Here is a 72089-nt window from a genome sequence, read left to right on the forward strand (position 1 = left end):
TGAAAAGGGAAATAGTTGGGTTCTGTTTCTTTTAACCCTCAAACATTTCGGCCTTGTCAACAGTCTTTGTTGGGCACATTTTGTCGCCTCCATTAGTGCGGACCACCCACACTGGCTTCTTTTATTTCAAAAGTTCTTAATTCAACATGATGGTTGGGAACGAAGACACCCCTCGGAGTTTGACATGCACAGCAATACACCGTTGCTAGGGGGTGCTATAGGCACGTCACATATTTGTCCAGTCCCCTTAAGCAATTTATTTAATGAAGTTGAAAAATATTACAAAGTTCACAAGAAGCATTCTGTTCCAATGCAGTGCCTGTTCCTATATTTGTGCTGCTACGGTGGCCCTGAAGTGCAAAATTGCAAAGTGCAAAAAAAAAGCAATGAACACTACAACAAATCAAAAACACCAAATTTAAAAACAAAACAAAATCAAATTTAAAAAACACGAAAATCAACAACTAAACAAAACAGTAAACACAAAAACAAAAAAAAACAAAAAAAAAGTTTTCCCCCAAATATCTCCTCGTCCATCGTTGTTAGCTGACTCCAGCCGCCGCTAGCTGCACTGCTAACACAATCACAGGTGGTCTTCTAGTTTCATTGTACAGAAAAACATGACGTCACTTAATGTACAAAAATTGACATTATTATAATCCAAAATATTGCAATTTTTGTTCTAGAATATACAAAAACATGCGCACATAAATTTTGTTGACAATTGGTCATGGTTTTTGTACATTAAGTGACGTAATGTAAACCTTACGACATGAATAGAATAAAAAAAAAAAAAGGCATTTTGTTCTAATATTTTCAGAATATGATCAGAATATGCAAATACGTGCACATACATTTTGGTGACAATCGGTCACGGTTTTGGTACATTATGCAACGGTAACGGAAGGGTTGCATGCACCCTTTACTCGCGGCATGCGGCTGGCTGCATTTGCCAGCTCCAACGCTGCTGCTAATAGCATGAAGAAAAATGCATTTTCAGTGGTGCTTTAACTAATTTCTTGAATTTTCTTCCAATTCAGTTTAAACTACTTTTATAAAAAAATATATTATTTTGCTGTGTATTGTACTTTTTTTTGAAAAAAACCAGGAGAACCTGTCAAGTGAAGTCATGAAGAAAAAAAAAATCCCCTCACCCCCCACGTGATGGTCAGGGAGGGGGTGGGGGGTGGGGGGGGGGTCCTGGCACCGTGCCTGGAGTTGGAGCATATATAGAATCATACTGTAACATACTGTGGATGTTATTTAACAAAAGAGACACATGATATTTGTGTTCTATGATCCCTTGTAAATAAAAGACTGTACTTCTATATGATAGAATTACTTATTAATCCCCAACAGAAACTTTTCAAAAGTGATTTTATGAGCGCGTTCATAGGAAAGACCCGAAGCGATGTCACTTGACGTTTCCGTTCATTTGAAGGCCCGCAGAGTGTTTGTTTAATCTGTACAGCAAGTTCAGATGTCGCGCAACCAAAACAAGAGGGCAGTGAGGCCATTTCCATTTGTGTATTGTTGTGCAAGTTTGGCTTTGTCTGTCCGCAAGATGAGAGAAATACTTGACTTTGGTTTATTCGGACCACGCCCTTTCCCAACTTCTTATTTACTGCACATTCTAAGAATTTGTCGTGTACGCAGGACAATGGCGTCATGACGTCTTTATAGCGAGATGCCGTGTCAATATGGACCAACGTGACGGGAAAGAAAATCTTTCACTCTGTTGATAGCTCAGCTGGACCTTATTTCTTCCAAGGAAAATCTGTGATAGAGAAAAAAACCATCAGGGATGACGTTATCAGAAATCAATTGTCCAAGCCTCACTTCAGCCTGGAGTCCATATAAAAAAACCATATATATATGTATATGTATATATATATATATATATATATATATATATATATATATATATATATATATATATATGTATATGTATATGTATATATATATATATATATATATATATATATATATATATATATATATATATATATGCAAGGTAAACATTTCAAGAACGGTTCAATTTGAAAGTGGAACGATTCAATTCAGTTTGACTCAGTGGGATTACAATTTGTTTCATTATGGTACAGCTCAGTTTGGCTTTTTTGTTTTCAGTTGCAATTGAATTAAGTGTCAGCACTGTAAAAGAGCCATGGATCTCTATGTTAAAAGATGATTCCTTTTTTATTTTTATTTATTATTTTATTTTTTTTGTTTATTTTTTTTTTTTAATTATTATTTTTTTTTTTTTTTATTTATTTTTTTTTTTTCTATAAAGAGCTCAGTATTGTTCATTCGGAAATGTCATCATCATTGCTCTTTATTTTATTTTTTATTTTTTTATTTATTTATTTTTATTTTTATTTTTTTATTTTTATTTTTTTATTTTTTTTGTGTGTGTGTGGGTGAGTATGTATATGTGCGTGCGTGTGTGCGTGTATTTGTTAGCTCACCAATTCACCATTCCATCTGTATTGCAATATATTTCAAAGATTCGGTTCAGTTCAGTCCCATCTTTAAAAAATCAATCAATCAATCAATACCTAACAATTGGGTGGCATTAGCGTTACTGTATGTGCAGGTATGAAAATGTGAATGCATCCTTGTATATATATTGCCATTTTGAAAAGTATTCATGGTACTGTGGTTGTTTAGTGGTACTGGATTCGAGGTCCAGCCAGTACCCAAAGACGCCACCGACCACCGGAGCGCCTCGATATAAATGGAAGCGTTGCGACAGGAAGGACAAACAAAGAGCCCGAAAGTCAATGTTGGCACTTTTGCATTTGCATCAGGTTGAAACGAGTTGATTGTTCTGTTGCTGCTAAAAAAAAAGAAAAACTAATTTTCTCCAGACTGTAAAGCATTATTTGTGTCGCAAATATCATACAAATCTTCCAAACATACAAATCACATTTTTCCTTTGTGTTTCCGTCAATGCAGAAAGGTTCATCATTGTGCAGGTTCTCTTCTGTTCAACTCGCGGCCATAAATCAAACATCGGAAGAGTTCCGACTTCACAGCAAACGTATTTGGACAAAAACAAAAAATGCACAAGTCAAACTGGCTATTTTGTGAAAAGCAAAAAAAAAAAATTCTAGACATCTGTTAAGTCCTGGATGGTCTCAGGGCTTAAGGCCGATTATCACGTTTGGCTTTTCATTACAGCGACTATAAAAAGTTGTGCCAGATTTCAAAGTATAGTTATTACGTCGATGTACAGAATGACACACCCAGCAATGAGCCAACGCTTGACATTGATTTAAAAAAAAAAGGCAAACCTGCGCCGGGAATAAATAGCCTGCGTCTTACCCTGGAGGAAATGTCAAAAGCGTCACGCATGGCTGCCTGATGAATGCTACGGACACAAAAGAAGAAGCAAAGCACAAAAACATTTCTCTTCTCACATATGTCGCCGCAGCTCGGGAGGGGGGGGGGGGGGGGGGGGGGGAATAACACACACAAGTTATCTATTGTGTTGCTTCTAAAAAGCCTCCATTCGCAATCTGTCTGATGCCACCTCTCGTCATTTGACTCAGTTGGCCAAAACAAGGGACGCCGTTGATTTACACGTCGGGAATGTAAACAAATCATTTCACGCCGACGCTATACGTTGAGCGCCAACAATGTGGGTGGTACGGCATTCATGTGCAAATGAAGCGGCGTTGTGTCGGAGGTCAAGTTGGCGTCTTGTCATCTTGTACGTTGCGCCGTACGTACGTGATCGTCCCCACAGCACGGAAGCGACGCTCCACAAATGGGAACGGCAGATGCCCCGGATCAGCGCTTCTTCCTCAGCCAGAACATCGGGGTCAACCATTTGCAATAAATAATGTACATGAAGTGCATACATACAGTGGACCCCCGGGGGGCCGGCCGTTCCCGGCCTGCGGAGATCCGCAATTAATTGAAGTACATTCGGGATCACAATCACTTTTAGAAACAAAAAGTTCAAATGCAAGTTAACACGCAGTAAAAGGCAATCGGCGCTTACAAACATAAAACCTTTCACAACATGACGAAATGAAGGTACGAGCAAGGTTATTTTAGGTCATTAAAATCCGCAAAACGATTTCGTCCACGAAATAAAATAAAAACGAAAAATGCTTTTGAAAACGAACTGAAACTTCATTTTATGTCTACAAAACTAAAACTATCTTTAATTATAATGAAAACATCCTTCGTTTTCGTCTTTGGGAATTCATTTAATACATGAGCCTTTTATGAGCCAATATGATCAGCTGGCAGTGAATTAACATAATTACATACATTTTTTTATCTTTTATCAACGATTTGTCACAGTGTTTTCAAATGATCATTTCTCCAACTGTCCCAGGAAATCACAATGTCCCACCGCGAGTAAGCTATTTTTAGAACAGGCCTGCAGGCTACTCATGTGGTCCTTGGGAAGCAAAACAAACTCTGCAAATTGTTTTGTGTTTTTTTTTTACAGTGAACATGATGGCAAGATGCAGAACCGACAAACTTACAAGTGACATTTTCGAAAATGAACTTGAACAGCGTAGATGACTATAACATATTTTACGGAAGCTACGGAACAGCAAATGTGGAGTAAACACTTGACCGGCAAAATCACGCGTTTGCAATTATGCTCAAACCTACTTGTCGGCCAAATGCCAAAAGCGTCATCGTGGCTTTCTCGGAGCTCCAAAGTCTGGAGCGCGTCTACGTGTTCCACGTTGCCAGTTTGACGCACAGAAGCGGCATCAGGAGCGTGACGATAACAACCGGCGCGGCGACCATGACGACGGCGCCGAGCGGCGGGTCCCGGAGCCGCCCGCAGTGAGCGAAGTACTTCTGATGGACGTCCCTGAAGAGGTCGTCCACCAGAGAGCCTCGGCTCTGGCACGACGACTCGCTGGCCCAGCGATCGGCGCACTTCTTCAGATCGTAGTAGACGCTAACAGAAGAAGAGGAAACGATTTCACGGCTCAGATTCACGCAAAAGCCGAAGCTCTGAGAAGTGCATTTTTGTTCAAAGCAGAGCGAACGCAACAAACATCTTGGAAAGTCACAATGACGTTCTCTCGAGTGCATTTGCAAACAAACAAACACGGACTGCAGATATATTCTTGTTCTTTTTAATATGACAGAAGCTTGCGGTGCTGGATTTCACCTTCCTTGGTTTTCTTTGGTCCTTCCTCGGGTCTCCTGGTGTTCGGTTTAGGTGAACGGTATGAGATTTTTTTTCTAATAGGTTTTCTGGTGAGCTAACAAATACACACACGCACGCACGCACGCACATACACATACTCACCCACACACACACAAAAAAAAAAATATATATATATATATATATATATATATATAAAAAAAAATAAAAAAAAAAAAGAGCAATGATGATGACATTTCCGAATGAACAATACTGAGCTCTTTAAGAAAAAAAAAAAAAGAAAAAAAAAATATATATATATATGACAGAAGCTTGAGCGCCAAAGCGTCCGAGCGACCTCGCGGTGGAGGCTTTTTTCAAGCCAACGGTTTTGATTTGTGAAATCCTCCGGGCGGAGACGCGTGCGTAAGCCGACTTCAACGCGGTCAATCTCACGAGAGGTTGTGCCGCCGCATGATATTTAGTGAGGTCAACATCCACAAGAGGAAACTCGGCCTCAGTGCTGGAAGTCTGATCAACAAGATGGCTTCCCTTTTGATGACCTAACGCGGCCATTTCTGCCTTAGCCCCAAAATGACGACATCTGCAAAATATAGATCGTTACATAAGGATCTTAAATCAAAAATGTTTTAAAAGACAGAAAGAAAAAAAGAGGTAGGAATATGATGGCCTTCATGGTGAATACTTTAAGTATCCAGTTTTTTTCCATTTATTTTACTCTTCATACCTGAAGTCATTTCCCGCATCCAAAATGTGCGCAGCATTGCAAAATCAGTGCTCAACTGCATGATGTCAAACTTGCACTTTTACTGATATTTTCTCCAAACATCTCAAACTTATCCAGATATCTAAATCAGGGATGTGCAACTTAAATGATGGGAAGGACTACCCAGTTTTCATTCGTGCTACTGGGGCGGCAGGGGGACACGTGGAACCACCCACTTCCTAACCAGGTGCATGTAAAAAAAAAAATCCATTTTAAATTTGGACAAAATTGCGTGCCTGCCTGTTACGAACTGTTAGTAATAAAGATTGAGAAGATTGGATTCGTTGTACTTTTTAAAAAAATTTTTTTTTTAGTGGAAGCCTTTTGAAGTGATTCTCATTGTTGGCAACAACTTGACTTCATGATTCCTTCCTTCCTTTTCTCGGTCTCTCCTTTGGTCTCTTGAGGCCTCCCTGATTTTATGTTTTTTGGATTTGTCGGGGTCTGGATGTTTCTTGGGCTGGGGAGGAGTTCTGGTGGGGGGTGTCAGGTCGGTGCTGGATTTCACCTTCCTTGGTTTTCTTTGGTCCTTCCTCGGGTCTCCTGACGGCGGTGTTCGGTTTAGGTGAACGGTTTGGGATTTTTTCTAATAGGTTTTTTGGTGAGCTAACAAATACACGCACGCACGCACGCACGCACACACGCACGCACGCACATACACATTCTCACCCACACACAAAAAAAATAATAATTTATATATATATATATATATATATATATATATATATTAAAAAAAAAAATTATATATATATATATATATATATATATATATATATATAAAAAAAAAATATATATATATATATATATATATATATATTAAAAAAAAATATATATATATATATATATATATATATATATAAATAAAATTTATATATATATATAAAAAAAAAATAAAGAGCAATGATGATGACATTTCCGAATGAACAATACTGAGCTCTTTATAAAAAAAAAAGAAAAAAAGAAGAAAAAAAAACAAAAAAAACTTGACTTCATGATAACATTGAGCTAAGCTGCACTCTTACAGACGTTTCATGCCAGAGACGAGCAGCCTAACCCGAACCCAATTCTTGCCGTCTTTTCCTACGTTGCAAAGCAAGCGCCCTTTCGCATGCGTGTCTTGTTTCGCTGGATCCGACTGCAGCATTTATTGATATTTACAATATTACAGAATATCCACTTTACCGCTTCACGGCCGGCCATGCGCATCCTTGACGGTAGCCGCTCGTCTCCATGCTGTTGTTGAAAGCCGACCGGCAGACGCGGACGTTGCTCTCAAACATGTGCTTGTTGCATGGATGGATGATTGTCTGCGATAGCCCTGAAGAATGCAGACGCACGCGCGCAAGCCACACACACGCGCGTTTGAGGCTCGCACAAAAAAATTTGGAAAAGTTTCCAAGTAACAGAAAATGTGACGTCATTCGATGTCTGATATGTGTTCTCGTAGTTTACGTTGTCTTACCTGTCCAGAAGAAGACAAACGCCAGCATGCAAGAAGTCAACGTCCTCTGGTAAGAGAATCAAACATTGTCTTAATTATTTTGTGGTTTGCCCCGTGGTGATGTTTCAATGTTTAAAATTAATATTATGCACAAGTGCACACTGCATTCCATGACGATTTGCGTTTTGTTTATTTTTATTATAGATCACGTATAATCCGTTTCAATATTATTCTAGATTTTATTGAATAAATGAAGTTCCAAATGCATTTATTTTTTGTATTTTAAGTCTTACTGTTAGTTTCATATGACGATGACAGAAACTTTTCTTAACTCATTGGCAATAAATCATCACAGCCATTTTCAGTAAAGCAACCCCTGTTTTACTGGATTTTGACTGTTTTTACAAGGCCCACAGAAAATTCTGTTCTTTGCTGTAAAAACATGGAACCGACAAGAAAGATTAGAGTTTCTTCTTTCATCAGGAGAAAAAAAAAGTATATTTGTATATGTTAGTATTAGAATATAGCTCAATTTAATCATTATAGGAAAATAGCATTTTTGCAACATGGCCCTGGTTGATCTCTTATACTCTGCTGCCACCGACTGGCCGTTTTTTGTAATAATTACTATTGCTTTAAGCGACCTCTTCAGGTCAGAGGCTGCATCAAAGCCTTTCTGTGTGCTCTAGCATGAAAAAAAAAAAAAAACGTATAAATATGTTTTTGGGACCATGGCAATATTAAAACGAGAACATTTGTATACGTTCTTGGGAGCCGATGAGTTCATATGCCTTTATGTGGACGAAACGGTTTGATATCTGATTTCCTCACTTCGTTCTTGAACAGTTAGATTTTCTTGCCATTCCTTTTGCAAGACATTGGACTCTTCTGCGCTTGTCATCAGCATAAAGATCCGTCTTTCCCCTCACTAAACATAAAAACTGTGACTTGCTTAATCGTGCGGAACAGGCTTCTTAAGTAATATTCCTTCGCCAAGGCTGGGAAGCTGCTTTTTAAACATGTCTTATCATCTATACGAGGGGTGATCGAGTTCAGTCCTGGAGAGCCCCTCTGCAGCCTGTTTTCCATTTTTTCTCTCCACTAACACACCTGATTTATGATCAGGATCGTTATCAGGCTTCTGCAAAGCTTGCTCGTGAGCTGATCATTCGATTCAGAAACATGGAAAACAGGCTGGGGCTCGCGAGGACCGAACTTCAGCACCCCTGATCTAAACACACATACGCAATCATTTGTCAACTGTATATGAAACGTGGGGGGGGGGGGGGGGGGGGGACACTGAAATGTCGACCACCTGCTTCCTGAAGGATGAATGAATATATCTTCTGGGAAGCAGACAGTGAAACCATATGTTCATGGAGAAAAGATAAAAAAGAAATAAATACAAATAAAAAAGTCTGCATATGTTGTTTAAATTGTGAGTAGATGCACCTTGGATGTAGGTCAGGGGTCACCAACTCCAGTCCTCGAGGAGCGCAGTCCTGTATGGTTTGGATGTGTCCCCTCCTCCAACACACCTGATTCAAACAATCAGGATCATGATCAGGTTTCTGCAAGGCTTGCTGATGAGCTGATCATTTGAATCAGGTGTGTTGGAGAAGGTAAACATCTACAACATACAGGATAGGGACCCGGAGTTGGTGAGCCCTGATGTCGATGATGTCGATGATGTCGTGGATGCGAGTCGAAGCAGAGTCAAACGCAGGAAACATGTTTGGGGATAATTACTGAAAATGTGCAAAGATCATTAAATCAACTTTTGATCATCGATTAACGGCTTAACTCATTCACTGAAATAAATTAATTTGAACTATTTCCATTAGTTTAACGTTTTTTTTTCTACTTTTGTTAACAAGATTACGAAAACCTAGATTTTTTTTATTGTACATTTAAAACAGATATAAGATTAATCGTGAGTTAACTCGTGAAGTCATGTGATTATTTACAATTCAAAATTTTAATCACCTGACACTCTCACACTAATTTGTAATAATCTTTTATTCTTTGAAAAAAAGATTCAATGAAAAAAAAAAAAGGTGATTAAAAATTGGTGGCGTAATTAATCGTATGACTTCACATAGGATCAAAAAATCAAAATCTATTTATGGGAGGAAAAGTCAGTCATTCTAAAAATGTAAATAATAAAATGAAATAATAAAAGTTGGTTTGTTTTTGCATGAAGTATAAATAATCTGTAACTTGACATGTGACCCTCAGAAGTGGATGTCAAACTCGTAGCCGTCCTTCGCATGTATCGGTTGCCAACAAGTCGCTCTCGCTTTCAATGTCACTCGTTCTATGTGGAAAATTGCTTCATTGTTGTTGAATTGGTTTTTGTTTCATCATTAAACAATGCCAAATACACAAAACAATAATCAGTTAATAAACAATAACCAGAGGGGGCGAAGAAGATTTTGCAATCATGTAAAATATTTTCATTTATTTCGCAATCAATTTTTTATGCAAAATATTTTCATTTTCCGATTACTCAATGGCACAATGGCTTGCAAAAAAATATTCATGTGTTACCAAAGCTTTGCTAATATTGCGAGCTGACTAACAAATAATGCAAATCGGGCCACATTTGGCTTCTTCGAATCGGTTGCGTCATCTTTGTTAATACTGCAACCGCCAACACCTCAAACCAGTCAAAATGTCAAACGAAGCGAGATTAACTTCTTGCTCTCATCATTTATGTCCGGAACCAATTTAGCATATTATGGATGTAGAAAGTACATATATCTGGGAGTAGAAGTTCAACGTCTTTGGAAAAATACTCAGGTGGGCTAAAGCTGAAGGGAAAACAAAGAATAAAAGTACATACCATTTCTGTTGCCGTTTTCCTTTTCGCTGGCGAATCCAGCTGGCCGCCGACTGGTCGCAGCCTCTGAGGTCTTCTGCTCTTATCTCTGTAACTCCGAGCTAATTGAATTGCGCAACGGCAATGAACAGCTCGCTTCCTTTCCCACACCAGGCTGGAGTGTTCCCATGCTACCCAAACCAAAGTCATGTTCCATATGCAGCCCCCCCCCCCCGCGTGACCTCCCACCCCAGAGACACGACAGCCAGGAGGCCTCCGTGTCAACAAACCCAAACGGTCCCATCTCGCCAATGGAATTATTTTGAGGTTTTCAAGCTCATTGGGAGTTTCTTTCCCATTGGATGCAAATTTAGCCCAGAGATTAGCACAGTTCGGAGGTTCCCGGTTCAAATGTTGCTATCGCGACTCTTCTCCGGGTAATTCCAACTTCCAAAATGAAATCTTGCTTTTACTGCTCACGCCGTGGAAAACGGGACCACTTTTTTGAGCCGCATTTTATTTGCCTCGACTTTTAACGGCTCAGGTTGTTCTTTTTGGAGGTCGGATGAAACATCTCACTCATCGCGCCGTCGCAGCGTGAACACATTTCCAACCTTGTTTGGCGATTGGCCGTTCTCTCGGGGGTCGCCCCGGCAACGCGCGGCCACAATATCATCATAACGCATTTACGAGTGGAGAAATTTTTGCAGAGTGGTCATAAGAAAACATTTCCATGGACCTCAAATTAAAGGCTAAGTTGAGGCAACCGTGCAAATAGAAAAGTGTTAAGTGACGTCTCTTCATGGTCATGGAAAACAGTTCCGCAGGTTGGGAACGAGGCAATGCTGCGTAAGATTTTTAAGGGTTGCGGGTTCAAATCCAAAGCCTCGTTTGTTCATTGACGCCGTCAACGTTTATCGACCGGGTGTTTGTGTTTTTCGTGACACGTCCAAAATTAAAATGATGCCGGCTGAGGATGGATGGATTTGTAAGACACGACTTCATTCACACTGACTGGAGGTTGCACTTGCACGGCTGGAAAGTCAAGAACAAGTGTCTGAGTAGTGAATTTTAGGTATGCGTGTATATATATATATATATATATGGGGTCTAACAAAAAAAAAACGGTTTGAACCAGGGGGGAAAAAACAGAATCGTTCCACTTTGAAATATATTAAGATACGTATTGAACCGTCTTTTATTTGAAAGATTTAGGCCATTTTCATAATTCCAGTTTAGCTCTTTTTTTTTTCTTTTTCTTTTTTCTTTAAGAGCTCAGTATTGTTCATTCGGAAATGTCATCATCATTGCTCTTTTTTATTTATTTTTTTTTATTTATTTTTTTTGTGTGTGTGTGTGTGTGGGTGCGTGCGTGTATTTGTTAGCTCACCAGAAAACCTATTAGAAAAAAATCTCATACCGTTCACCTAAACCGAACACCAGGAGACCCGAGGGGACCAAAGAACCAGTTTAGCTATTTTTCTTCTGCTTTTGAATTTGTAAAAGTCCCATTTTCAAGAAGTTATTGAGTATATACGATTTTCGGAATTGGTGGTAAAGGCAATTCATATAAAGCGGTGGTGGCTGCAATACACTTCTTGCATGTCACACATCTTGTCTCTTACCTTATGTGTTCTGTGCGGGAATATAATAATCGGGCCATCAGATGACATCATTCCTCCTGCATTTGGTTCTCATCATTGTCACGGCTGAAAAATGGTGGCAAGCTTTTGCAGGCCACATGAAATGCAGCGGAATCTTACAAGACACACGATATTCTGGCGTTTGACGTCCTTTGGCGGAAAGAGTCCAAATCTTTTGGAGACCCGGTATCAGTTCTCCAAAAGCTTCACATACCTGCTGGTGTATTTTAGGGGATTTTTAATCTTACGTGACACGTTTGCCTGACAACCTTTTCCAACTCCTCGCCTCTGCTAGAGGCTGTGAAAACTGCACGCCAAAATAACCAGACGCTTCTTTCACCTTGCCAGGAACATCATAAACAGTCGACTTGTCAGCTCGTTGTCAAACGGGCTTTTTTTTTTTTTTTTTTGCACTTGTGTGTTGTGTGTTGTGATGAATGCATTCATCCCCGGAGCATTGACACGTTGCCATCATTTTCCATTTCTCTATTGTGCCAACAATTGAGACTGATTGCAAGTCAAGAAGAAGAAACAGACACTCCAAGAAAAAAAAGCCTTATGTCAGAACTTTTGTATTACTATCGGGAAGTCAGGAAGTCAACACTTTCTTGTCCCAGCCCAAAGAAAAAACCACAGCGTAATCACTTTGTTTTTCCACGCACTTCTGGTGCGAGCAAAAAGAGTAAAGTAATACATCACTTTCAGTGAAAACAATATTTACTGTTCTGGTGCGACAATAGCACAAAACATAGTTGGAGCTGCTGTTGTTGAGAAACCCAAAGAGGACGGCGGTTTTCTGCGCTGTAATTTGATGACGAAACGCTGAGTCGGCTTGAGTTAACGATTACATTTTCTGTTCTTAAATATCACCGACAATCGCAAGGCCCATTTACGACACGAGCAGAGCAAAACCATTTCGACAGCTCGACGGAGGCAAAGCAAGGCCGAAGAGTGCAAAGGTCAGTCGTGTTTGTGAAGCTTGGCAATGCGACAGCTGAGAGTCGCAGCTGTCGGAATGTTTACCTACAAGCACGAGTTCAAATCGTTCTCAGTCGCCGCTCTCGAACGCTACTACGTTGATTAAAAAAAATGCTCGCCCGCATGGCCTACTGCTCGCTGTTGGCATTTCTGTCCTTTGCCGGAATCTCACTCGGGCATTTGATGTTCCGATGTCCAAGTTGCACGGCCGAGCTTTTGGACGCGTGTCCCGAGATGACCTCCTTGTGCGCAGAATTAGTGCGCGAGCCGGGCTGCGGCTGCTGCCCGGTGTGCGCCCGCCTGGAAGGGGAGCTGTGTGGGGTCTACACGCCAAGGTGCACCACTGGCCTCGGGTGCTACCCGAGCGCCGACGCCGACGCGCCGTTGCAGCAGCTGCTTCAAGGTTTGGGACAATGTGGACAACAGACCGAGACGGACGTTCCAGAAAATCAGGACCTCCGAGATACAAATGGTAAATACTTACAAGGAACAGACAAAGCAAAATGGTTAACACAAGTGGGATTTCCATCCAATTGTTTAGAATTTTTTTTAGCGAATTGACTGAAAATGCGCAAAAACGGACATGCGACTTCTGCCCGTTTCCATCTGTTCTTCTTTATGCGAATATTGAGAGGGGACTCCGACGCTGTAGGTGGCGCTATACACCGTAGAGATGTGATCCACCAGTCATTTAAATAAGACCAGGAAGCAACTGCGTCGTGCGATGACGTCGCATGAGTTTGCTTTTGTCATTCTTGATAAACCGTCACGTTTCTTTGCTGTTTTCCATTGAAAATTGCATTAATATTCGCTTCTTTAATTCATTCCAAAAAGATTTCTGTTTCGTCGTCCCCCCAAACGTACTTTACTTTATCGTCCGACATTGCTTTGGGACTACAAACGTACGTGTGACGTCATATCCGGTCAAAACGTGTATCCGGCTTTGTCAGCGTCTATTCGCAAAACCTGTTTCCATAACCAAAATTTGCATTTTCCTTTTTTCAAAACGCTTAAAAATCCACACCCTCCAAGTGTAAAAATGTTTTTATTTTATTTATTTATTATTATTATTTTTTTATTATTATTTATTTTATTTTTTTGTAAAAATGTTTTTGAGATTTTTTTTGCCCTATTTCGAGTTTCTACTGTTACAATTTGAATAACAATGGGTGGATGGAAACCCCACAAGAGATGGCAAATTCAGAAAGTCAAAACTATGCCCTCATTTGACTTTTTTTAACGGGTAGTTCCACTCAATCGACAGGTACGACCCTCCCTATCATGAGACCCTGATCTGAACCAAAATTTTGATTGCAGTCTTTATAACCCGCATCGGAAGAAAAGACGTTTAGAAGACGTAAGCTTTATATTTACCCGCAAGGCCGTCGTGGCACACACAGGTAACATCTACTCACCTGTCTTAATTTATATGCGTGTTGATTTTCCTTTTTTTAATCATTCAATTGCATTGCATGAGTGTGCATCCCCGGTTGGAATGTTTGTACTTGAGGGGGCCCCAGCATGACCCGCTAAAACTGCTGCAGTGGGAATTGGGTGGCTACGGTCTACCATAACAGGAGCCTGGTGGACCCATGCGCGAAATAGAACAGGAAGATGGCCATTTTGTTTTGAAGCTGCCATTTTGGGCAAATTCAAAAGAATTTCCTTGACAAACGGCTTTCATCCAAACGAACACCAATCGGAAGCAATTACTCGGCGACCGCATCATTCTTGGCCTTTTTTCTTGAAGGAATATTTTCTATACATTTTCAAATAAACAGTGTGGAATGAAGTCTGACATTTCATCATCCCATGTGCTGAATTGGAAGTGTCGAGCCTGATCTCCACCTACTATAAAGTTGATATCCAGTTGGGCCAGGCATCTGGGTCGCATAGAACCTGGGCCAAATCTTGATGACCGTACATTCATTGGCTTGTGAGAGAATGAGAGCTTTGCGTCCTTAAAAGCTCTTAATATTACACGTCGTCGAGCCCAGCTGTGGCAAGTTACAATTTAGGGAATACATGAGAACATGCGTGTGGTGAAAGATACGTGTTGGCACGGGTCACAGGGTTTGATCGATATGCTATCATTTTATGTTGTTGTTATGTTTTATTATCGGGTTTCAAAAGCAGCCAAGAAACGGGTTTTAACGATCCACATTTTGTACTTGATGACTAACAGACCTTGTACAAATTGTCCTATAGCGTATTCTTAGACGGATGTCTTATTAATGCGGACCCGAATGTTGTACAGTCACAATCAAAAGGAACTGATGCGCGGCTTTTGGTTTGGATTAGCGTAACCCTAAACCTAACCTTAACCCTTTGTCAAAATGGGCCATTCACTTGTTTTTTAATCTTGATGACAACATGATGTACAAAGTTGGGTTAGGTTGAGCAGTAAAGTACACAATGGTGAAATGTTTGATTGATTGTATTCTTAAGAACTTAAAAAAAACACACACACACACAAGGAAAGCAGCAACATGGATGAACGTAAACACGTAAAAATTAAGGCGAGTGATGTATCAGACTCAGAAGCAAAATATTTCCCCTCCATGGCTTGATTTAAGAGAACAGTTTGGTGTTGTCGGGTCCAGCTATGATTTGCGCTGGCGAATGCGTCGTCTTGCGCCAGCTTCAAGCATTAAAAAAAAAAATGTGTCTAATCTGGCAAAACACAGACAAGTGAAGTGTGGAGCAAGTCCAGAGCAAGCTTAAGCTAAATTAGCATTTTTTTGCTACTCGGTTTGCAAAGCTATAGCTAGCTCATGTTTTGATAGCATAAAAGTTAAGTGAATGCTAGCTAGCTCTTAAGCAACAGCATGTGACGTATCGTTTTTGTCTTCTCACTCAGTCCGATCACTACGTAAGTTAATATGAGGGAAACAAATTGTAGTCTCGTCATGTTCGGAAGAAACTCGAGTGTCACCGCGTATGAGTGTAAAAGTAACAAGAGAACGCATTTTTACAAGTGTTGCGGTGGCCCAAATGACGTTTATTCAGTGGACTTACTCAACCGCATCATGTTTTGTTTGTTTTATCCCACATCTTTGCGTCCAATCGCATGCACGCGTCAATCGGAGTGTTGTCGGACCAGCTATGATTTGTGCTGGCGAATGCGTCGTCTTGCGCCAGCTTCAGGCTTTAAAAAAAAAAGTGTCTAATCTGGCAAAACACAGACAAGTGAAGTGTACTTGCTCCAGAGCGAGCTTAAGCTAATTTAGCATTTTTTTGCTACTCTGTTTGCAAAGCTATAGCTAGCTCATGTTTCGATAGCATAAAAGTTAAGTGAATGCTAGCTAGCTCTTAAGCAACAGCATGTGACGTATCGTTTTTGTCTTCTCACTCTGTCCGATCACTATTGTTAGAGTAGACAATATTAAGTATTGTACTCTTTGCGTGTTCAATTAACTGAATGGTGAGATTCTGGTGAAGAAGTCCCTTTGCAAAGGTATTGTAATTATCAGAAGCTTCTGATGACAAAAGCTGACGACACTGAAGCCGTGTTCCATCAGATTGTGTCTCGTCCACTCCGGCACAACATTATTTATTGAAAAGTGGGTGAATACGAAAAGTCTCCTCCCTCAGCAAGTTCCCAGGAATACAAATCAGATTAGAGAAAATTAATAATCAGCCTGTGCCTCCCTTCCGACCGGCTGAGACCGGTCCTAGACTCCCTTCAAGATAGCAAATGTAAAAACCCGTTGCCCTTCTTCTGAGAGTGAGACAGATAATACAATTCTATTCATTGAGCCATACTGCTATAACTAAATCCAAAACGGCTCAAATATAAATTGAAACTGAAAAACAATGTTAATAACTTAACACTATGTAAGTTAATATGAGGGAAACAAATTGTAGTCTCGTCATGTCCGGAAGAAACTCGAGTGTCACCGCGTACGAGTGTAAAAGTAACAAGAGAACACATTTTTACAAGTGTTGCGGTGGCCCCAAATGACGTTTATTCAGTGGACTTACTCAACCGCATCATGTTTTTGTTTGTTTTATCCCACATCTTCGCGTCCAATCGCATGCACGCGTCAACCGGAGAGGGAAAAACAATACCAGAGTCGGGACCTCGGCAAACCTCACGGCTGGCATCCGTGCCGTGGCACTTACTGTAAAACTGTGGTGGTTTGCGCTCGCCAGTGTTTAAAAACAATCCTGCCCAACTCGCGCGAAAAAGCTGCGAAAATGCGAGCTGAATATCCGTTGAGAGAAAGTGCGGTATGTCCTCTGCTCACTTTATTTGAGTTGGCCGGCCCAGCCAGTAACTTCAGATATAATGTACAATTTGAGGTCGCCGTCTGTTGTAGATGCCGACACGCAATTCACCTCAAGAGTCAACTGCACTGCAAACCTTGGATTCGCAGGTTTATGTAGTTTATGTCGCGGTTTCCATTTTGAAAAGCAAGATCGCGCGAGTAAACACCATTCTTCAGAACGGGGTGCTTTGAGTTCACGCGGTCCAATCCGAGGAACGGTTTTGTGCTGCCAGTGTAATCACTGTGGTATCGTTCACCTCTGCCCGTTTTACTCCCAAACTATCAAGCCATCAAACCATTCCATTATTTTTTTGCCGCAGGCTTTTTCCAATACTTAAGCGTGATTTATTAGGGTCCTCTCATGAGGTGAAGGCCAGCTTGGAATCGCTTTTTGGACGACCTCAACATGATAGAAAACTCAACAGTATCTGCAAGTGTGTGTTTCGCAGTGAAACAAAACGCCTGCCTGACACCATTCTCGCCGATAAACACAAAGTTCGGAGCACATCATAACAGGATGCAAGGATTTTTTGCATGTATTTTTCCAATCATATTTTCCAATGTCTTTCAGAACAGGTTGCACACCCCAAAAAAAATTTCCGCATTTGGCCTACATTTGACTAATATGAACAACTTTATCAAGACCCTTGATCAACTTTAGCGTTATGTTCAAACAACGTGATCAAGACGTTCCAACGACTTTATCTACACGTTCCAACGTACTGCAAAGTTGTTCCCAGCCGTCGTCCAGGAAAAAATGGCTGACTCCACATTCGCAGTTCAATGCTTCCGAAGATATCCGCTAAAATACCAAAAAAAATAAAAATAAAATGTGCATACCTTACTCATGTGGGCAGAGCTCTCACGCTCAGCTGATAGTTTGAAATGAATACAAAAATGATATGAACAAATCTACTCTGGGCTGATCTTGAACTCACCTTTTATCTCTGCACGCTTCTTTAGGATTTTAACAATGACATCACACCTACTTAAATACTTTGAGATTCCCAGTCGGCAATTTTGTCTTTATGGACAATCACTCCATCGTTCCATGCCTATTGTTCCTTTTGTGCCGTCAAGTTGGAAGAAGCGTGAGACAACCTTTGCCCTACGGGAGGTCATCCCCTGCTCAGACTTGCTTTATTCACCGTCTGTGTTCTACAAATGCACGGCTATGTGTATTCAATGGGTGACATTGAATTTGCAGTCCGGATGAGTGCACGTTTGTGCTTGCAGTTGTGGGAATACTCTCCCCGAGGAGTGGAGAGCAAAAGCCCTCCTTTTTTTTTTTCATTCGAACGGTAATTAAAAACACAAAAGCAAATTTGTTCACAACACAAAGCCAGAGGAATTTATTGTACTCAAATGTTGGCTTTTAATGGACACAAATGATTCCGCTCACTGCATGTTCAGTTTCATGTTTCTTCTTTTCTTGATAGTTAATTGACATTTGTTCTTTGTAACCCAGATATTAAAACAAAATATTGAAGACATATGAGCATTGAAAAGGAATGATAATGGTGAAAAACAAATCAAAAAACCTCGTCATCATTATTTGCAGACACCGCTCAAGATCCTGTTTACACAGAAGCAAAGCTGGCAAATCTTGTGCACACAGAAACGTTTCAAGACATGCGTTTGTCCAAAAGAAGACACTGAGGACGTTTAACGGATGCAATGTACATGCCAAACCTGGAGTGGCGCTGTAGCGCAGCCACAGGGAGCTAACGGAAAGCGTAGAAGAAGAATCAGCAAAGAAGACGAACCACTGACCTGAATAGCCGATAGGCCAAGCCTTCTGAAGCCACGAGGCCGCCATATTGCTCCTCCCAAGAAATGTTTCTCGGCATACAATCCTACAGTAGTGAAATATATAGACAATTAGACACACACATATATATATATATATATATATATATATATATATATATATATATATATATATATATATATAAATAAAATAAAATTTTATATATATATATATATATATATATATATATAAATAAAATAAAATTTTATATATATATATATATATATATAAATAAAATAAAATTTTATATATATATATATATATATATATAAATAAAATAAAATTTTATATATATATATATATATATATATATAAATAAAAAAAATTTTTATTTATATATATATATATATATATATAAATAAAATAAAATTTTATATATATATATATATATATATAAATAAAATAAAATTTTATTTATATATATATATATATATATATAAATAAAATAAAATTTTATATATATATATATATATATATATATATAAATAAAATAAAATTTTATTTATATATATATATATATATATATAAATAAAATAAAATTTTATATATATATATATATGATTCCAGTACAACAACATCACGCAAAAGGTTGCGCAAAACGACAACGACACGGCTATCCGCCATTGTTGACAGACGTGGCGGTTCGCGTGCAGTTACACGAGAATTGTGTCCACATTGGAACGTACGGGGCGCGTTTTGAAATCTGGAGCCCGGTTCCAAAAGTCAGCAAGCTCCGAAACGGCGCCACTATGTGGACGAACTGCCCAAACGGTAAGAAACTTGTGCGAATACATTGAAACGGTCTTTCGTGTGGGCGGGGCCTAAACCAGCTTTGAGAGATGACTACATGTTGTCCCCGTCGAGGGTTTGGAGTCAAAGGGCTGAATCGCGTCACAAACACCGTTTGGTGTTTTTGTGTATCTTTGCGCCCGTCCTAATTTCATGAACGCCAGGGACAATATTGGAATTTGACACCTCCTTGACAAAAATAATTACATCTAATTAGTGCAGAATGAGCTGCCTGTGCTTTGTTAAGACGAGGATTTGGCGCAGAGGGCGACTTCCGCTTCCTCCGCACCTGCAAGCCGCCACTTGCTCCCGAGTCGACGCACGAGCGTGCTTCACGCAACCTTTTGCTTGTCATAGCTCAGCGGTTTTCTTGTCCCTCTCAGGCATGTTTCGATTTACAACCTAAAAGGATTGCCTCTGTTTTTGCAGGCCTAATTGCAGACACGCACACACACCAACTCCGAGACACACGCACACACGCACATCGCCGGCGGCGGAGAGCTTCGCTTGCTTTTGTCAGCATCTAACGTCTTCATCATTAGTTGATTGCAACTGTTTTACAAAAGTTTGCTCTCAGGTTTTATGTTGAATTGATCTTCAAGTGACAAAACGGCCATCATTAGTGACATAGACCGTAGACCGTAGACCGTAGACCGTTTGGCTGTGTCACGCCAGAAGAGAGATGGGATCTTCCGTTGCAGCCAAATGGTTGCGATCGGAAAAAAAAAAAAAACTCGTAAGAGATCGATTTAAAACTGTGTTTACTTCAGGGAACTATTTATTTACATTTCCCGTTAACATTGACCCTGGTAGAACATTACAGTTAAGTTGAAATTTATGTTACTAATATTGTCTAAGATTTACACCACACCAATATTTTCCATTTCACAGAAAATTATTATCGGCTTCAAATTTTGGTATTTGACCTCCTTATACTACTATTTTGTTATCGGCCCAGGAAAAAAAAAAAGAAGCATATCGGTCACAAAATTTTGATTCACAAAAAAAAGACAAGTCTAAAAAAAAATGTTTTTAAGTAAGGCTCAAAGAAAATCATGGAATAAACTCAAAACCAAAATAGCATGACTTGATTAACAGACAAACAAACAAAATAATTTTTGGAATAATCGTTACGCGAGACTCTCACGGCAAGGTTTTTACCTCATTGCTCGTTATTTGTGCCAATCAGTCAACATCAGAGTCCGTTTGTGCCTCGTCGCAGTAAATAATGAAAGAGAAAGAGTCGTGCTAATAAAACATATTGTTGTGGAGACGTTACACGTTGCCAAGTTGTTGCCATTAATAATGCCGAGCTCGCATTCTTTCTCTTGAAATGACACGTCTGCGCCAGTGTGATGTTTTTCCTCGAACTCATAATGAGGAGGAGGAGGAGGATGAAGATGATGCTGCTGGTGGAAGTGCAAGCCCGAGGCAGCAGCTGCTTCTTCTTCTTCTTCACTTTTTGTGTTAAGAAATCTGTGGCGTGTTTTGACGTGTAAAAATCCAACTTGTTTGCCATGACCGAGACATGTTTCAAACCGGTATTGCAATTTGGAAACATGACATAATGGATGGATGGAGCATTTTTTTTTAATCACACTTTTCTTTAAATCTCATGAAATTTCAAATTGATGGTTGAAGTCCAATTTGGTCGCATTTTGAAACCGTTTCACTCAAAGGAAATGATGGGAGTATAGAAATAAGACATTGAAGGACAAAAATAATTCCCAATCGGCTCATACAGAAATCCTGCACCTAAATTTGAACATTTCAGACTAGACATCAATTATCATGGCCAAAGATGTCAAATTAATGTACAGACGTCACTTTCTGTAGGGGTAAAGCGCATGATTAGAAATGATTTTGCGTTCAACAATATTCATCCAAAAACTGCTTCCTGTTGTCATTCTTCTTCTTTCAAATTTGCACCGCGTCAAAATAGTGTGTTACCATCTAATGGACGAGAGTGGAATTGCACCCGGAATGAATGTGAGACAGAAACAACCTGTACCCAAAAATAAAATAAAATCAAATAAGCTAGATAGCACAACCGCGAACCCGTAAGTCGCGATGGACGGGGGGGGGGGGGGGGGGGGGCATTACTGTAAGCATGCTGTGAAAGACCCTCACACTCGTTATGGCAAGTGAGCAGGGACACTCTCGGAAAAGGTGAACACATAATGTCAATCATTGACATGAGTTTGGGGAATTGACGCCCTCTGGTGGAATTGCCCTCTGGACTGGACTTTGAATTGCTCTCAGCGTCCTGTCATCTATTTCAAATGCGATGTCCCATCGTACTGCTGCTATTTTTAGAACGGAAGTGGTCGTTTGCAAACAGATGTCCTATTTGTTGCTTGGGCATTTTCTGTACGAATAAAGAACTCAAATGTGTTTTTGTTTGATGTATGAGCTTAAAAACACTTTTTTTGCGTTACACAGTTGCTTTACATTTTATTCATCGTAGCCTGATCAAGTTCACAGCTGGTTCGCAGCCTGCACACGCATTCTAGTAGCAACAGACATTTATTTAGACATTGTGTCTTATTATTATACCTTGCGTTCTATACTTATAAATAGATACTTGTAATTTATGGCAAAAAAAGGGGGCAGGACTGTGGTTGTCCCTGTCCACACTGCAATTAGCAATGATGACAAGGAGGAGGATGATTGGGGGGTTTCGGGGGTTGGGGGCGTCATGGAAGGGTTTCGCGCAGGGGCGACAAGAGAGGAGACAAACATTTACAATCATGTATATTAACAATAAAATCAGGCATCCGTTCTCATTTGCCCATTATATTATTTTCCAATAAAATAAAATGCAGGTCGAAGAAGAAAAAACAATAGCCTCTATTCGTGTACTGGTACTCATTTTCATATTGTGATCTAAATCAGGCTGAGAAATGCCGACGGCACGTTATCCGTTTTCTCAATCTGTTCCGAAAGCACTTCTTTTTTTTTTCTTTTTTTTTTAATCCACCTTGGCAACATTTGACCCGCTGTACAGTTTGTGCTTCCAGGCAGCAAATATTGTGCCGAGGTTGCCTTGCCTCACTCGAAAAAAGTCTTCGTGCTAAAAGTGCGTGAGAGAGCAAGAAATGCACAGAGCAGGCAGAGATGTCAGATTTTATGCGATACCTGCAAATCAAATCACAGCTTGTAAAAATGGCCTCGAGCTAAGGTAGGGAGGACTAATTAGCTTGGTAAGTTTGTTTTATTAGCGTGTCGGTCTCCTTATTATTAAGGTGTGCACTTAAAAAAGAAGAAGAAAAGAAAACAATCCCTGGCAAATTATTTGTTTGACCCTCACGCAATGACTTGCGTATCATTTGCAGATTGTAAACATGCTCATGCTACATTTTGTATATCATTTAGCTTTGTTTTGTTTTTGTTCAGCAGACATGCTTGGAAGCGAAGATCCGAAGGTCAAGGCGCCGCCTCCTTTAGACGCTTGGTTTTGGCAGGAGTCTGCGAGGAAGCAACATCTCCATGAGCGCCAGACCAAGATGAAGACGAGCTCGGCCTTTAAGGTCAACGTTAATCAGTTCAGCAGCAGCCACAACTTGATCTTTAATACGTTTGTCATTGATTTGAATGACCAAAAACGCAAAAAATGACTTTGGAGTCCCAAACAAACAAAAAACAAATACAAAACAAACTCAGTAGCGCCCTCTAGGAAGTTCTAAGAAAATATTAACTGATAACCAGTTTCATGGAAAGACACGGAATTGGGTGGAAAAAATCTATCAAAACAGGACTTCACAAAAACGAGTAAACGGCTGATTGGTTTGTAGGACGGTCGTTTTACAAACCACGTTAAGATTTAGAACAGAAGAAACCTTTTGGATTAAAAGATGAAATGTTTTCAACAAACAAGAACAATGGTTCAATCGTTGCTGATTAACCAGAGGCTCGAAAAAAATACGGCAACGGAGAAGGACCCGGATGGACAGATGAAAACTCCGTTTTTTCGAGGCTTCGCGACAAAGAGCACTTGCCGTAAATGTGGCCATCCGTCAACAAAGTGCCGACGCAGACACGCGAGTGTCCAACTCTACTGATTGCCACGGCTGAGAATCTAAACAGACGTCATAGCAGGACACGCCCCAAAAAGTATTTTGAGGGGAATTTCGCATTTTGTACTTTGACAAACTCAAGTAGAGAAATTGCCCCAAATGAGCTCCAATCGGAAGCTGGTACCCCAAAACGGGTTTGGCGATGCTAATTTCTGAAGCTTGGCACCAACGGAGATTCTTTCTGCTCAAAGATTGGAGGCGGCTTGGCTGGATTTGGTGGCGTGATAGCAACGTCCGCGGCCACAGGGACCGTTTCCGAGAATTGTCGAGCAACATATTGACAGTTGCAACCACATACTGTCAAGTAGAATAGGCTCAACATCTGGAATTGGGTCGCTCTGCTGTATATTTACGAGCCTGTAACCCAGTCCGACAACACCGCCGCACAACTGCACTGTAAAAGTGCGGTCACGGACGTCATTCTTTTTTTGTTTTTGCCTGACAAAATGCGCCGGCGTGATGCGGCAAAACTCGAGCGGGGCAGGAAATGCCGTTGTAAGCCCAAAGTGTGGGAGTTAGCCTGGTTAGTGGGGAAAACCGCATCCCGTCTAGGCATCACTCTGTCTGTACTATTTTTTATTTTTTTATTTATTATTTTTTTTTTTTACAATGCGATTTGCCACGATTTGATGGAAGTGAGTGTTAAGACTTGCGGTGGGTTGAAACTAATTCATTCATGGGAAGGAAATTCAATTGAGCTTTGAGGGAAAAAAACGGTTTGTACTGTGAAAACTTACAGTCATGTACCTTACTTGTAGTGAACGTTTATTGAAATACACTTAAAGTCCTGGTCATGTTTACTGAAATGTTGATGGACTAAATCCATCCGTTGTGTATTTATGCTATTTTGCCTCCATGTCCAAATTCAGTCCTGATTCAAATGATCGGGTCGCGGAAGACTGATAATGATCCTGATCATTTGAATCAGGTGCATTGGAAGAGGGACTCATGATCTAAAACATGCAGTATAGTGGCCCTCGAGGACCAGATTTGGACACCCCTGTCAAGAGGTGGCAAATCCAGGTCTAAAAAGTAAAAACTCTGCCACAGTTTGGCTTTAGCCTCAGGTGCTAGTTAGCTAGCTCCCTAGCTAGCTCCCATAGTGCTTGCTTACCTGCTAGGGAGCTAGTAGCTTTTGGACCTGGATTTGTCACCTCTGCATGTATTTTTGCCGTTTTGAACATGACTCGGAAAGTTTGTTTTGTTTTTTTAAACCGCCTTAGACACCGCTTTGACCAAGACACCAATTGTGCGTCTCTCATCACGACAGGATGCATGAAAACATCTCAAGTCCAAAACAGCCGTTTTGAGCAGAATCCGAAACGATTCGATTCCAGCTTGATGATCTATAAAGTGTACACGATGTACGGAGATGGCAAGGAAAGAGTAATAAGATGAGCAGGAGGCATCTGCTCCTGTTCGCCTCCGTCTCATCCTGAGCCAAGTAATCACAAGACTTCATCTTCTTTGAACCCACTCACTGCCGCCTGACACAAGCCGTATGTTAAAAGTAAGCGTCGATATGTGCACGTGTCAATCGGGCCTACGTGGGAGCTGCCTACAGGATGTCTGCTCACTTTCAGACGAAGACGCAGGTGTCAAAAGTCTCCACACAAATCTTGCACCTTTGATATTAGCGGCTGTGGCTTTGCCTGCCAGAAGTTTCAGTCACGCACAAAAAAAGCATCATTGATGCAACTGTTTCAAATAAAGCAAAAAGTGAAATCGCAATTATAACTCCAGAAAGCAATCGGTCACTGAAATGAAATGAAATGAAATGCGTGGTCTTGTTTTTGTTCCATAATAGGGCCAACATTGTGGGATTTCACAGAGTTGTGGGGCCCACCCGTCCACGTGGGGCCATTTTGCTGGGCCCCACAAATTCCGACCTCTTTTTGAGGGTCAAGACTTGGTTTTAGAGTTTAGGTTTGAATTGGGTTATGGTTGGGTAGGCAAACATTTTTGATGGTTGGGGGAAGGGGAAGGGGCTAGGAAATGCATTATGTCAATGAGATGGCCCCACAAAGATAGTAAAACAAACGTGTGTGTGTGTAAAATGATTCTTTCATTTCTGTGGGATTTATTTGCCAGGAACATTATTGAATACATATAAAGAATGCTGATGCAGAACAACCTGTCACACAATGAAAGCGCCAAAAGACGCCACGCCCCTTTTTCATGGTGAATCTTCAGAATGATCAAACATTGACAACTTAACATTGAATTTCTTTGCTGGAGTTTGTCAAAGTTTGTGCCATGGAATTTGCCCAAAATGGCTGCTTTAAACAAAAAAAGGCCAACTTCTAATTAAGTCTTGGGCACGGGTTCTTCAGACTTTTTTCTGTGTGCCCACCAAATTCCGTGTTGGTTGGTGAAACTGGTTTTTGGATGCGAATAGGCCTACTTGACATTCCAACGAGCAGCACTGACTGATTTTAGGGGTGTTTGTTCAGGACCCCAAAAATAAATGTGCACCAGAATGCACAAGCTTGCAGAAAATGGGGAGTGTCGGCCATGTTGAGACCCCGAAAAAGCAATTTGACCCTAATAACTCAACTCGTCGACAATGTTCAAAGTCAATTTGCCCATTTTAACTTCCCTGCGCAGAATGCTTGTCATCGGGAGTTGGACCTGTTCCTTCAGGAGATCGCCAAAGTCAGCTCGGAGGACAACAGAGGCGCTTTGCGGATCCTTCATGAGCTCAAACTTCCAAACTGTGATCAGCGGGGATTCTACAACCATAAACAGGTGAGTTGTGGTCAAAAGTGGCGGCGTCGCCATTTTAAACACGTATATTGTGATCATTTGTGAATCCTCTCATTCGGAAGTGTCACCGATGTGTGTGGATGAGGACCCAGATGCAGTTTTTTGCCTACCAACACACCTGAGACTAAAGATCAGGATCGTTTTCAGGCATGTTGATGAGCTGATTATAAGAATCAGGTGTGCTCGTGGCCGGAAACCTGCAAGGACTCCTCGAGGACCAGAATTGGTGAACCCAGCAACAGGGCGGCCATCTTACTCCTACTCGCAAGCAGACTACTGTATAAACTACTTTGAAGACCCCCCTTTTACTTTTAGCGCTCCGTTCTATAATAAAAAAAATATTTACAAGTTTCCTCCTGTAGAGGATAGCGTTAGCATGCAAGTCAATCATGGCTCATTTTGCTGACAAAACCCAGAAAACAGGACAACTGGATGCGTCACTTTTTTTTTTTTTTTTTTTTTAAGAGCTCAGTATTGTTCATTCGGAAATGTCACCATCATTGCTCTTTATTTTTTATTTTATTTTTTTTTGTGTGTGTGTGTGTGTGGGTGAGTATGTGCGTGCGTGCGTTTATTTGTTAGCTCACGAAAAAAACCTATTAGAAAAAATCTCATACATTTCACCTAAACCGAACACCGCCGTCAGGAGACCCGAGGAAGGACCAAAGAAAACCAAGGAAGGTGAAATCCAGCACCGACCTGACACCACCCACCAGAACTCCTCCCCAGCCCAAGAAACATCCAGACCCCAACAAATCCAAAAAACATAAAATCAGGGAGGCCTCAAGAGACCGAAGGAGAGACCGAGAAAAGGAAGGAAGGACAGACGAAGCCGCGTGAGATCCGCAGACACCAGCCAGCCTCCACCGATTCAATAACCTGAAGAGGAAACCGATTGTGTCTGAGTTTCGGTAGATGCTGGTGTGGTGGATCTGGCGTGCATGAAAATCTCCACCAAAGAGGGGAGCCGTCGACCCCCGCCGGAACAGAGCAAGCGCAACTGGATGCATCACTATTGAAATGTCGACAGCGTGATGCAAAATGGGAACGATTGTCCATCGGAAATGAGGGTGTGGTCAATTTAACACTCAAGGATCAGCTGACACCCAACATCCAACCCAACACTCAAGGAAATGTACCCTGGCAATGTGAAAATAACACTGCTTGCTTTACTGCATATTTGACCGAACCCTGGAAATGTAACACTGACTGATTTGCTGTGTGCAGTGTGAAAAGGCCTCACGACAGTTTTGCGGCCGCTGCTGTATCGGCTTTCCCATTTGGCGTGGAAACAACTCGTTAGAAAAAAAACAACGCTGTCCAAACAATGAGACGCACACTTAAGTTGCGTGTCGGAAGACGTCAGCATGCGATTGCGGCGACAGCTTGGAAGCGCGCAGGGTTGCAAGGCATTACAACAGTTTGGCGTACTTCGTGGGAAGGCTTTTGTTCCGCCAGGCGACAAACTGCGCTTTCCGGCAGGGGCCTTGAATTTGAATTTCGGCTCGTGCGCGCAAATGTGACGGAGAAGGACAGACGGGGGTCACCTGCTTCCTCGTGAGGACAGTAGAGCAGAAAAAGAAGATGTTGAACAGATGCCGGCGTTCGCTCTCAACCACTCGGCCAGTTTTCATCTCCGGTCACAAACAACGGCTTTGTTTTCGCCGATTCCCAGGGATGAACACTGTACATCCTGCACACTCGGCTCCCTTTTTTGGACTCGTCCCTCCTTTTCGCGGGGTAATTACTGTAACTGTCACTTTTTTGTTCTTTTTCATCCAAGGAAGAAAATGGAAAGTCTTTCCTCCGCCCCTCCCGCCCCTTCATTCTTTTGGTCGACCCCGTCCCGACCACCCTGGGTGCGCGGCGTAAACTGTGTCCACTTCAATCACGACCTGCTTTCTGAGTAGACGTCAGCTCAGCTGGGGGGCGCACGGGTGGGGTGGGGCGGGGCGTGGTTAGGGGGGGGCGTGGTTGGTCCTGGACGGTTGCTTGTGGTAAATAAGTGAGTGTGCCGCGTCACATGCATGCGTGTCATGAGATGGCTTGTAAGCGGGGAGGCCTGACCTACTGATGGCTTGTCATTGGGTCAGCCCGGTACCACCCGATCCAATTGGCCGCCCACTGGCCACGCACGTCCTTACGCACCCACTTCTCAAGCCACCATACGCTACGCTTAATGACCACACCCCCAATGTCCCACCGCGGGGCTTCACCCCTCCCTCTTCTTTTTTTTTCCGTCCAATGTGTGTGAAATGTTTTTCTTTTCTCCGCCCAGTGTAACATCTCCACGAACGGCCAGCGGGGTGAGTGTTGGTGTGTTGACCCATTCACCGGAGTGGAAATTGCAGCAACGCCTAAAGTCAGGGGGGATCCCAACTGTAAGCAGCTTCAGGAAGAGTTCCAAGCGACACCCAGAGCAACGGCCTTCTACTAATAAAGTCCATATTAAGTATTAAACCTCTTTTCCACTGTGCGGTACCTACTCAAGCCCGCGCAGCTTTACGTGGTATTGATTCCTTTACACTGGCAAAAAGATGATGCAGTCCTGCCGTCTATTTTTAGTAGTTCACTGATTACATTTACATGCCGTCAATATTCGGGTTAAGGTCAAAATTGCAGTTTACATTCGCGAATAGACAGTGACTTCCGAAAGCCTGCTCATGTGATCGATCTTCATCGAAACCCCAACGCACGGATAACATTCATGACACAAATAGACGTCATTTGCACGTCTTATTTTCCACCCTTGATAAAAGACATTTGCTTGTGTATTTCCAAAGGGTTGCGCGCCAGACGCACTGACTTATATATGTGCATATATGTGTGTATAAATATAAACAATGCTGTGCCATTTTTGCCATAGACAAAATAAGGTGAAAATGGCAACGTAAGATGGCCGCCGCGCCAGACGCACTGACTTATATATGTGCATATATGTGTGTATAAATATAAACAATGCTGTGCCATTTTTGCCAGAGACAAAATAAGGTGAAAATGGCAACGTAAGATGGCCGCCGCGCAGACGCACTGACTTATATATGTGCATATATGTGTGTATAAATATAAACAATGCTGTGCCATTTTTGCCATAGACAAAATAAGGTGAAAATGGCAACGTAAGATGGCCGCCGCGCAGACGCACTGACTTATATATGTGCATATATGTGTGTATAAATATAAACAATGCTGTGCCATTTTTGCCATAGACAAAATAAGGTGAAAATGGCAACGTAAGATGGCCGCCGCGCAGACGCACTGACTTATATATGTGCATAAATATAAACAATGCTGTGCCATTTTTGCCATAGACAAAATAAGGTGAAAATGGCAACGTAAGATGGCCGCCGCGCAGACAAGTAGTTCTTGTACTGAAAAGACCAAGAAGTCCACAAATCAATGATCCTTTTAAACGAGGTGTTTCCATCACCTTTATATGCCCAACTATCTGGGTTAGAAAAGGGGAAACCCGTGGGTCTTATTCAGGTTTTTCAAAACCTCATTAAGAGCATAATCGGATTTTTGCGTGGCCACATGACCTTTTTCCAAAGCCAAATATTGGCAGTATTTGGGTTTCGAAAGCCTTTTTGACCGCATGCAAACGTAGTCACTATTTTGATGACTTGACTTGACAGAACGGAGAAAAAAAAAAAAACTGAAAACTTGACTTGGGAGTTAAAGACTCACGATGTGACCGACACGCTGATATTCAGCTAAATGATGCTTATTGAACTTTGGGTTGTGAAGCGGTGTTCAATGTAAGGGTTAGTTAACCCAAAGACACCAACTAACCCCTACTTCTCCACCCCTTACAGATGACCGCTTTTCAAATGCATCTTCGTGAATCGAAAATGCAAGAGCGGGCGTGCGCGGCCTTCATTGTCTGGAGTTTCGATGCTCAACGTTTACCAAGATGGAGTTGCTGGCAGGAAACGCAAAACAATGAGCCGAAAGACATTCAAAGGTTTTTGCACTGTGGGAAAACTGCCAGGCCGGACAGTTTTTTTGTTTGTTTTGTTCTCTCTCCCTTTTTAATCCGAGGTGACCGATTTGACAACTTATTTGATACTTTGTTATGGTGAAATGATTGATTATCATCAACTGCGGGAGCAATTGCCATTCAGACGCCGATAATTAGTTGCTAATATGGACTTTCATCATGTTCGTGATTATTTGTAATCATGAACCGTCGTGCTACTTGAACCTGATCACACAAGCCAACAAGCGACTACTTCGTTTGCCCTCCCTTGCTTTTTGTTTATTGGATGTGCAATTAAACATACATTGAAACATAAAAAATGTGATTGCAGCGTTTGTATGAAATGTGCACGAAATGTGCTTTGTTTACTGGCGCTCGTCAATAGTTTCCTTGGCTGTGCGTGTGCGTGCGCGTGTGTTTTGTTTTCACTAATGAGGTGGTGACATGACGAGGAATTACTTGTCGAAGAGGGAAACTGACGAATGAGATTCGGAATGACAAAAGATGATTTGGAGTCAACAACACCATTGACTCCAAGTTTCCACAAACTCAAATCGGAGTAAACGCACCTTATTTGATAAATGAAACCACAACTCTTTTTATTTATTTATTTTTTTATTTTTTTATTTTATTATTTTATTATTTTATTATTTTTTTATTTTTTTTTTTTTTTATTTTTTTTATTTTTTATTTTTTTTTTTTTTTTTTTAACAAACTTGTAAATATGAAAACAACTTTGGAAGACCTTTTCGATCATAATTGCTTGATCATGCTCAACCTGTCGCGTTCTCACACACGAGTTGGACAAAAAGACAGACCTCAAATGTAGTCAATAATTACGGGTGCCTCTTATAGGCTCATATTATGTTTTTCTGCGAGTACAAATCCAGACCTGTGCCTGTGCATTTAGTTCTAAAGGGGGACATACCGCAGTATGTCAAAGGAGCTCAAATAAATCATTGCCTCTGTCGTGCCCAGCGACCCGTCAAGTGTGAAATGACACAACCGAGAATTTTTTTCTGGATCGGTTTCTGAAAATCTGAAATAACTCGCTCAACATGGATGCGATTCTGCAGCTCGGCGAGGTGAAGATCCATCAGTGCACGGCGCTCAGCCTGGCTTGGCTGAGTGAGAAACCAGAAGACAAAAAGGTAAGCCGAGCTGCAATGGCTACATTTGCATGCAGTCAATATTCGGGTTAAAGTTAAAATTCGAGTTTCTGACACATACGCGATAACGTGAGCAAACAGCGTCATGAAGTAAACAGATGTCATTTCCCCTTCTTAACTTTCTACGTTCCATTCAAAAAACATCACATTCATGTCAGTCACCGCGCTAAATAAAGTACAGGGAGTCCCTCAAGGGTTCTCAAAACCCGAATGATGGCGAATAAAAACACGACACCGAAGGGTGGCAAATTAGAGCAAAATGCAAAGAAAAAAGAAGTGAAATGTGCTGCTCCTTCTGCTGTGCGCATCTTGGCCACTGGGGGCAGTGTAATACAGCCATAGACCTAAGTGGAGACAGAGGAGGCATCACACGCTCCTCCGCGGTGATAGTAGTCGTTCTTTGCAAAGTATTATAATAATATATCTCAACATGTGTTACTCCACTTCAAACAGCTTGTTAGCATTAGCATTAAATTAAGCTAGCGGCCTAAGCTGTGTCATTGTTTTTCGTTTTAATACACAACATGTCATTCTTTTTTAATGTGTTGCTTGATGGTGATCGTCATGGAAGCTTGAAGGATCTTTATTGAAGAATGATTCACTATTTTTAGCTGCTAAGATCACAGCTCGGAAAACACTCAAGGCACCACCACCGTGCTCTCACTCCCCACCGAAAAAGTATCTATAATCAGAAAGCCTCGTGTCTTATCTTTTGCATTGAAGATGTAAATGTTGTGTTTCGGGGGGTGCTCAAGGCTACAAATCTCCATCTTTTCAATGGGGATCCTGTCGCGGCCCCCTTGAAGTGGAAAGTGGTCTTCAAATGACTTCCTTGTTCCTGTGCAATCTTTTCTGACTATATGGTGCCGCAAAGCAGGTGACTTGGCCCCAGGCGAGGCTTCCCAAAGTCACATCCTGCGCGCCGTATGATATCCTTGCGGGCCAAGCCCTGATGTCTCAGACTCGAGCCTAAGAGGTTTATCAGCTCTGGCCTCGGAGATTAGACGCCGCTTACTGCAGGGATGACTCGACTTTAAACTGCGCATTTGAAGACAATCTCTGGCTGCTCATTAGCCCTCGCGGTTTAGCATTATGTTTGCAACAAATTAATTGCCTTACTAGGTTTAAGGTAGGGAAAAATCGATTAATTATTTTAATTTTTTTTTGGTTTAATATTAGATGACTAAAGACCATTTTGAAATTCACTTGTTAAAATATGACTTCTGTCCCTTGTAAAACTTTGACTTTAATATTATGGTATTACAAACTTTGGCTCTGAAAAATATGATATTATTCTACACTCTAAAAGTACTTGGTTCAAAAATTGGATGGACCCACTAACTTGGGTCAGTTTGAGCCAACTTTGATTTGTTTTGTAGAAAAAAAAAAGTGGGGTCAAAATGAACCAGGTTCACAAGTCGTCCAATTTTTTTATCCAAATTGGGTTGTTTTTGTCCCAGCAGTTTTTAGAGTGCGCACTCCAAAAACAGTTGGGTCAAAAAATAAACCAAATGGTGTCAAAAAGAGACTTTTGGGGTTATTCAATGAACCCAAAAAGTTGGGTCAAAGAAATAATCCACAAACAAGCCCAAACATGTGCGCTTGCTTGTGGGTCATTCATTTAACTTGACCCAACAATTTGAGTTGCATAGCTTAAAAGGTTCGTTCAATTAACCTACAAAGTTGGGTCAAATGAATAAGCCACAAACAAACGACCCAAAACAACTGCTTTGTGGGTTATTCATTTTATTTGACCAAACTTTTTATATTAAATAACTCCAAAAGTTGGGTCAGCTCATTTTTGACCCCAATGAATTTGATTATTTGGTTCAAATGAATAACCCGCACAGCGATGCAATTTTTGGGTTGTTTTGCGGGTTATTGATTTTAACCCAAAAAGTTGTCGGTCCATTCTTGATTTAATTTGGGATATTTTGGAGCCAACTGTTTTCAGAGAACATATTTTTGTTCTTGTAAGGATTTTTGACTCTTTTTCTGTAACTATTTTCATAACGTTACAACTTTTTCCATTCTTGTCCTTTCCAGGATTCACTTCAAGAGCAAACACCAGAAAGAGAGAGAGAGAGAGAAAAAAACTCACCCGTGTGCGTAAATGAATACATAACTTTATTTAAATAAATGCTTTGCCATAACAAAAAAAGACAAAGGTTACAAGAGTACATATAAATTACAAGTTGAATAAATATTACACAGTGATATTCGCTTGAATAATTTGATTTTTATTCTTATTTGTCTTTTATTGTCATTCCAAATACTGACCATTTCAAATCCCCCCCCCTCCATCCTCGGTCCATTTCACAACACCAAATTGATGAGAACCAATTGTACTGTGTCATTGCATCCGGACTGTTAATGTATTCAGAAAAAAAGCTGTCATTACTGTACTAACCAAGTATGAAATGTGAGTTAAAAACCAAATCAGGAGGCGAAATCTGAGGAAGTCGCCGCTGACAGCCAGTCGAGGATAAACAGAAAATCCAACTTCATCGTATTCAGCCAAATCTCGTCAATCCAACCCTGGCCCGGCCGCAGTCGTTCATGTTGCAGATTTTCTCGCCTCCCGTCATGCTGTCTTACTAACTTGTATCTAATGATATGCGGTCGGAGACCCCTGGCGGACGAAGTGGCTCGGCCCTGAAAATGTCCGCTGTACAAGGCGATCAACCCTTTCTATGTCGCTGCCTCTCAAAAACATAAAAAAATCAAATAAAAAAAAAATCAGCCCTGCAACCACTCGAGCTTAATTCTCATCTCTGCGAAAGATGCCAAGTGAACACCCGTTGCTGCGTATTGTTTCTCTTCTATTGCTTTTTTGCCGTAGCGGAGGTCCCAGGCATGGGCTTGCACAGCCCCTGTCAACAAATATTAGCCAAAGGAAAGCTTTCAAAAAGGTGAGCACAACATTAGAATTTTTTTTTTTTTTAAGTTTTTTTTTTCAACTGACTTCATGATACCACCACGTTGGCACAAATATCAATAGTGGCGACTTGAAATAAGTGCGAGCTGCTATTGTTATTATAGTGGTCGTGGGGGGGGGGGGGGGGGTCGGGTGCTGGGGGGGGGGGGCAGTGCCTGGACATAATCACATATTATTCAAAACTGGAAGCCTTTTTTTTAATTACTACAAATACATGCAGTCAATAACAAAACACAAATATTGACAAATGTCAGGGTTTGAAAAACCCTAAATATGAGATAAGACGGGTTACCCTAATTACTAACCCGCAGAGGTGGGCAAGTCCAAGTCCAGAAAGTAAAAGCCTTGCCGCAGTTTGGCTTTAGCTCGGTCCCGAGTTAGCTCCCATGGTGCTCGTTTACCTGCTCGGGAGCTAGCTAGCTAGCCAAACTGCGGCAAGGTTTCTACTTTCTGGAACTGGATTTGTCACCTCTTCTAACACGGTGTGTTCATAGAAACGAGATTGGGGTACACGGGTACAAGGGAACAATGGTTTGTGTTCTGCGTATGCCGAGGGATCTTGGTCAAGTACAGGAACTACTTGTATGTGTGGCAGCCATCTTATGTTAAGCAAGCCTAAATTGATTTCTCCGCAGCATTTTCACGTTATTTTCTGTCTCTACAGCGCAAATGCCACAGTGTGGATATATATATATATATATATACGCACACACACACACATATAAGTGTGTATATATAAGTCGATGCGTCTGACATGCAACCCACCGGAAATACACAAGCAAAGGTGAACAAACATGGCGGCGCAGCAGAGGAGCAGACATTTTGAACGAGGAGGAAACCGACTACTTTATTCTTTTTTTGAGCCGAGAAAGTTCAAAAGCGGAAATGGTTGTCTATTTGCGTAATGACGATGCGGTTTGGATCGGAATAAGCATTTGGCTTATCCCGAGTGTTTGGGAAAACTGCAATTTTGACCTTAGGCTGATTATTGACTGCATGTAAACATCGTCACTCGACCATTGTCCCCCCCCCCCTTCCCCCCGTTTTGAAGCAGAAGGGGAAGTATTGCTTTACAAACATCCTGTGGAGGCCCCTCACTCGGGCAATAATATACATTGGCATTCACAACAACAACAACAACAATGAAACACAACAAAAACAAAACAATCTTACATGAATCTTAGCTTATCACTTGTGAAATAATGAGGACGATGATGGAGGTTGAACTGCACTTCCGATCAAAGCAGACACTCACACACGCGCGCGTGTGTGTTCCTCTCGTTTAACAAACACCGACCCCTTGACCCCGTATCGAGTGTCAGTCCGTCACCTGTGTGACGTCCATGTCACATCACTATTTGAATGTATTTGCATAAAGGAAGGCACTGGGGTGGGGGGGGGGGAGTTGGGGGGGGGGCGTATTCACAGACGGAGAGCGACTTTTTGGAATTGGCGACGATTGCCTTTGCGTGCCGCAGAAAGATTCCTTCCTCGAAAAAAGAAACACATTCAGTGAGTATATTTCAAAGTATGGAAGCGCGTAACTACCAATGTGGAGAGTTTTGTCTTGAAAAAGTATGTTTGAACTTATGTGAATACTTTTGAAAATATTTGCATGTACGTTTAATTTTCGAACATGCTGGTATAATGTCGGCCAAGTACAAAAAAAATAAATAGTATTTCTTTTTTTACTCGCGTAAGTCAATACACTGCGGCATTATGGGAGAAATGCTAAGGTTTTCGCATTTAGCCTACACGTGTGTTTAATCCTATTTGCAAGCACCTTTGAACGCATTTTAATTAGAGGCTGACATTTTGGGGGGGAATTCCGCAGGACAGGAGTCAACTTAACCTTTATTCACGATATTGGGACGGAACAGAAGAAACGGGAGCGGGATTGTCGAGTAGGACGGGAGAAAAATCAAAAACTGGGGCCGATGTGTTGTTGTTTTTTTTATGTAGTTGATCTTCAAAATGGGAGCGGTACCAGAGCGGGAGTCGTTTCTAAACAGGAGCAGGACAGAGACAGGATCGGGACGGGACAACATTTTTTACATTTTTTGGACCGTGGTCCAAGACTGGCATGGGACGGGAATTTTTCTGTGGATGTTTGGATGGGACAGGAGTGAAAATCAACTCCGGCGTCACCCTCGAATTCAAATACACTTATATACGTCTGAACGTCTAAAATGTTTACTCCACATTGGCAGTTCCACTTCCGTAACAAAAGCACGGTTTCACCCAAGCGAAAAACTTGATGAAAGGAACACGGCTCGGAAAAAAAAATGTGTTTCTTCAATGAAGGCAAATCTAAAAAGCACAACCAAAACGACACTTCCCACACGCAACAGTGGAAGCGCCGCTCCTGCGCTTTGTACGTTTGATTGTGCACTCGACTCCAAAAGTCAAAAGTGAGTCCCGTCAGGTGAAAAGCTTTTTTTTTTTTTTCTCTTTCTCTTGCCTTTTATTTCACCGGGTAAGTCGGGGCCCCCGCTTGGCAGCGTCTGTTCAAAATAGGCACAGTTGGCATATCAGGCTAGCTACATGGTCAAAGCGCCACTCGCACAAGTCCAACTGTAACGATCGGCGTCCCCTCAATGTTGCCCAACGCTCCACGTCAAACATGAATTCGTAACGGAGCGCCGTCTCCGGGCAGTACTTGTGACAAAAAAACAACAAACAAACAAACGAGAGAAATAAAATGACATTCTTTTTTTTTTTTTCCTGTAATAGAATAGGCTCACTCCATTCTACAGCAAAGCGGGCTAATATATAGCACACGCTCGCACTGTAAACGTCCACACGTTCAAGCACGCTAGATTTTGATTGACTTGATGTGAACTTACATGTCCAAGAATTTTGCTTCTATTTGTTTAAGTGCCTCTGACACAAGCACGGAACCGCTGCAAGCGCGCCCGTCACGTGTTTCAATGACGCCGATTGACAGTTCTGATGGATCCGTTCTGTCAATCAGAATTTGCCCTCATTTTTTTCATATATATATATATATATATATATATATATATATATATATATAGGGGGTGTAACAAAAAAACGGTTCAATGCCGGAAAATCGTCTTTTTGATTTCAAAGATGTGAGTGCATGGAATCGATACGAATCCAAGCGTTCCAATTTCAAATATATCATGATACGATATGGAATCGAAGGAAATGGCACATTGACGGGAGTGACAAGTTCATTCATATGTATGCAAAATGACAACAAAACTGTAATTGCATCGTGCCCTTTCGAACTGAGCTGGATCATATTGAATCGAATTGCAATGAGTCGACTTTTAAAATCGAACCATCTTTTGAATTGTTCCACACCCCTCGTATCAAACTATCATATATTGTATTGTATTATATCAACACTGTAGCTGCAAATAACAACGCCACACCCCATGACATGTTTGGGGTTCTCGATTTCCACATGCAATTTGTGAGTACATCTGCTGCACTGACCCAACCCCGAGACCCAGCAAGCCACCCCCCCCCCCCCCCCAGTTATAAAACGATATCCATTATGTTCGTACATTTCTTTCACTTGTACGAGGGGTCCCGTAAGATGCAGCCAAGGGATATTTTGGGACTTTACCACCCCCCCCCCTCTCATAAGTGTTTGGTCAACTACAGACAAGAGAAAAAAAATACAGGTGTTATTTTTTTTCATTTTGAACATTGTGTGTTACAAAACAAATGTCAACCCTCCTGTTATGTTTCGGGTCAAATTGACCCATGTTCAGTCATTTCCCCCCCCCCCGGCTTGGTTTAATATGTGTAACCAATTCATTTGACATATTTGCAATTTAATGAGAACACGACCCCCGGGTCAAACTGGCCCAGGAACATTGTTGCTGTTCATAAGACTCAAACATAACAGGAGGGTTAGTTTAAAAACTCTTGAGGTGAGACGGGAGCATACACAAACATTCATTCAGCGAGGAAATGTGGGTCTTGCAGAAGACAGAATTCGGGACGGGGGGGGGGGAGGGCGGGCGAACGGGCGGACGGAGGGCGTTTTTTGATTGTGGTCCATGTATTACTTTTGTCTTTTACTCATTGTTGTTATTGGTGCTCTCCAGGTCTTTACACTGAATGTCTCCGCCGCTGTAGTCTGTGCCGGGGAGTTGGACGCCGTACTTGTCCACACACCAACAGATGCCTCGCTTGCGGCCACGGGACGGCTTGCACTGTGGGCCCACAAACAGGATTTTCTTAAGAGTCAAATTGCCGTAAAAAACAAGTTACGGCCATTACGTTGCCATTCAACACGATGGCAATTCCCATTGGCGTAATGTGTGAATAACAAAAAAAGGATTCCCAACCTTAATTGAGCCAAGGCACATATTCAACATACATTCAGTATTCAACTTGACTTATTTGACGTGCCGAGTTGAACACAGATCTTATTAATTAATTCTACCTTCTGCCAACAGTTGGGTGAGTATTTAAGTCTTTTGTACTAACCAAATGTGATTGTGATCATGAGACAAACATGCAGTATAAATAATGTTACAAAACAACATTTAGGGAGCAATGAACAAAAATTGTGAAAAACTGTCTGGCAAGACTTCAATATTGTTTTAAGCCAAATCTTTAAGTGTTTGTGCCTATTCTTGTGTTGCTATATAAATTAAGATGACTTGACTTCAGGCCATGTTACGCGCCGGGTGTTGTGGCGCGGGAAGCACACATGGTGGAGGGGAGTGATGGAAAACGGGGCACACTGAACAAAAACGGGTGGCAACCGATAGTTGTTGTGGCGAACACTCGAATGAATCGTGGATAATGAAACAAACAGGAAGCGAACTATGGCAAAAGCGAACACACACAAAATAACTATAGGGGGTTGACAACCTAAACAAACAAACGAAAGGGAGGCAAACACCGAAGACCAGACCCGCTCCCGACCTGACCACCAGCCTTTTAAGCTGTGGCCGCTAATGACCACAGCTGGTCCCGCACCTGAACCCAATGAGGCAATCAAGCACTCCTCCCCTGCCCTGATTGGTGAACCCAGTCGGGGAAATGGTCCACCAATCAGGGAGGAGCGCTCACAACGTCCACACAAAAAACGGCCACGATAATCGTGGGCCGTGACAGCCTGGATACTATAAAACATACTAGATAATCAGAGGTGGCAAATCCAGGTCCAGAAAGTTAAAACCCTGCCACAGTTTGGCTTTAGCCCCTAGTGCTAGCTAGGGAGCTCTCTAGCTAGCTAGCTAGCTCCCCAGCTAGGGAGCTCCCTAGCTAGCTAGCTAGCTCCCCTGATGTTCGGTTAGCTGCTAGGGAGCTAGCTAGCTAGCACTAGGGGCTAAAGCCAAACTGTGGCAGGGTTTTAACTTTGTGGACCTGGATTTGCCACCTCCGTACATAATGTAGGTTAGTGTGTAACCGGCAGGGATCGAACCCACATGGTGATCAAGTCTCCGGTGTATGAGGGCAAAGTACTCCCCATGAGCTAAACCTCTGGGCCACTGTCACTGTTTGTGCCACTATTTGAAGGATTATATTTGTTCCGCCCTATTCTGCCTTCCATTGGCTCATCGGTCCTCATCGCTAAAGTTAGCTAATCTTATCAGGGTGTACCAGCCAATTAGAGGCAGACGAGGGGGCCATGACCTCACCATCCTTTGGTAAAAAAATGGGTAATCTGGCTCAGATATATTTTGAACAGTGCACATCAGTGGGGATTTAGAAGTGGGGATACAAAATGCTGACTGAAAAAAAAGTATAGCAGCTTTTACCCTGGACTACAACCCCGTTAGTTTATGGAGTGCACGATGAAGACCATGTAAGTGATATGAGCCACGCGGTGAGTCGCTTACATGGTTTACACTTCATTTCCATGCGGTTATTTGCGTTTGATTTTGATTATTTCTAAAATAATATTATTTCTAAATAAACTGACAGATCGCAATATCCTGTGGCACTTCAGTCAAAATTCTTTAAAATGGCTTCCAGTCCTCAGTTAAGTTGAAATGGAGGCGGTTGGGAATCACTGCAGCTCGATGTTAGGTACGTATTAAAAGTCGAAAAGGAGAAAAGCGTACCTGTTTGCGTTTGAAGAATCCTTTTCTGTCGCAGTTGGGAAGGTACAAAGAAAGCGCCATTACTCGAGATGTGTCTTTCATTCCCTGAATGATGCCGTCCAGTTTTCTCCGGCATGGCCCCTTTACAAACGGAGACGGCAAAAGTTAACAAACTAACAAACGATTTCTTTTGTTTTCAACCAGATTTCTCCGCCACTCACAAATTCCGGTTCGTGTTTGTCCATGGGCAGCGGGGAATAGTCCATCGGCGAGCCCATGGACCGCTGCTTGCCCAGCTTCCTCTTCAGTTCCTTGCGCATGGCGTGGACTTTTTTACTGTTGACAATGTCTTTGGTCAGGAGCGGAACTTTCGCCGGCTGCAGCTCGTCCGTTATCTCTGTGGCCATGGTGTCCTCGTGTTCCCGGGACTCGCGGTCTGAAAGCGGACAACCGGACAAAAACATATTTGCTTAACCAATATGGCCGTTTTCGATCCAAGTCGAGCAGCTCAAGCGTTGCTGCAAAAAAAAAAAAAAAAATGGTAAAAACCCGCGCGTAATTGATCATGAATTCTTTTTTAAATCATTTTATCAACATGAAAATATATATATATTTATTAAATGAAATGACACAATATGTGTGCAAAAATGAAATGGCATCATTTGCAGCATGTGTTCTGAAGATGCGAAATCCATTTTTGGACATGCAGGATGTTCCTTCTATTATTTGGTATTGTCATTAAAGCTACTTTGTTTACTAAACACATTGCCTGAGGAAGTTGGGCCACAAACGCAACAGCAGGTGTTCTTTCTCCTAAGTTTGTGGAGACACACGAGCTCAATCAACAGCTGATCAACCACAGATGACACAAGCCTTCCAAAATAAACATTTCTCCCCGAAATCTGCTGTCAAACACACCCGTTCTCTTAGTTTAAGATCAACATCTGTCCAAACAGCTCATCGGGTGTCTGTCTTTTTCCCAGAAGCCACCGCTGAAAGTATGCCGTGCAAAGAAACTGCATGAGAAGCCGTAGTCGTTTCAAAATTGAGTTCTGCTAACCCTTCTGTTATTTTTTACGGCTCAAAATGACCCATTACAAAGTAAACAATTAATAAAGAGTAAGTTAACAACAGTACATGAAACAAAATGTAAATATTGATTGAAATAGTACTGGACTTAATGAGCTAGTGTTGTCGTCAAAACAACATCGACCGAGACGAGGGAGGATCAAGACTGAGACAAAACGAAGACTTTTGGAGGTTAGAATCGGGACAAAACCAAAACAATGATTTTTCCTTCCTGACAATTTTGCATAACGGGTCGAACTGACACAGGCACATGACCGCCAGTCCTGATAAACAAACGCAAACGCAACAATATGCTCATCACCATGCATGCCTTTTACGGTGGTCGAGAACTCCCCATGCATCCTACTGCGACATGTGAAATATTTTTACTAGCGTGCCGTTAAATAGGAGAGCAAAATATTGGACTCAGCTCTCGTGCGCAGATGACACTCGCAATAGTAAGCATTCATCTCTGATAGCTGATTCAAGGAGCGTGCTACAGATTCCAGAAAAGGTCTCGATAGGATAGTCCTTTATCTCCCCCCCCCCCCCACCCACACACACACACACACACGCCAATCTATAAGCCTCAGTTTGTATAAGCCAGCAGCCCGAGCAGAAGTGCTTTGAGGCCACAAAAAGAAGCCCTCAGCCCCCCCTTGGCTTAGTTGCACCACAAGTTGGTTATTGTGGGGACTTTGCCAGACCTCGACTCGCTGGAGCGATGATGCCAGTGGATGACCCCAGTTATATTTATCTGACAAGGAAACCCGTTGCGGTGCAAAGGGCCAGATGCACTGAACCGGAGACGAGCGCCGGCTGCAGGCGGATGGCCAACTGCTGTCGAAATGCAATTTGGCTAAATTTGTTTAGCGGGCGGGGAAGTGAGACAATAAGTTGGTAAAGTACGATTGACCAAAGTGAACACCAGTTGCTACATACTGTGGTTACCATGGCGAGAGAAACGCAACAGGGACACAAGCCATGAGGAACTGATGTTCAAAGAGCCTGACACAGCTTGAGTGTCTGGAGTCTCTGGCAGGGGAGGGGAAGGGGAGGGGAGGGGGAAGGGGAGGGGAGGGGAAGGGGAGGGGAGGGGGCAAGGTGATTACCGGAATTGGGTCTTTGGCTTCTGCACAGCCATCTCTTTGAAATTAATCTTGCAACTCATGACTTGGCAGGCCTTGGGTTTGTGTTTGGATGTGTCCCTGTGTCTCCCTCCCAGACGACACAGCTATTACTTGCTAAATATAAATATGTCCAACAAACATTCCCATGTGCACCGCCCCCTGACTGCTGGTGAAAAGTTGATTTCTCGTACAAAGCGCATGGTTATGTGACCAAATATTTACCTGTGAGATATTATCAAGTACTATCTGTACCGAGCACACATTTTAACAGTCTCTCCTCTTGAGTGTGAATGAACCAATGTGGCAGAATTGTATGCCACGAGAATCTTGTCCGTGGCTGCAGTTCCCGGATGAGCAGCTTCAGCGTGCTTCAGGTAGCCCGCTTTGAAAAAAGGAAGCTTACAGGGTCCGTGTTCAACTCAGCCGAGGTCCTGGACAGGCGCCAAGTGAGCCAAGTCATGTGCTTCTCTGACCGATTACTTGTGCTCAAAGCCATGCTGACGTCTGCCCCTCCCGCTCCAGTTCAAGATTTCATTAGGACACCAGTAGCTAAAGAAGGCTGCACCTGATACGTCTCGCTTTAAAAATTCACATCCGCACATAATTATGCTTCGTAAATAACCCACGTTTCTGCCTGCCAATTGTGCAAGCGTCCATTGGATTTTTTCTCTTAGCGGGACAACCAAGTCCTGTAGAAAAAAAATGATAAAATCCTTTTGGATGTCCACCAAACAATAGATTGTCACACCTTTTATTGGAATTCCCAGAATGACAAGGTGTTATGTCCGGCCTTTGACAGAGGCCGTCTCAGCTCGGCATCTGAAATTACATCTTTTTCGAGATGCAAGGCAGCAGCAGTGAATAGGCTGCCGTTTAATCTCAACCGCGGATAGGATACGATAATTATAGGGAGAAACGAGCCTGGGGGCGACGTGTCATATAAGGCGTGACGTTAGTAAACCATCCTCCAGACTCAAGACTGCCTCTTGAATATTTCAAGATAAAGTTTGAGACAACTGCAGAATGAGCTGGAGGTGTCAACTAATCCGTTTTCCGCGGAACTCTGAGATGTGCAAAATTTAGACTTGTGAATATTTTCATTCATCCGGCCATCATATTCTAGTATAACAAAATGACCAAACGTTAGCAACAAAACCGAATTTCTGCCAAGTTGTTTTTTAAATCGTGTAATGAACCGCAACACTGGGAAGACAGCGCAGCAGCTGCGTTTTGTGTTTCTCGCTGATGACAGTAGAAAATGGCCTGATCTTGACCGGCCTTGATCATAAATCCCGAGCAAAAATGCGATCTCGGGAACGACATCACTATTATATTCTCAGGGCATGAAATCAATCGCAGCTAATCTAGACGATCTGGACAGTCCCGATGCGATCGATTCGGTGCCCTGAGATCCTGATGACCAAACCAACTTGGGCCAATCAGGATTCCCTCAGCTGGACTCCATTGAAACGATCTCGATTTGTGATCAAATCAAAGCGGGAGGTAACATTTTAAACCGCTGGGCGAGGTTTAAAAGTAAGATCCAATAAACACTTGAACGCTCTCCTCACGTTGGTTTCTCAATTCCGGGTTCATCGTGACTCCACGTATTTTCAATTATGCCAAAGTATCAGAAAGATGACAAATTCAAATGAACAGTTGACAACTCACAATTGACTCCATTTCATTACAAATATGTGACATTGACGAGTTGTATTGCATTTATTGATCCTCACTTTAGCCTAACCAAGTGATAGACCAAAACAAACGACTTGTGACTTTCAAATGGTCTTTTCTTTAACCTAAAATGGGTCCTTTTGACTGGCAACATAGCCATTGTGTTAATTAAATGGCTCGAATGCAAGTAAATAGGAGAACTATTACAACGTAATAACCATGATTGGTTTTGAGCAAGCTAACAAGATTCCTCTGTGTTGATTAGAATTCCTGTTGTTCAGTACTTTGAATGATCTCAAGTCAGCTTCTCATTTGGCAGGAAGTAACTCTTCGTATGGCATTGTGCAGGCAAATGTTTACCGCAATCAAAAAGTTTCCTGCTTTGTTTTCTGAATGCATCGGGAACAATCAAATGCTTAAAAATGGCCGAACACAAAATAAACAGAGGATGCGAGTTTGTTCCGCGAAGGGAAAAACGGGCTTCGGGGAACAAACGCCTTTGACCTTTTCACAGCTGCAAATAAATGTCCCGTGTCCATGTTGCATTTAGTCATGTCAAAGGGACATTATCAGAAAAATGCGAATTGCCCTTCTGCTGCATGTTCCAAATTTTGGTCTGAGGTCTCGTCCCACATCTAAGTTTGGCTTCCTAATGAGCTGCATTGACGGACAAAACCTCGTCTTGGGTTAGCCGTCGCCGCAAGACACAATTACTGGGTGCAAGCAGGCAATGTGATATCACCAGAAACACCACACCACATGTTAAGGACATTTTACTCGCCATATTGATGCAGTTTTATATGGATAAGAGATGTAGAATGTTTTTTTTTATTCAATCTTTTCCGATTTATGTAAAATGATGTTATTGGTTCCAAAATAGAACAGACATAAAAGCTTTTTAAGATATTGACCTCCAATTGGGGATTAATTCCACAAATTCCCTCACATGTTCATCAGTAGGAGCGGAGAAATTTGCTCAAATTGGCTGCCAACCAACATTCTGGACTTCTTCAATTTTGGTCATCCACAATTGGTTGGAGACCTTTTCGCACCCGTGTCATGTCAATAAATGAATAAATCCTGAGAGGGTGACACTGGAGGTCGACACAGAGACAAGACTAAGACTGTATATATATAAAAAAAAAAAAATCACTATACAAATTAGGGATGGACCGATTTTTGCCAATATATCGGCATCTGCATTTTTACGAATACGAAGGCCGATAAAGTTGGTATCTCATCTCACTGAGCAGTGAATGCTTGCGAACGGAGCGAAATTTAGCGTTTTCATCATGATTTGTTAAATATTTACTTGTCGCAAAGACATTTTGAACATATTCACACAATTTTTTTACTGTTTTGAAACCTTTTACAAAAACCTCACGAAAACCCCAAAATAACCACATTCGCATGCATTTTTCGCTCAGTGAGATACAGATAACTTTTCAATTAGAAATTAATTAAATTTCCACTTAATAAAAAAATTTATGCCGTCACTGGGAACTCCCTACACCTATTATTTAAAAAAAATATATATATGTTGAATTTCTGGAAAACTTTATGTACAGTAGAAAACTTAAGAGAACTATTTACTTGTTAGAATTTTTAATTCTCTTCAAATGAAAGTTGAAAGAAAAAGACATTTTGACGCTAACATTTTCTCTTTTACTGCAAATGAATATCGGCTTGAAATATCGGCTTGAAATATCGGTTATCAGTCTCACTGATCACAGTAGTACTGGCCGGTTTTCAACCGGTCTTGATCAAAAATCCAGAGTCCTCCCTATCCGAGACCGACACCAGACCAAATAAAAATGCCATCGGTGTGAACATGTTGGAAATCACTTGTGACGTGTGTAAAAAAGGACGGAACGGCAACTGCAAAACTTTCAATTGAGCAAATCTTGCGACGTATGTTTGCAGGCAACCCGTGCGTGTCGAGGAGACGATTCGTTAACCAGCGACAGGTCGGGCAGGGTCGTGTGTCACGGCGATGACAATGTAACTCGATATATAATATCACTGTCAAACGCGTATGTATAACTTTGCCATGACATTTGCCATGACTTGTACTTGTTTCTTTTTTCTTTCTCACGGCAGGTCATGCACTCCAACTTGAACCCGGAGACCTTTTTTTCAGTAACTCTAGTACCTGCAAGGGATCCGCAGCAGCACGCTAAGCTCGCGCCGCACGCTCTTGGGTGCTCAAGGTGAGACGGACAAGAAAGCCACTTTGAGTCTTTCCACTTGGGCGAGTCTGTCGTGAAGCTGCCTGGCGGAAGGTTCGAGGCGTGGGGCAAAGGTGGGGCGGGCGGGGGTTCAACACCACCCCTATCTTTTCTGTCGGTTCCTCTATTGTAACTGTCGGGCAAGAAGTAAAACTGTATATTTAAGGTGGAACAACAATCGTCAATCAATCCAAAAGTTTTGTCTTTACGACTGTTCGGGGCCGAGCCTCACTGCAAATAGCAAAACAAAAAGCAAACAATTGTAATCGACACCCCCTGATTTTTTTTTATAGTAATAATTTATAATTATAATTTTATTTATTTATAGTAATAATACAACAATCCCCTTTCCATTGCAGGTTCTAGGTTTGCGGTCCGGCTATTTTGTTCTGCCTTCTATTTATTTCATGTGTAATCCGCTCGAGATCATGAGACGGAAGCACACTATTTAGTTGAACGCTGTTATTTTCAAAGAAGAATGAAAACTAAATATTTCCCAGATCAAATTCTCTTCAACCCTGCATTTTATGCCGACAGAGAGCCACGGCGGTAGGTTCAATTTATAATGTGACCATTTTTAAAGTTTTATTGTGAGACGATAAATTAAGTTTGGCAGGTATAAATCATACGTCGGGTGTCATAATACCAGCTACTAATTTCCTTCTGTATCGAGCAGAGCAAACTACGAAAAGGCGCGGGTTTGCCGGATGACAAAAAGATATTGTGAAATGTAAAAAATCCAAACGAGTGGTCTCACAGGTGACGTTCCACGTGACAAATTGTTCTCAACCCGAGGCGGGGCAAACCCTGGACCGGTCGCCGCAGAGTCAATGGCAAAGAAAAGGTTTCTCGTTTCGACGTCTTTCTTTTTATCTGCAGGTCAAGTATGCCGGATTTGGAAGCGCTCCCAAATCATCTTTTGTTTCTTGGCTGGAACGAAAGGTCCTTTCAGAAGGCGCCTGCTGACGCTAAGTCATATCTGTTAGCAAGCTTTTCCGGAGGGGTGGGGGGTGGGGGGTGGGGACGGTGCGGGGGGCAAGGCCCAATCACTACTAGGAGGGCCATTATGGAGAATTTAGCAACTCTCACGACTCCCAATGCAGACGAGTCTTTGGAACGCAGAGTCGCCGATCGCTTACACCGAGTCGCACGAGAAGGCGGAGTGCAAATGTTGCCTTCTTTTGCGCCCATTGTTGGTATAAACGTTTGAAACCTGCTGCTAGTGCCGTCATGGCCTCCCTGAGTCTTGTGCACACTTGAGCTCGCCCCTCCCTCCTTGTGTTTACCTTGCTCAGCTGGTATAGCTTATAAGCACAGCCACAGCTGCAACCCCACTCGCCACTCAACTAAAAAGCTCCCCCTTTGCCGGTTCAGTTTAGCACTCGTGTTATCTTGCGGGTCAAATTGACCCATTTTCCCGCCAAACGAATTGATAATGATGTTGATCGTGATTCAAAATGGCAACTGGGGTTGATTTGTTGAAAAATTTCTAGGGGGTTGGTACTGAGACATTTTTGAAAACTCTCACAATAAACTATTAAAATATTGATTATATTGCCAGGTCTGGTGAGTTTTTGTCCATGTTTGGACCCTCAAAATCAGTTTTCTTTTTTTTGTGGGGCTGAAGAGTGCGTTGCCAAAGCAACAGCATTTCAGGGAAAAAAATCATAAACATTGTGTGAAACATTTTGATTAAAGTCAGCTGGGAAAGGCTCCGTCGTGACCCGAACCTCAACAAGATCAGCTGTTCAGGAAACGGACGGACGGACGGACGTGTACTTACAGTACGTCATTAAAATGAAACCAATGAGTGAGTCATGGCAAGTCAAATAGTGAGTACATTTTGGGGGACGCCTCTTTATGTCTTTTTTGCAGCTTGAAAACCAGCCCAAGTAAAGTCATTTATATTTTTGGGGACATTTGCACTTTACAACTACTTAGTGGAAATTTGAGGTCGACATTTCGTCAATATTAGGGAATTTAGAGACACAATAAAAAAAGGGTGGGAATTTCAAGGATTGCACTCGCAGACGCACAAAAACATAAATCATGAGGCACGATCGTTCCTATCGATGCCGCTGCGGGTGGTCAGTCGTGTTTGCCGACTGCTTTACGACATGGCATCCATCGACAAACTTCCAAATAATAAATGAAAGCTGGCCGCACGTCCCCCAAAGATCAGTCCAGATCCAAACTGAGTCCAGAATCAATAAAGCCTCCAACGGGGGCTGGTGGCCCAAAAGCGTTTGCGCTTCCCAACTATTTATCTCCTCGCTGACAAGTCGCTAACCCTTTTGGAGTGCCGTCGCCGCTGCGACTCTTGAGAAATGCCTTCGCGTGATTTAAAGCCGGCGGCTCAACTTGCCTCTCTGCCTTTGTCCGACACTCGGCCTCTCTCGTCTCGCTGCCGTCTACCGATTTAGTGGTAATCTGACTCCAAGGGTATACGGCGCTGCCGTTTCGATGCGCGTCCGCGTGACTCCAAGTGTGATGAAAAGAATTCCCAGCTGGGAATTTGATTTTTTTTTTTTTTTACAGAAGAGGACATTTTGCAAGTCTGACATGTATGATCAAAATTCATTCACAGTCATGAAGGTTTATATTTGTCAACTAGAATCCAGACGTTTTATTGCCACCAAATCTTTCCGTGCCAAATCACCCGCTGGGTTTAACCAATCAGATTTGGATTTGAATGAAACTTGGTGTCATTGTTGATACTGATGGCATAATACAAAATCTCAAATTTTACATTAATCAGAGCAGGTGTTTGAGAGCTACGGCTTGCCGAATTTTGAAAAAAAGGGGCGTGGCCGATTTCTTTTCGGCCACGCCCCCTTTTCTTTCTTTTTTTACAGGAAATGTCACAATTAAACCTTTTTCTAACAGCCTTTCCCTTTCTTGCAGTCAAACAAGGGAAGCCGAGCGCCGCCAATCAAGCAGCCCCCTTCGCGTTGAGGTTTCGGCCAACAACCTGCACAAAAGCCCGTTTCAAATCAAATTAAGGCGCTAAGTTAATCAGGTGGCACCTCATAGGCTGCCATCTGTCAAACTAACGGCTACTTGATTTATTTATTTATTTTTACATTCGCCCACCATCTGGGGTCTTGCTAGATTATCAAATAGGGATGAATAAGGTATTTAATTGATTGAGCTCCCTGGTTATGTCTGTTTCTCCGGAATAATGCAATCATGTTACTGGGTCAATTTGTTCCCGGGCATGTAAAATAATGTAAATGTGCCAGAAAAATCTGCATGTATCTCATAATTAACTCCGTAATGAGACTTTTTTGGGTCTGTTTTTTTGCACTAAGCTTCTCTTTTTAGATTTTGCTGCCATCTGGGGTTGTAATGTAACAGGATAAATATTTATGGGTCAATTTGACCCAGGGCATGTTTAATGATCCAACCCCCCAAAATAAAAAATAAAAAAATCCAATTGAGATCTCATAAATGACCATCTGGGGTCTTGATAGAAGAGAGGATCAAACTGAATACATGTCCCGGGTCAATTTGACCCGGGGCTGGTTGAATTGGAAAAATGCCATTCCATTATCATTATTTCATTTAAATACAAATATAGCCACGTGTGTTGCTTGCGCACTAATTGCGTTGCTTTGATATTCAAATGGGTCATTTTGACCCAGGGCGGGTTAAATTGGGAAAATGGCATTAAATTGAAAGTCAATCTTAATTGCAAAAAAAAAAAAAAAACTCGGCAATTTTGACCGCGAAGTGAATTCTATTTCTTGAACCCGAAGGAACGGGAGGGTTCCAGCAGCTTGACATCCCCCCCGCCCACCCCCCGCGGCGCGCGCGCGCGCCATATGCACGGAGGTAAGAAGACATCAATGGCGTTGTTTCCTTACCTGGGGGCGGGTGCGCGGGCTTGTATCCCTTCTCGTTGCTGCACGCCCCGCGGCCGTGCAGGAGGGCGTGCAGGGGCTTCTCCTCGCCGCTGCGGGGCAGGCAGCGGAGGCCCTGCGCGCACGTCCCCGTGTACACGCCGCACGCTTGGCCCTCGCTCAGCGCGCACGTCAGGCAGCACCCGCAGCCGGGCTCCTTGACCAGCTGGCAGCCGCCCGGGATCGGCGGGCACATGGACATGGCCTTGTCGTCGCACGGCTCGCACGGCACGTACGAACCCCAGCAGCAGCAGCCGCGAAGTCCCCACGCCAGCAGCGTCGCCAGCAGGCACAAAGTCCCGAACATGGTTCGTCGTCTCGCTGAGTTATCGCGTCAAAAAAAAAAGTGTGCAGAGGCGGAGGAGGTGGAGGGAAGGAGGAGGTGGAGGAGGCGCAGGCGGAGGAGGAGGAGGGGGGAAAAGTGGACCGCTCTAATGAAGCACAATGCCTCAATCAGATAATCCAGTCTTAAAAGATAAAGCCCAAGAGTCTTTATCCAAGTAGTGTTGCTATCTAATTCAAAACAAAAGCAAAAAGCAACCTTAATTGGAGGCTCGCACCAGTTGGCGCTCTCACCCCCCCCCCAAAAAAAAAACCCGCAAAAATGATGTGAAGAGCAAGAAAAAAAAAGAAGAAAAGAAAAAAGTCTTTGCCTTTCGAGGGGGACGACAGAAAACGCACAGGCAAAAAAAAAAAAAATCCCAAGTCCAAACACTTCCCTTCAATTAGCGCTACTTTCTCCAGCTGAGGCTCCGCAGCGGACTGAACGACTTGCGAGCTGCTTTGGCTTTTTAAAAACAGCCCGAGCACAAACCCCGAACTATGAATACGCTCAACAGCAGCCGGGCAAGGCAAGGCAAGGGAAGGGAAGGGAGGCGCACTTGTTCCACGCCTTGGAGAGACGCCAAAAAAACTCCCCCTCCGCCTCCCCCGCCCCCCCCCCCCCCCTCTCTCTCTCTCTCTCTCTCTCTCTGCTGAGCTCATGCTGAGAGATGCAAGACATGAAGAAAGAAAAAAAAAGTCACCAAAGTATTTTATCATAGCAAACCGGAGCGTTGTTACATTCTGATGACATGTTCAAAAACAATAATAGCGAGCAGCTCTCACTTTCCAAAAACAAAACAAGCAAACAAACAAAATCGAATTTGAACCTCATGATAATTTGATGGCGCATCAAGTAGGAAAGTCGTCATTGGTGTCAAGGAAGGGATATTTTCAAACGGGGCAATAACGAGGTCATTTGCTCAAAATGGCCACTTCAAACCAAAATTTACGACTTTGACTTCCACTCCCGGAAGGGTCCAAGAAAGAGACTTTTTTTGTGTTCTTTTTATAGCGGACTTCCAATCCCTGCAAGCGGTCTCCAGGACAAAGTTTTTTTTTTAATAAAATGCCGAATGTTGCTAGGTAATTCTCCTAAAATGGCTACTTTGAAGCAAAATGTCCAACTTCCTGTTCTGTTTCAGGCATGGGTGTGACTTTTTTTTTTTGACATGCAAATTGCTGCGACTCGTATACAGTTCCGTTTTTTGTTTTGTTTCAATAAAATGGCCACTTTGAACCCAAAATGTCTGACTTCCTTTTCTGTTTCAGGCATGGGTCCGAGTGACTTTTTTGGGCATATTTTTGACATGCCCGCCAAATTTCATGTTAACTGAAAGTGGTACCCGATGCTAATTGTTTCCAACTTTGCTAGGGGGCGCTACCGAGTGATTTTTGTGGTTGGTTAACTCAAAAATAACTCATCAATATTGTTTACTTGGGTTAAAAAAAAATGGGGTCATTTTGTCTAAAACAAGCCGGAAAGTGGATCGGTCCATTTTCGATCCATAATCGGGTTACATTTGACCCAACGGTTTTTGGAGTGTTCTGTTCAGCACCCCTAAAAAAATACATTTTCACCAGGACACACAAAAACCGGGCGCAGACCTCAGTTTGTTTGTTTTTTGCGCGTTTGTCGGCGAGAGCGTGTGTGTGTGTGTGTGTGTTTTGTGTGTGTTTATTCTGCAGGCAACAAGGCTGAGGAGTTGCGAGTGCGAGCGAGACACTTGACTCGCGCCGCATCCACAATAAGGCCTGATTGCTTCCACGTGTGCTTGCGCTCGTCATCCGCCGGGCCTGCCAAACTCCAGGCTGCGTTTTCCATCTGGGCCGGCGAAAGTCGATCACTTGTCCTTCCTTCGTATATCGCACTCGCGCCGTGATAAACGGCCGCCTTCACTTTCCCCAAACTCGCCATTTGTACTCTTCACATTACACGTATGCTTGCCTTGCCTTGAGGGAGAGGCGGGTCCCGGGTCCCTCCCTCCCGTGGTATCCTCCTAGCGTCCACTAGGAGGCACTGCTAGCAACGCTAAAGGCAGCAGCCTCGCGTGTCGGAGCTATAGCCTCCAGCTGTATAGCAGGCTTAGCGTGAAGTGAACGCTGGCTGGGTATTGGATCGAACCCCCAAGAATCCAAAAATAGACACTGGAGTGTTTGTTTTTAGCATGAGCTTTTTCCCTCCACAGAGAGTCAGTGATTAAAAATAAGTCGTGCTGCTGCTGCTGAGACACATGTTTGCAATAACTTTTATGTTTGCTTTCGATCCATCAGGCCGTTTTACTTTTCAATGCTTTTGCGGCCATCCGTCCGTATTTTATGGCGCCGATCCTCATTCGGGTGAACCTGGAGCCGATGCCGGCTGACTTTTTGCTACGTTCCGGACCGGTTGCCAGGGAGCATAAAGACGTACAACCATTCACGCCGATGGACAATTTAGGGTCTTGGGTTATCCTAACGTGTGTTTTAGAACAAGGGGTCTGAAACTGAATGTATGTGGGGGCCGCTGGAGAGAGAATCTGACACTAACCTTTAGTGCTGTCACGATTGAATATTTTTTTAGAATCGATGAATCTATCGATTATTCAGTCGATGAATCGAGTCATCAGATTCATTTAAATTTTGCATTAAAGTGTTTTACAAAAGGCGGCATGGTGGCTGACGGGTTAGCACGTCCGCCTCCCAGTGCAAAAGGTTGTGAGATCAAGTCCGGGCTTCGGCCTTCCTGGGTGGAGTTTGCATGTTCTCCCCGTGCTTGCGTGGCTTTTCTCCGGGTACTCCGGTTTCCTCCCACATTCCAAAAACATGCATGGCAGGTGAATTGGACACTCCAAATTGTCCATAGGTGCGATTGTGAGTATGGTTGTTCGTCTCTGTGTGCCCTGCGATTGGCTGGCAACCAGTACAGGGTGTAACCCCGCCTACTGCCCGAAGCCAGCTGGGATAGGCTCCAGCAACCCCCGCGACCCTTGTGAGGACAAGCGGTACAGAAAATGGATGGATGGATGGATGGTGTTTTACAAAAGCATTTTCCCCCTGATTACGTTTTTTTTAACCAGCGATTGGCGGTTTACTTTGACCCAGGTAAAGAATCTCACCAATATTTAGGAGTCATTTTATGCTTAAAGTCCCATCACTTGGGTCCATTTTTGAACCCATAGTTGGGAAATGTTTTAACTCAACTGTTTTTAAGCCTATACGTAACCCAGAGAAAACGGCATGTGTTGTTTTAAACCAAATTTGCTGTGATGAGTTTAAGGCCAACAACAAAGTATACAAGATCCGCATGAAGATATTCCAAGATAGCAATCTTATGTCAGCCTCACTCAAACATGGCAGCGTCGTTTCGTTGCTTCTCCCGTTGTTTGCTTGGTACGTGGACACATTCCAAAGATCTGCTCCATGCATTATTTGACTTTTAGGCAGTCAAATCGGAGTCAAATCGTTTAATGGCAGATTATGGTACAGCCCCCCACCCCACCCCCCAGCCCCCCCCCCCCCCCCCAGAGAGCGATTGCATGCATTCTATTTGCAGCAATTTCAACTGAGCAGCGAGTCGCATTGGACGCGTCAAGCGAGCCTGCAATTTTCCAGATTCAATCAAACTCCAAAACTGGACACTGCAACTGCCAAATTCTTGATAGAAGACAGCAACGCTTGGCTCTCGCTCGGAGACGGACGCGCTGCCAGAAAGCGGTCGTTAAAACAATTCAGCTGGATCGCAGGTATTCGTTTGTCTTTCCAGTCATTTGATCACTTCACTTATTGTTCTTACGGCGCCAACCCGGCGCAAGCAGAGGTCAGTCCTCATCAATGACATCAAAATTAACTACAAGCTTGAAGAGGCAAAGTCAAAGCGACAGTGAATTCATTTTTGACATTGTGGCTGACGGGACACTCAAAAAGATCGGAGAATTCATTATTTCTAGGATTCGATTGCGATGCGGATGTAAACGATTTTAAATGGTTTTGCCACTATTGGGTCTCCAACATAAGAAGTGAATAAAAATGCAAAGAAAGATGCATTGACTATTTTATATATATCCATCCATCCATCCATTTTCTGTACCGCTTGTCCTCACAAGGGTCGCGGGGGTTGCTGGAGCCTATCCCAGCTGGCTTCGGGCAGTAGGCGGAGTTACACCCTGAACTGGTTGCCAGCCAATCGCAGGGCACACAGAGACGAACAACCATACTCACAATCGCACCTATGGACAATTTGGAGTGTCCAATTCACCTGCCATGCATGTTTTTGGAATGTGGGAGGAAACCGGAGTACCCGGAGAAAAGCCACGCAAGCACGGGGAGAACATGCAAACTCCACCCAGGAAGGCCGAAGCCCGGACTTGATCTCACAACCTTTGCACTGGGAGGCGGACGTGCTAACCAGTCAGCCACCGTGCCGCTAAGAAATCACTCCATTTAAGCTCGACTTCCTTATCGAGTGGCAACGTAAGATGGCTGCCGCGCATGCAAGTAGTTCCTGTGCTCTAAAAGAGCAAGATTCCCCTGAAACAGAAACCAATGATCGTTTCAAACGACGTGTTCCGATCGCGTTTACTGCGTATGATCAAATATTACGGGCATCCCAGGGGTTCGAGTTGCGTTTTTTAAAGGATATTATGGGCACTATTCCGCTTCCGTTATTGTCGGGCGTCACATCCAGTAAGTCGGACCTCTTTAGCTCATCTCTGTAGCGCAACGAATGCACATTTCAGTCCATCACAAACTTAACACAGAAACACAACGTTTGTTTTTATCTGGTCCGTTTTTATGTACACAAGAGAAACGTAAACAACACACGGCGAGGTGTTGTCATTGCGTACCGTCGGTCTGCTCCAGACAGACCGACGGGCTCCACAAATATTCTGAACAGCATCAACATCTTCCATACTTTGGATGGAAAGAGTGACGCGACGACAGGCATACGAGGACGCGTATCGAAAATCGGCATTTGCGTTTTTTTTCACCAAGAGTGAAGTTTAGGATTTATTTTTCGCGTCCATAATAAACTTGGATTAATGTCTGAAAGTATTCTTTTGGGAAGCGACGTTTCTTCTGTCGACCGCTGCAAAGCTTGCAATCATCTTCATTCCTTTGGCTTTCTGGGTCGCTTTTAACATTGCACTATTGTACAAATCTACAAATCCACAGCTTCGCATTTGTGCCAAGAAAAAAATATTGACTTTCGGACAATGCAGTGAAATCTTCATCAAATGTCTCACATATCAGCAAAAGATGCGAGTCATGGAAATCTCCCATACAAAAAAAAACCGCTGATATCAGTGTCGGCCTTGAAACTTGTGAAATCTCTTTTTGACTGACACGCCATTAGAAAACCCATTTTGAAAATCATTTTTTTCGGGTTCGAGAAGCGTACGCAGTGACTCACCGAAAACTGTTCCAAATTCACTTTTGAATACGAAAAACAAACACATCATGCAAATGCGATTTCAAGTCTCTCGGATGAAAACCAACAAATCAATCACCTGCTTTTTGTTTTTTCTCCCGTCGATCGTAACGCGGCGTCCGCAAGTCGACGATGTTGCTATGGCGGCTTTGTCAACAACGTGGCCGAAAATCTCCGGAGATTGCCCAGCTGCGGGTTTCAATTACCGTCAAACTGCGTGGACGCGACCATGAGAGGACCCGCACGGTTTTGTAACGCGAGACTTATCCGAGCGCTGGGATGGAAAACGCTGCAGATTGAGATAAGATGACTCTTAAACTTAAAACTGTGCACGCGTGCTCGTCTTTTTTCTAGTTCTCTATTAATGTACGGTTGGCCTCAAGCATTTCCAAAACAAAAGCCCATTTCAACACGTGCGCTACGCGGAGACGTTGCAGGGAGGAAGCGCTTGCGAGCGCCGCGGAATGGTTTTGCTTTGTGGGCCTTGGCCAAACATTTACACACTTGCTTACAATCGCCAACCCTGGCTTTTGTTAAATAGTGATGTATTTGTGGTTGGTCCTCCCTGTCGTCTCCCCCCCCACCCCTTTTTTTTTTTTTACAACATCAAGGCTGCGTATCACTTGACCCCCAACTGATTTTTTACTTTTGGACTTGAGCCAGAAATGATGACATCTTCTATGTCGGACTCTTGACGTCGCATTGGTGCATCTCGGCTTTTTTTTTTTTTTTGCGTTCACTATTTGTTTACCGTTTAAGCAGCGAATACTGAATCAACTTGAATGGGTTGGGGAGGAGTTCTGGTGGGTGGTGTCTGGTCGGTGCTGGATTTCACCTTCCTTGGTTTTCTTTGGTCCCCTCGGGTCTCCTGACGGCGGTGTTCGGTTTAGGTGAACGGTATGAGATTTTTTTCTAATAGGTTTTTGGTGAGCTAACAAATACACGCACGCACGCACACACGTACGCACGCACATACACATACTCACCCACACACACAAAAAAAAAAAAATAAATAAATAAATAAATAAAAATAAAGAGCAATGATGATGACATTTCCGAATGAACAATACTGAGCTCTTTATAGAGAAAAAAAAAAAAAAACTTGAATGGGTTACTAATTGAACTTTTGCGGGAAAAGACGTCTTAGTCCAAAACATGAAAAACATTTCCTTTTTACTTTAAAATAACTTAGTTTAACCTCCAGGACTCCGGCCGCGTTGTGTCGAACTAGCTAGCTAGCGCTAACGCTAAACCGGAACACTTCATGCTAGGCCGGTGTCAGAGGCCAACCACAAAGTAACGACAAAGGCGTTGCTAAACTGCCTCGATGGGCTGCATTGACTGATCGCTTCGCGGTTTAATTTAATGGTCATTAGCCAGCGAAACATTCCCATACGCACGCAAACACATCCGAGCATGCGTTTCACACGACGCTGCGCATTTACAAACATACGTCACGCACGTTGCCATTCAGTCATTCCTGTCATGGAACGACAAATGATTAATGAGCATGATGAATTTTCACTCCCGATTCAAAAATTGTTATTCCATCTCAATTGGAGTCGCCACCGATTTATGCACAGCCTTGCTTCATATACGGCCGTGAAATGATTGCCAGATGCTTTCAAAGACAAAAGCCACTAAGATTGTGGAACGATTGAATGACATCGCACAAGGACCGCACGACTCTTCCAAGTCTTTGCCAAACATCTTGTTGCGCTGTTGCTATTGACTCTTGTTTGCTGCTCATTGGCGTCGTACTCAGTCACGACTGACCAATATTGGGCATTCGCGAACCCTGGCCCGATCAATATTTAGGAGTTTAGGAGGAGTTCTGGTGGGGGGTGTCTGGTCGGTGCTGGATTTCACCTTCCTTGGTTTTCTTCGGTCCCCTCGGGTCTCCTGGTGTTCGGTTTAGGTGAACGGTATGAGATTTTTTCTAATAGGTTTTCTGGTGAGCTAACAAATACACGCACGCACGCACGCACGCACGCACGCACGCACAAAAAAATAAATAAAATATATATATATATAAAAAAAATAATAATAAAAAAAAAATAATAATAAAAGAGCAATGATGATGACATTTCCGAATGAACAATACTGAGCTCTTAAAGAAGAAAAAAAAATATATATATATAAAAAAAAAAAAATATATATATATATATATATATATATATATATATATATATATATATATATTTACGACCACACATTTGAATGTATTGTGGCGAAAATTCAACATCCCGGGAAAATAAAAGCATATCACACCAGCAAAACAGATTTATCGGAGCACAACACACGCAATGCGACCGAACCTGACGTGCGCGCCAGGCCTAAAGTTCGCTCGATGGTTTGGCGGGTTTGTCATGAAAAAAGCGGGTGCGAGCGCATTGCTGCCTTGCTAACAGCTTTTAATTTTGAACTTTTCTTGACTTGTGGTTATAAATGGGGGAAAGCAGCATTTGCAGTTGAGTTCTGTTCTTGGTTTAGTCACGCACCGCAACGTTGGACTTGATACGAGTATGATGTGATGTCAAAGTGACCACGTCAAGTGGAGGTCATCAGCAATCACTCACTCCAATGCAAGTGTGGCTTATTTTTTTTGGTTTGCTCGCATTCCGCTCCTCTCTTTTGCTTTTGTGTTTTGACTGGCATCCAAACGCAAAAGGGAGCGCAAGACGTGCCATCAAACCTTCATTTATACCAAATACATTTGAGCATATATTCTATCATTTACCATATGGCAACGAGCGGGTCCTTGATTTTATTTTTTTTTCTAAATGACTGGTTGCGTCCCATCAACCACAGCGGTGATTTTGCTGCAATATATTACGGTTTCTTCTCTAAAAACCACTGCCAACTATAATGATGGGACATGTTTCGTTAAAATCTGCAGGCTTTCAGCTGAGTGCTATTTTATGGTAGCTGAAATGTAACAGGGGAAAAAAAAAAAACATTTGGCTGAGCTGTAAATCAGAAATTACACCCCGTTTGTTGGTGTAAGGGTATTTAGCAAACGGCAGACATAAAAGTGCGCGTCCCTCTCGCTCGTTGATTAGAGAGTGGGTTTGAATTTTGATTTGGTCAAGGCTCCGGTCGTGACTGTAATGCAACGGGGAATCCACAACGGGTCCCAGAGCACAGCGAAGCTTTTGCAGGCTATGTAATTACATAGTCAATTATTCAGCGGCTCCAAACCATAACGCAAAGGCATTCATTTTCAAACCCAGCTTACAAGGAAGCCTCTGGCAGTCCGGAGTCAGGGGAGCCCTTTAACATTTGCTGGACTTGTGCACCTGAAAAACGCATGATTGGTTTTTATAAAAGCTATACGGACAATTCGAAGACAGTCGCGTTTTTAACAGAATAGTGGAGAGCGAAGGAAACGATGCGAGTCTGATGTGTTTGGCTCTGACCTTGAATCGGCACCGGCAGATCCGATGAATGTGTTTGTGTGGGCAGATGGGAGCCAATGAATCTTGAAAGTTTAATACAAAGCACGACTGACCTTCGGCGAGTTCAACATTCGTCTTGGTGAAAAAACATTTCCTTCCATGCGCATAATAATTAACTCGCTATGAACCCATATTGGGTTTGTGAAACTCATCGCTCGGAACTCCTTGCTCATTCTTCACAGAGACAGTCAAAAACTGCGGGGTCATACATTTTGCACGCTCAGCGTTCTGGCTCATCCAGTACAAAACGCAGATTTTGTTTTCCCACGTTCAATTTCTTGACTTAGCATTGTACACCTTTTTAATTCCCTTTACACATCTTAACACAATGTAGTCAACATGAAGAGTTAATGACTATATGTCAAATGAAACAAAATCCTGTGTATAATACATCTTCCCTGAAATCACCCTTAACTCCTTCAAACCCAAATAGGTATAAATAAAAATAAAAAAAACTTTTTCCTGCACTCCCAAAAACGCATTTATACGTTTTTTGTACGTTTTGATACAGCTTCTGACCTGAAGAGGTTGCTTAAAGCAATGGTAGTTATTACCAAAAAAATGGCCAGCAGGTGGCAGGAGAGTATAAATGATTAGCTAGGGTCATGTTGAAAAAAGCTCTTTTCCCCAGTGTTTTGAACAGGTTTGTGAATAATGATGAAACTTATATAAACCTATATTCTAATGCTAATTGCTGCAAAACAGAAACAGATAGAAATATACTTATTTTTTCCTGGTGAAAGAAGAAACTCTCATCTTTCTTTTGATAGGTTCCATGTTTTTATAGCAATATAACAGAATATTCTGTGGACCTTGCAAAATCAGTCAAAATCCAGTAAAACAGTTGGGAGCGAAGGGGGTTGCTTTAGTGAAAATGGCTGCCAGTGAATGTGTTAAAAAGCAGTATTTTTTTCTCTCTGTGTAATACGTTCACCTGATTTGTGCCACCTTTTATTCCACTGGCCAACCTCTGGACTGCTGAGTCCAGAAATCTGAAAGATTAACTCAAGTACGGTAACAAAATATCTGTGATTATACACAAAAATCAAAGATGATGTTTTATCTGCATTTGCAATGATCCCATCAGCCACATTTTTGGCGCGTTTGGCCAAAGTCACGCGAGCTTGTTACTGGTAGTGGACTCCCAATTGCCACAGGTTTGATTTGTAGCAGGGGAGCACGTAGGTCAAAACTGTTGCCACGTGTGCCTGCTCCAAACATGTGACTGCTGACCCCTGCATTGTAGAACACTGCACTCAATTAAAAGGTTCAGCCTGATGGAACCTGCAGCCTTTTGCCTAATGTGCCATTTGACCTCACGGGGACACTTGCTCCATCCTAATCTCAAACAAAGGGGCCCATTCTGAGCTGGGAAGCCCGTAGAACATCTGGATGGTCAGCGCAGACCGACCATGATGACGCTTCAAATTGTTGAAGTGTGATTTATTCAAACTCTGGTCCATTAGATCGGGGGTCTTTTTTTTTCTTTTTTTGCCATTGCCACATTAGCCATGAAAAAATGGGTTATGAGGACTTGTTCATCACTGGTACCAGGTACTATGCGGTGGAAAATGGGCAGACTCAAGTTAAAACAGATAGCGTGTTTTCATTCTTTGCAGTGTGTTTACTCAAGTGTTTCTCCATTTTGTGATCCCCAACGAACCTTGAGACCGAGCAGGGTAGCCAGCTTCACCTCCATCTGATTCCGATGTTCCCTTTGCGAAAACACAAATCCTAGATTATGTTTTAATATGTTTCCTGGAATTGGCATGGAGTAAGTGAGCGAAAGCAGCACAGCGAAATTAAAGAAGTCGCATATCTGCCAAACCATTCTGCATTATTTAAGGCTCATGTATATTGAAGAAAACGAGAGAACCCAGCGAACGTAGACCTCCGCGAAGGCTTCCACATTCACCGAGGCACAGTATATCCCATCGAGCTCAATATGGGATAGAACGCGCCATCAAATCCCTGCCAAATGTGCAACCTGTAATTTCGGTTTGACAGGACAGTTTCTTCTTCTCCTCACTGAACTAATATTTAGTCCAGAGGTGGCCAAGTTCGAGAGCCGCGATCCAGCCTGGTTTCAATGTCTCCCTCCTTCAGCGCAGCTGAATCCAATCTCCTGGGACTGCGTTCCAGGAGACCCTCGCATGTTGTCCCTAGAATCGTACCCGGAGCGCTCCAATTACGACATGTCCCACGAGTCACTTCACCTTTCACACCCTTAACTGCGATTGGCTGGCAACCAGTTCAGGGTGTACCCCGCCTACTGCCCGAAGCCAGCTGGGATAGGCTCCAGCAACCCCCGCGACCCTTGTGAGGACAAGCGGTACAGAAAATGGATGGATGGATGGACCCTTAACAGCTTTTTATTGGTCTCGCTGCCACTTGGACGCGATGCTTCGATCGCAACTCTTTTGTGTTCAGTGTGTTCAGTTCTTTGTGTTCAGTCCCTCTCAACCATCTTTTGAGGCCTTTTCCATCCTGAGGCGTTCGTCACTGGGGTTCGTCTTCCTGACGCATTCTTGGATCAGCGTCTCTTTACCTACGTCTGCATCGTGTGCGTTTTCAAGACGCTGAAACCTTGCACCGATGCTCACGAGTCTTCGGTCTCAGGATCCTGCGACAGTGGCTTCTGGTACTTCCTTTGACCAGCTTGTACGTGGATCCGATATTGCAGCTTGGATCTTATTCTTTCTTCCCACTTGACTTTGTCTGCCCATTTTTTCGTGTGTTTGTTTGTTTCAGGTGCACGTAACCCAAATAATAACACATGTGAGTGAGAATATGTCATAAAGTGTTCCTGGAAGGAAGTTTGGCACGGATCAACTGGCGAGACGCTTCATCGCTTGTGCCGGAGTTAGCTTTGAAGCAGATTGAACTGTTGAAGACGTTCCTAAGAAACATTCTGGAGGACCTCCAACAAATCAAGCACTCGTCGCATCTTAACAAGCCAACTGAGGTTTCCTATCCCGACTCTTCCATGCAAGCAAAAGCTGTTCTTCGATGTCTTCCAGGTTGCTTCCAAGCATCCGGCCCTGGTCTCTCCGTCCAGGTTTCTCCACCAAGTGTTTTCTTTGAGGACATCTGAATCCTGCCCTGCTCTCTGTTGTGATTTTGTATTTTTGTATATAAAGACTCTGTTTCCCAACTCTCAAAGTCTTGTCTGCGTTTGGGTCCCAACGAAGCACCTAAAGTCAATGATATTATTCACTTGACCACCCGGTTGTGGTTTGATATTTGAAAAAAGTGAAAGTAACTTGACATCATGTCACGTCAATTTGACTCCGCCCCCTTAGCCTTAAACACATTTTGAATGGTATTCTCTGTGATATTTTGTGCCGTGCGCTTGCAAGCCAAAGCTTTCATGACAAGCTTTCGCACCTCAGGCACTGCAAAGTTGGCCCCGCACAAGTAAGACGTGATGGGCTACTGACAAAAGTGCTGACTGGCTCGTTTCTCTCTGCCTTCATCATTCAAAACAATTGCCATTTTCCTCCTCTTCTGTGAATTTCATTGATGTGCTTTTAGTGTGCCACAAAACACATTAGTGGTTTCTGGATTTCTTGGCTGAAGTTTTGTGGTTGATTCAGTGGTAGCTGATCAACGGTAACATCTGCCCACCCAAAAATAACACAAAACAAAATTTTTAAATGCATTCCATCTATTCTGCCGCTGACTTTCTTTCAGTACGGCGATAACTAAATTTTACAAATAATTTGCAACAGAATATCAGCAACATAACACGGCTAATAAAACCAAAACAAACTTAAAAATAATTCCGTCTCCACCTTTTCTTAGCATTGACAAATTCAGATTCTCTGTGTAAAACCAACTGCAAAAAAAAATGACGCATTTGGACAATGAAAGTGTTGTACATGCGCGAAGCGTGTCAGAATCCAATATTGCATGTTTATATGCACATACATGAAAGCCAATGATGACATCATTGGCATGCTGGCATCCCATGCCCGCTAACAAGCACATTTGGGGGCTATGGGCATCTCCGCTAAAACGTTCCATGTGTTGCGAGGTTCACAGGGCAATTCGTCAAGCGGAATGACGGACGCGCGGGCGCTCTCAGCTCATGTCACACTGACGCTAATCTTCTGTGCCATAATCGGAATGCATCAAAAGAGAATGACATGCGAAATGATTGCCTCACGAAGAATCTGGTTGAGATCATCCTCATCAACAATGCCTGCCTGCACGAGTGCCTTCCTGTAACAAAACCATTTGTTGGGAGTCGCTCAACATTTTTACCGGCTCGTTTCTGGATGATGCGATGAGAGCCATAAAAATAATTTTTTACGAGAAAGATCCGAATTGAATTTGTAAGGAAAAAGGTGTAACTGGAGTCTCGCAGAGGGGCTCGCTGATCACGCCTGCTGCTTTTCTACAACATACCACGTCGTTCACATTGATCCAATTATATGCATTCGCACCTGCGAGCCACGCAGTAAAACTGCTGTGCACGGCAGTTTCAGCGCAGCATCTGGAGGTTAATGACCTCCCAACAAAACTTCCCAGCAGGTTCTTATAAAATAGTTATTGTGCACTTACTTCGCTGCGCCTGCACTTGGAGCTAGAATTTCTTTCCATGTCGCCGGAGTGCCAAGATTCATAATCGCACTCCACGTGAAGAGAAATCAAGGACGAGAACTCGTCGATAAGGTTTCTCAACGTCAACACCGCACGACCAAGGCGAACGTATATAATCGCGATCTATCCAATTTCTCAAGAGCGAGTCGCAACCTGAGCAAAGTAACGCAGATGCTCCGCAATCGCCTCTTTCTGGGCCGCATTCCCAGATATACCTCAATTCAAAGGATATTTCGTTTCTGGGCCCCTCTCAAGGTCTCTTTTCCATCCAGGCGCACCGGTAATATCCCGGCGGAGAGGAATCCCGAACCCGAGCAACTCGAGTGACTGAGCAACCGAGAATGTCTTCAAGTGTGGGGTTCAACACCATAAACTATTTTCGGTTGGGGGGGGAAAACATGTAGTTACAACATCTCTTTTTTTCGTCTTTACACGACCACCTGCTTAATCAAGTGTTTTATTTCTCTGTTTTTCTCCAAGAACTGGAAAAAGCTTCATACCACATTCACAACAATCGCAGAAACTTTAGACACTTCAGACATTTTATATTTCTACTAACTGCTTAAGTAGACCAAGAAGAAAATTCTACAGACAGGAAATCGTAACTCATTGAACAGAAAAATACCTCGCATGCACGCGCACGCACGCACGCACACACACAAGACATACAAGTGCAACAGGATCCAAAGGACATTCACTAATGGAGGGTAGACTTCTCCCAAATGAACCCCTTTAGCCTTATGGGGCTAATTGCCTTATTTAAGGCTATGCAAGTGCCGTAAGCATAATATGGCATGTCTGGCCTAATTGGCGCGCCGCGGAACTTGAGCTGGGCTGCTTTTGGTCCTCCAGTCAATTCAACTGCCCAGGGTAGAGACTGATTAAAATGACAGGAACTGTGTCATTGATCAAAACTGAAATCTGACAGAATGGAACAGAAAGCCTTCACTTCCATTGTATGGCGCAGATTGTGCGATGAGATCAATAGATAAGCGCTACTGAACAAGTTGCGGTCCATTTCTTTTTTTTTCGACAGCTTTAGAAGATAACGCTAAATAAATCACAGTGACGAGTTATGCTTTGAAGCAGCTTTTCAAACGTGCTAACACATGCTCTGATGCAATCTTTTCACCTGGATTGTGATGGCAAAAGCAGCAAAGCCAGAACGTTCAGCCGTCCTGCTTTTCATTAGGGTCATTAAAAAAGACTGGCGATGGGGAAGTTGAGCACGGGTGGGGGAAGGCGGTTGAAAAGATGATGCAATGGTCAAGTTGTACGCAACTGAGCAGTGAGTGAGGAGGGAGTTTGCAACAGTAGCTAATGTTGAATTATTAACATTGTTTTTCAGTTTCAATTTATATTTTAGCCGTTTTGGATTTAGTTTTAGCAGTGTAGCTCAATGAATAGTGTTGTCTATTGTATTCTTATCTGTCTCTCTCGTCTGAGAAAAGAAGGGCAACAAGTTTCTTTTCCACTATTATCTAAAAGGGAGTAGAGTTTGTACCAGTCTCAGTCGGTCCAAGGACAGGCTGATTTATTATTGTTTGGGTCTAATCTGATTTGTATTCCTGGGAACTTCTGCCTTTTTGTGAATGGGAGGAGACTTTTCGTATTCACCCACTTTTCAATAAATAATGATGTGCAGGAGAAGGAGGGACACACAATCTGAACGGAACACGGTTTGAGTGTCTTCATTTTGTGTGACCAGAAGCTTCTGATAATGATACCTTTGCAAAGGGACTTCTTCACCAGAATCTCACCATTCAGTTAATTGAACACGTAAAGAGTAGAATACAAATATATACTACTCTAACACTAGCTAGCACAAACATCTCTTTAGCAACTTCCATCCATTTTCTAAACCGCTTATTCCCCACAAGGAAGGATCGCGGGGGTGCCGGAGCCTATCCCAGCAGTCTTTGGGCATTAGGCGGGGTACACCCTGAACTGGTTGCCAGCCAATCGCAGGGCTCTTTACCAACGAGTTGCCGTTTTTTTTTTTTTTTCAGTCAGACTACGTACTGTTTCGTTTCCTTCACAATCGGCCACCAAACTGTCGAAACCCCAAGACCTGGGATCCTGTCCTCATGTTATGAACTCCTGTGGCAATGCTTACGTGTAAACACAGATAGAGATTATATTTGTGAGCTGTGGACGGATGAGGGTAAAAGAATTCCAAGCCGGGTGCCAGATGATGATAGCGATCTGCCACTGGGCCAAGCAGGACTCCTCAAAATGTACAGCTCACATTTACTAATACAATTTATTTTCACAAGAAACAAAATGGCAAAAAAAGAAGTTACGTAAGAACTGTGACAGTTTGCCCAACCGTTGAGAGCTTCTTGCACGCAGTTTTAGAGAAGTTAGTCCGCCTATCAACTTGAAGTTGACTTTTGAATGGTCGCGCAGAAAACCACACAAGGACAGAACTGCCCTAGTTCTACATCTGAAGAATTAATCTCATCCGTTATCTCATCAGTTTTGGTCAGGCGTGATGAGTCCATGGTCAAATGCGGACGTTTTAACATTAAAGGAATGAAAAGGAAGCTCTTATCATCGAGGACCTTGCGTGTAACAATAAAAACAAGTAACAATAAAAAAAAAAGCATGAATTCCATTGCAGTGTCGTGAGGACATTTGGGCTGACTTTGCTGTCAAGATGAATCCTTGTCAGAGAATATCACACCGAGAAGCGATCAAATCATCCTTGGATCCGCTTTCTATATTAGGAATTTTGAATGAATGTGAAGCAAGGCACGCTGTCAACTCATCACCGCAACCTGGATGGACTTTTTTTGCTTCTAATTTCTCTACCAATGCTGTAAATAATTGCAACAATACACATGATATCTGATTTGTAGGATATCATTTGACAACAGAAAAATGAAAACAAATCAAATCTAACAGACACATCTAATACCATAACCACTCACACGATTTGATGATTAAAATAGTTGAGGATTCATTTGATAATCGTCAATTACTACCCGAGTTTTTTCCCCCTTTTTCCTGAGATAAGGTCAGTCACACGATGCACGTATTCAACGCGAAGGCTCAGTTGGAGCCAATTATGTCGCAAAGGCCGTGTCAAGAAGAATTCAAGATCTGCACATTGTAAACGGTACGACATCCTTTAGCCCTTGTGGTTGCATTTCCACAAAAAAAGGGCCCCCGAGTTCAATGTCAGCTTTTGTTGAAATGTGAGCTGCCAAGGCCAAAATTCTTTGCACCCAAACAACACTTATAAGGGCAAGAGAAAGTCACGGTGATTCATCACTTTACAGTGCGGAGATGTGCGTCAAAAAAGGCCCGTTTGACATTTATATTCACCGCACAACAAATGACACTCGGGTCATCAAGGCGCCTCTGCTAACCGCCCCTCTTTTGAAACGACAATACAAAAGATTCATGAAGCCAATGTTGTCAAATTAAGAAAACCAGAGCGAGGCAGCTGACCGCAACTCGCACAAAGAATTGGAAATGCCAGAACAATGCGGTCGGGTTTTTGTGTCGGACTGACGGTGTGGCAATGTGGAACCAACTCGCGGGAATTAACAAGCTCTCACCAAAGATGGACTTGAAGGTCAAAAAGGCTTCGGGACAGCAGGGGGAGAAACAAAGTCACTTCTTGTGAATGTGAACTGCAGACCGTTACACTTCCAACACGGTTGAAAAGCTTTCACTTATTTGACTTGAGCGCCATCTTTTTCTGACCCATGCAGTCAAAGTCTGTTTCTAACAGAAGTGTGGAGCTGCCAAAGTGGAGTCAACATTTTTGACTGGCAAATGCCCCCAAAAAATTCAACCTATTTAGATACGTTAAATACTGTACATGCAAATACATTCGCATGTAAACATTAATTTGACCATACTTGTAGGCTAAATGCTAAAAACATTGCATGTTTTCCCATAATGCCACAGGGAATTGAAATTTGCATGCACAAGTAAAAATATATATATATTTTTTTGTGAACATTTGGTTTACATTTTACCAATATGTTTGAAAGTTAAGTAGGTAAACATTGTTTATTCATATTTTTTATGATTTATTATTGCACACTTTTCCCCATAATGCTACCGGGTATGTGCATGCGCAAGCGAATAGCCAGCGGCATTATGGGGGCAAAAAAATGCCCAACGGAAATCATGCACTGCAGATATAATACATTTGTTGTAATGTAGGCCATTTTTAACTTGTGCACCCCAAGTGGCATTATGGGAAAGAAAAAATATGTTTTTAGCATTTAGCCGACACATACTCTTAACCGTGCTTGCAAATGTGTTAAAATACACTACGCAAGTATGTTTAAATGTATTTTCAAGTATGTTCATACGTACTTGCAAATGTGTTTGATCGTATTTAAATAATTATTAAAAAATTATTTACTCCGCATTGGCAGTTCCTCACTTATGTAGTTTTTTGTTTTGTTTTTTAAGTATAATGGCAATTTTAACACTTCCTGTTTTAGCGTGAACAGCTTGATATTTAATCAGCAGATCAGCAGAAAATATAATAACACAATGTTGTTGTTTTTTTCCAATTATTCTTTTGAAATAATTTCAGTTTTCCAAAAGGTGAATTTTACCCGTGACAAATTATATTAATTTTTTTTCTCTTTCAATGATGGATACAATTCTGAAATGTGTGGAAATGTGCCAATCCAAGTACAACGTAGACACAGGAGGGTTCGAACCGACTTGGGCAAGTTGTCCTGCGCCACCTCCATCTTCCTCTAAAGCAGAGGTGGGCAATCTGGGTCCTGCAGGCTTTGCGGGTTTCTCACTTCCGACGCAAGCTGATTCCAATCAACAGGATCGTTACCAGGCTTATGCTGATGAGCTGATCACATATCAGCTGTGTTGGAGAAGGGCAACATGCAAAACCTGCAGGACTCCGGCCCTCCATGCCCACCTCCATCTCCTCTTTCTGTCTTGTTCCTGACGCATCTCAGCCGCTCAAGATCGCCATCACCAGATGCCTGTCTGACCTCCGCCGTCTTGTCGATGTCATCACTGGAGCAGACCTTCGCAATTCACTTGCTCCTCCCTTTTTCCCCCATCACAAACCCGTTCACAGTTTTTGTATGTATTTCCTGTCGAAATACAATAAAAAAAACAATTCTGTGTATTTTTTCAGCAAAAAAACGTATGTACACTTGGCGTATTTACATGTCATCATCCTGAACCACAAATTGTTAGTAATGTTAATAATGAGTTAAGACAATGTTTTTTTGGGATCGCATGCACTTTTGGATGAGTTGACATACGCCACCTGGTCAAAGTGACGCAGGAACGTTTTTGCCGTTGCTGGGAAAATCCCATCAGAGGAGGCCTCAGATCAAATATTCGCCACTCGGGAGCTTCGCGTCCACACGGCAGCCACATCACTTGTTGTGTGTTCTCAAAGTCCCGCCCGCTTCCTCCGCAAATTTACTGCCGATATTCGAGCAAGGACAACATGAGCGCCGCTTCTCAAACTTGATTTGCAGTCTGGTTGTCAACGAGGCTTTCTCCGACAGATTAAAGTACAAGGCCAAGTTATACCGCGTGAGTTCCGTATTGTTTGACATATACATCGTGAAGATGTTAAAATATTTTCCAAAGAAGAGGCCAAAGGCTGCACTTGAGTCGAAACCTGTAATTTGCACCTTTTTTTTTTTTTCTGTATTACACTTACAAAGTAGTCCAAGCTCCAGATTGAAGTGTCCATCTTGGAGCAGGCAGATATGAAAAAAAAAAGGCCTTGGAAGTTGGAAGACATCAATTCCTCACATGAACCTTTTATCAAATATGTCAGAAGTTTGATCACAAATGTTACGTGGCAGGGGAGGTCATGAAATTTTAGTGCAAACATATGAGGAAGGAACTCATGCACTCGTCATTTCTCCGCAAGGCCGACGTTCTACCGAGAAATCGTTCGTAGTATGATTTGTCTAAAGTATCTAAATATGTGTCATTTATTGAGCCGAGCTCCGCGAAGAAATGTAGTTTGTCCAACAAAAAAAAGAAAACGTTCAAAAACGCACTGTTGTAATATATCGTTGCTTTTATTTCAGCAGCCGACAACGCATTGGAAGCAACAAGGCCGGCTTCATTTGCTGCAAGTTGATACTTTTACCGTTTGGCTTTGACATGATCACGTTTCGGACACTGTTGTCCGACTGTAGCCTAAAAAATTTTTTTTTCTTTTTTTTTTTTTTCTCCTAAGAGCTCAGTATTGTTCATTCGGAAATGTCATCATCATTGCTCTTTTTTTTTATTATTATTTTTTTTAATATATATATATATATATATATTTTAATTTTTTAATTTATTTTTTTTAATTTTTTTTGTTATAGCAATTCAAACGGAAAACCATCCATCCATCCATTTTCTGTACCGCTTGTCCTCACAAGGGTCACGGGGTTGCTGGAGCCTATCCCAGCTGGCTTCGGGCAGTAGGCGGGGTACACCCTGAACTGGTTGCCAGCCAATCGCAGGGCACACAGAGACGAACAACCATACTCACAATCGCACCTATGGACAATTTGGAGTGTCCAATTCACCTGCCATGCATGTTTTTGGAATGCGGGAGGAAACCGGAGTACCCGGAGAAAAGCCACGCAGGCACGGGGAGAACATGCAAACTCCACCCAGGAAGGCCGAAGCCCGGACTTGATCTCACAACCTTTGCACTGGGAGGCGGACGTGCTAACCAGTCAGCCACCGTGCCGCCGACGGAAAACCAATTAAAAATAATTAATTCCTTACTTACTTATTTACGTTCACATTAATTAATTAATTAATTAATTCCCAGGCGTGTTCTCGTCATACCTGACCTAGAACTAGTTTAGTTCCTGCTTCCTAGTCAAAGAATCATGGGAAATGTAGTCCTACTAGCCTAATGCTGCTGCGGTTGCGGCGGTAAATTTCCAATGTTTAACCGGCGTGAGGTTTTCGGCACAGCCAGCTTCCAACCGCTGCCCGAATCGTGCAAAAAAAGGTTGGATAACGGTGAGTGCATTCATTATTTGTTTAGCGCAATTAAACTGTCAACCAAGATAGCGTTTAGCATTAGCTTACGTAATAACACAACCACTGGTCACCAGACTGACTTTGTTATAAATAATTCCTGAATAGAAAATAGATTTAGAAAAAGTGGCCAACCTCGTCTTACAAACAATTTCTTGTTTTTCATGCTCGTTCCACAAAGTGTTAAATTTCTGTCACAGCTGCTGCAGATTTATTTCCACTTTCCAAAGTTTGTCAACAATGTTCTTCTCATTGTCCCGATCAGGCAAGCTAATACCACCCCGAGCAGACTTTTTTTTTTTTGTTCTGTCATCAGAGCTGCTTGAGGTCCATGGAAACATGTTCCTTCCGATGTAACCCTTGAGCAAACATCTGAAGCGCGTGGCCCACTTGAATCAAGCAACCATGACGCCGCGGAGGAATCCGATGAGACGCGACCCGATTAGGCGGTCGCCGCTGCTTTCCAGCACGTTTCAGAACCGCCTGCATGTCGTAAGCCTCCGATTATTTTACCTCTCAACCCCTCAACTTTCGCTTGTCTCCATATATATGAAAGGTTTGAGATAAGCAGCCATTTTGTTTTAGAGGATTTGCCACGTAAAACATAAAGCAAAAAACAATCGGAGCAACAGACATAAATAGAAA

General features: G+C 42.6%; 3 protein-coding genes across 6 annotated transcripts; 1 reads left to right on the plus strand and 2 right to left on the minus strand.

Annotated features, from left to right (window-relative positions):
* Positions 1-4199: 4199 nt before the first annotated feature.
* Positions 4200-10358, minus strand: LOC147165065 (uncharacterized). The gene is made up of 4 exons (XM_086091716.1): positions 10202-10358; positions 7378-7423; positions 7098-7233; positions 4200-4936 (listed from the first exon to the last, which is right to left on the minus strand). The coding sequence occupies exons 1-4, from the start codon at positions 10202-10204 to the stop codon at positions 4702-4704; spliced, it is 420 nt and encodes a 139-aa protein (XP_085947842.1). The 5' UTR covers positions 10205-10358; the 3' UTR covers positions 4200-4701.
* Positions 10359-12810: 2452 nt separating this feature from the next.
* On the plus strand, positions 12811-30803 carry LOC147165066 (insulin-like growth factor-binding protein 2-A). 4 transcript variants are annotated; one of them, XM_086091828.1, is made up of 5 exons: positions 12811-13270; positions 23065-23198; positions 26352-26492; positions 28789-28891; positions 30326-30803. In XM_086091828.1, the coding sequence occupies exons 1-5, from the start codon at positions 12910-12912 to the stop codon at positions 30352-30354; spliced, it is 768 nt and encodes a 255-aa protein (XP_085947954.1). In that variant the 5' UTR covers positions 12811-12909; the 3' UTR covers positions 30355-30803. The 4 variants fall into 4 exon arrangements, with proteins under 4 accessions (XP_085947954.1, XP_085947952.1, XP_085947953.1 ...); XM_086091826.1 differs by having other exon boundaries at positions 12812-13270; positions 28789-28951; XM_086091827.1 differs by having other exon boundaries at positions 12812-13270; positions 23068-23198; positions 28789-28962.
* A 2965-nt stretch (positions 30804-33768) lies between these two features.
* igfbp5b (insulin-like growth factor binding protein 5b) lies at positions 33769-51474 on the minus strand. The gene is made up of 4 exons (XM_086091128.1): positions 50604-51474; positions 40856-41070; positions 40656-40775; positions 33769-38789 (listed from the first exon to the last, which is right to left on the minus strand). The coding sequence occupies exons 1-4, from the start codon at positions 50944-50946 to the stop codon at positions 38652-38654; spliced, it is 816 nt and encodes a 271-aa protein (XP_085947254.1). The 5' UTR covers positions 50947-51474; the 3' UTR covers positions 33769-38651.
* Between the last annotated feature and the right edge of the window lie 20615 nt (positions 51475-72089).

Source organism: Leptonotus elevatus, chromosome 12 (assembly GCF_054856555.1).
Source record: "Leptonotus elevatus isolate MCC_2025b chromosome 12, RoL_Lele_1.0, whole genome shotgun sequence".
NCBI classification, from domain to species: Eukaryota; Metazoa; Chordata; class Actinopteri; order Syngnathiformes; family Syngnathidae; genus Leptonotus; species Leptonotus elevatus.

Bases quoted from the DNA above. Each gene is read 5' to 3' on its own strand.
- igfbp5b (XM_086091128.1), bottom strand. From the start codon at position 50,946: ATGTTCGGGACTTTGTGCCTGCTGGCGACGCTGCTGGCGTGGGGACTT. The intron at 41,071-50,603 runs GTAAGGAAACAA...GTCCGCTTTCAG, and splicing joins GCCCGCGCACCCGCCCCCAG to ACCGCGAGTCCCGGGAACAC. The intron at 40,776-40,855 runs GTGAGTGGCGGA...CCGTTTGTAAAG, and splicing joins ACAAACACGAACCGGAATTT to GGGCCATGCCGGAGAAAACT.
- LOC147165065 (XM_086091716.1), bottom strand. The intron at 7,234-7,377 runs GTAAGACAACGT...TGCATTCTTCAG, and splicing joins GTTTGTCTTCTTCTGGACAG to GGCTATCGCAGACAATCATC. The intron at 4,937-7,097 runs GTAAAGTGGATA...TTCTTCTGTTAG, and splicing joins GCATGGCCGGCCGTGAAGCG to CGTCTACTACGATCTGAAGA.
- LOC147165066 (XM_086091826.1), top strand. From the start codon at position 12,910: ATGCTCGCCCGCATGGCCTACTGCTCGCTGTTGGCATTTCTGTCCTTT. The intron at 13,271-23,064 runs GTAAATACTTAC...GTTTTTGTTCAG, and splicing joins GGACCTCCGAGATACAAATG to CAGACATGCTTGGAAGCGAA. The intron at 26,493-28,788 runs GTGAGTTGTGGT...TTCTCCGCCCAG, and splicing joins GATTCTACAACCATAAACAG to TGTAACATCTCCACGAACGG.